This window comes from Myotis myotis, unplaced genomic scaffold (genome assembly GCF_014108235.1).
Source record: "Myotis myotis isolate mMyoMyo1 unplaced genomic scaffold, mMyoMyo1.p scaffold_m19_p_10, whole genome shotgun sequence".
In the NCBI taxonomy this organism is placed as follows: domain Eukaryota; kingdom Metazoa; phylum Chordata; class Mammalia; order Chiroptera; family Vespertilionidae; genus Myotis; species Myotis myotis.
In genome coordinates this window covers 27,395,721-27,467,809 of record NW_023416314.1, presented here as the reverse complement: position 1 = coordinate 27,467,809, position 72,089 = coordinate 27,395,721, and the positions used below count along the sequence as shown (strand labels likewise).

The window sequence follows — 72,089 nt, the reverse complement described above, 5'->3', positions numbered from 1 at the left end:
TTAATTCGAAATATGTCTATTCACACATCTGACAGTCATTCTGAACAAGACACACCAGTTCTGGACCAGTGGTAAAGCATATGGCTCCATTCAGTTCTGGGAGGCTGTCTATGGCCCCTCTGCCCTGATTGTTCCACAACTGTTTCTGCTCTACTTACTGCTCGCGCACCACAAGAGTATAGTGAGCCTGAGGATCCCCTCACTGTACTCTGTTATAGAAACACAGGGCCCTGTGAACTAGAACCTTCCACCAGGCATCAAAGTTCAGAGCCCATCTTCCTGGAATGGCTAATCTCTGATGGACGCATTCCAGAATAATGTGATCAACAACCCCTCCTTAGGCTTGCGTGTTGAGGTTTGAGTTACAAAACAGCTTTTAGCCAATGTGACCAATCAACCACAAATGCCCCGAGGACTATAACTTCAAGAGTGATTTTATATTGCAACACATGAATGAGTCCTAGGAAATTTACTCCGTCATTGGGAGAGCAATTGTGACACACACAACAGGCAGTTCATTGTAAAAGTGGTTCACACGTGAGGTAGTGTGGCTTAGTGATTGAGAGAACATTCAGTCTCAAGCCTCTGCTTTCCTTCTCACTAGCTGTGTGACCTTTCTGTGTCTCAATAACCTCTTTGAAAAATGGGAATAATTGGCCCTCATCCTGGTATTGATGAGAGGATTAAAAGAGATTGCGTATATAAAGTTCCTGAAACACTGCCAGGTATGTAATCAATGTCAACAAAATGATAAATATTATTGTTAATATATATAACAACAAAATATTGATTTATGGAAAAATGGGAAGTCACTAGATTTATCTTTTAAATCCTAAATCTCAGGCTCAGTTTTCTGCAAGTTTATTAATTGTAGACATTTTTCTTGTTGAACTTTTTACTTCACTGGGTTAGACCTACATTTCAGGGTGCAATGGATAACTAATGGAGGGGCAATGCTCCTAGCAAGAGAAAACAGAGGAAAAAAAACACAACACAATAAACTATAGAAAATATCTGTTAGGAAGTAGCAGAAAATTTCTGATGCAACTGGAAGTTAAGGGACTGAAATTCTGGAAAGGAAAGCCTCAATCTCGCAGACAGACCCCTTTTACTTCCTTTACCCTGTGGGACGTTTATTGATTCTGGGCATGGACAGGAGGCTGACAATTCAGGCTTTGAATCTGTGCGTGGGGGACAGAAGAACTAGCAGGGTAGTTGGAGGCAACTTGAGGAGCTTCAAACACACTATCAGCTTTCTCCTCGGTACGTGTGCAGAATACTGGGCCGCATGGGGTGGAAGGCTAAAGGGCAGGCGAAAAGCCTCTAAGAAACTGAGCAGGGGCCTTGGCCAGTGCCACTCAGTGGTTAGAGCTTCGGTCCACACTGAAAGGTTGAGGGTTAGAGTTAGGGCATGTACCTGAGTTGCAAGTTCGCTCACCTTCCCCAATGGGAGTTCATGTGCGAGGCAACCAGTCTATATGTCTCTCTCCTCCCTCTTCTCTTTCTCTCTCTCCCTCTCTCTCCCCCTCTGTTCTCTGAAAAGCAATGGAAAGAAGTATCCTCAGGTGAGGATTAACAACAAAAAAGGAAAAGAGCTGAGCAAGGGATTTTGAGTAGTCTCAAAAACAAAGTAGCGATTTCTGCACTTCTGAGGAGGAGAAGTAAGGAGTCTATTAGGCTCCCAGTTGAACACTCTGGGCGGAGAGGGAGAACCAGGGATAAATGGAACCTCATAGGGCTGCAACTCAGCCTTTAATCACAAATGCCCATGACTGGAGTAAGGTTTACTCTCTGCCCCTAGAAAGAGTAAAAATGGCACCATCTGGAGTCTCTATAATTTTAAAGAGACAATAAAAATTTTTACAAAATTAATTAGACCCATACATACAGACCACCTGACCACAAAACAATAGAAAATTAAAACAGACAGCAGAAATAGATCCGCCAGTTATCTGTTGGAATAGGTAATGGGGAGTTTAACTGTGATTAACATGACTAAGGTGAGGGACAGAGATAAGAAATGACAAAAAGATTTTAAAAACTTAGCTAAAATTGGTTTTATAAGACAAGTGAAAATTCTAGAATTGAAATATATAATATCTGAAATTAAATTAATTGAAGTTTTAAAAATAGAACTGATAAGATGCCTTTCTTTTCATTAAATTGTGCCACTAGTGTACCACATGCATCATGAATGATGATTCACTGTTCTTTTCCCCATTTAGTGTTCCTTCTCCCAGCTCTGTCTCTCAGGCTCCAATATTAATACAACCACATACACAGCACTGAGTGCCATATACAAAGAATCCAGGATGAGTGACTGCAGGTGGAAAGAGTAGCTGAGAGTTCAAGAGAAAAGACTGGTAAGGCATGGTCAGTCCCCTCATAAAAATGAAGAAGCTCAGAATACACATCAAAATGCAGGGGAGTGCCTTCTAGCCCAAGCTTCTTATGAACTAGCTGTGAGACCTTGAAAAAGACATTTTCCTCTAAACCTCTATTTCATTCTGTGTAAAACAAGAGGGTGACCCGATATATATATATGCCTAAGATTTCTTCCAATATTAAGATTTAAAGCAAACTGAGCTTTAAAAAGGCATAGTTCAGAAACCCCCCCATAAACTTGTAAAAGCATCTACTCATGGCCCTCCAAAAGATGTTTTAAAATTGGCTTTGTTGAAGTATAATTTACATACAATACATTCCACCCATTTTCAGTGTGCTTTTCAATACTCTTTGGAAAATATACATATAGTTATGTAACCATGACCACAATCAAGATAGAACACCAACAACCTCCAAAGTCCTGTGTTTCTACAGTGAACCCCAGCCTCTGGTAATCACTGATCCGATTCATGTCAATGTAGTTTTGTATTTTCTAAAATATCATATAAATAGAATCATTACAGCATGTAGTCTGGCTTTTCTCATTTAACATAATGATTTTTAAATCTATCATGTTACTGCATTTATCAATAGTTGATTCATTTGGTGTGTTGCTTAGTAGTATGCCATCCTATAAATAAAACATGCTATGTTTATCCATTCATCAGTAGATGCATGATTGGGTTGTTTCCTGTTTGGGGCTATTATGCATAAAGTAGCTGTGAACACTCACGTACAGTTTATTATCTAGACCTGTTTTCATTAACTTGGAGGAAATACCTCTAGGTAAGATATCTGGTTCATATGACAGCTGTACGTTTAACTTTATAAAAAATATATACCAAACAGTTTTCCAAAAGTAGCTGTACCATTTTGCAATTCAACTAGCAATGTGTGAGAGATCTATTGATGATGCTAGCTATCTTCTCATGTACTTACATATCATATGTATATCTTTTGTGAAATAAATGTCTATTTAAATCCTTGGCTCAACTATCTCATTTTTTAATTGAAATTTTTACTGAGATAATTATAGATTCACATGCAGGTTTAAGAAATAACATACAGCAATCCCTTGTAAAATTTTCTTAGTTTCTGACAGCTTGCAAAACTGTAGTATAATATCACAACTGGCATATGACATTGGCACAGTCCACCAATCTTATTCAGATTCCCCCAGTTTTACTTGTGTATGTGTGCTAAATTCTCTACAATTTTATCACCTGTGTAGGTTTGTGTTTCCACAGTCTCAGTTAGGATACTAAACAACTCTAGTACCACAAGGGTCCACCGGTGGCCCTTTTATAATCACTCCCACCTCTCCCACATTCACCTACCTCATGTCCATCCCTAACCCCTGACAACCACTAATCTGTCCTCCATTTCTAAAATTTGGTCATTCCTTTAAAAATTATGTAATTGAAATCATACAGTATGTATCCTTTTGTGATTGTATTTTTCACTCAGCATATTTCTTAAAGATTCATCCAAGGTCTGTCTTTCAATAGTATGGCCCTTTTTGTTGAATAGTATCCCACGGTATGGCTATAGCACGCAGATTGGTTAAACACTTGCCTAAAAAACATTCAGGTTGATTCTAGTTTTTGGCAATTACAAAGAAGGCTGCTATGAACATCTGTGTACTTAGGGACACTGGGAGAAGGATTCCACTTTGCTCCTTTCCCACCAAGACATAGCAAGAGGCCCAGTCTGGTGAAATGCCTTTTACCTCCTCAGGCAGTCTCGGCAGGGTTTCTATCATCTACAGCAATACATGTTACAGTGTCTTATTTTAACTGTCTGCTGCATCAAAGACTTTTTGTCACATATTTGATTTGCTTCCTCTACACATTTGCCTCATACCCTTTGCAAAAATTATTTTGAATTAGATCCTAGATCTAAAAATAAAAGCTAAAACTCTAAGTAAACATGGAAGAAAATCTCTATAAATTTGGATTATGCAAACATTTCTTAGGACACAAAACACATGAGACATAAAAGAAAAAAACAATATTTGGTCCCCAACTAAAATTAAAAATTTTGGTCTTTCAAACACACTAAAAATAATGTGAAAATGCAAGCCACATATTAGGAGAACATACTTGCAATTCATAAAAGTGATAAAGGTCCAGTTGTTCAGAATATTTAAAGAATTTTACAACTCCAAAGTAGAATGCAGACAAGACAATTAAAAATTGGGCCAAATCAGGGCAGGCAAATGGAACAGTAAAAAGGGACTCAGTTAATTAAGGACCCAATCCAGGAAATTTCTAAGATTGTCCTCTCCTACTTAGAGAAATCTCCATCTTGGAAGAGATGGGTGATCACTGGGGCTTGGGTTTTGGTCCATTAGTTCCACTGATGTGTCCAAGTGGCATATGGTCATCTCAATGTTCATTTTCTCCCATATCCATCTATCTCCTGGGCTAACATATTCTGCACCACCTCTACCCAGATGAAGGTAAGAAGCATGGAGAGTGTTACTCCTGAACATGCCCCCTTTTCTATGCCACAAATCTCCATTTCTATTCTTCCAACATTCCCCTGCAGCAGTAGCAACATCCCCTTAGGCCATAAGAAGGGAGTTACTTCTGAGGGCAATGAGGCTGGCTACACAATGGGTCACAGCTCTAGAGGTCAGGAGTCAATGAGGGCTTAGTTTCTCAGTCAAAATCAGGTGCTAGTTATAACTGGATATCCACATGCAAAAAAGTGAAGTTGGACCCCTTTCTCAGCTAATAATCAAAGATCAACTCAAAAGGTTTCATAAACATAAGAGCTAAAAGTTTTAAAACTCTTAGAGAAAAAACAGGACTAAATTTTCAGGACCCCAGGTTAGGCAATACCTTCTTAAATATAACATCAACTACACAAGTCACCATAGAAACAATAGATAAATCAGGTATCATAAAAATAAAGTTTTTATGCTCCAATGATGCCATCAAGAAAGTGAACAAACAACTCATATATTGGGAGAAAAGATTTACAAAACATATCTGACAAGGGATATTTCTATATAGAATTATATAAAGAAATAGTTTACAACTTGATAATAAAAAGACAAGGTGCAAAACGTACAATGGTAAATGATCTGAATAGATATTTTTTCAAGGAAGATATACAAATGGCCAAAAAACACATTAAAGGATACTCAGCACCCTTAGAAATCAGTTAAATGCAAATCAAAACCATAATGAGTTAATACTTCATATCCACTATTGTCAAAAAGAGACAATAACAAGTGTTGGTGAGCATGTGGAGAAATTGGCAGCCTCATACATTGTTGGTGGGATGCCGTCATTTTGAAAAAGAACTTGGCAGAACCTCAAATAGTTGCTGCATAGAGTTACTGTATGAGCCAGAAATTGCACTCCTAGGTATATATCTAAGAGAACTGAAAACATATGTCCGCAAAAACTTGTACATGAATGCTAAGTGAAAGAAGCCAGTCACAAAAGACAACATATTATGCGATTCAATTTATATAAAATGTCCAGAATAGGCAAATCCATAGTACAGTGGTTCTCAACCTTGGCTGCACATTAGAATCACCTGGGAATCTTTTTAAATTCCTGATTTCTGGGCCTCATCCTCCGGAAATTCTGTTTCTTTGTTATGGGGTGGGGCCACAACATTAGTAACAAAGAAACAGAATTTCCGGAGGATGAGGCCCAGAAATCAGGGTTTTAAAAAGATTCCCAGGTGATTCTAATGTGCAGCCAAGGTTGACAATCACTGCCATAGTAGAAAGTAAAAATTAGTGATGGGCCACGGATGAGGGTGGGTGGCAATTGAGAGTGACTGCTCATGGCTACGGGATTTCTTTCAGGAGTAAAACAATGTTCTAAAACGGACTGTTTTCATTCATCAGATAAGTTTGTAAATATAGTGAAAACACTTCATTATATTTAAAAAGTGTCTGCTGCAACTTTATGTTCTCACAACTGTTCCTCTTGTTGATTAAGGCACTTACCAATTCTTACTTGGATTATATAATGGCATCCTAACTTGCTCCCACTCCAGTGTCTTCAATCCACCTTTCATGCTACAGCCAGAAGAAACTTTCTAAAACAGCCGTGGGCAAACTACGGCCCGCGGGCAAAAAAAAAAAAAAAAAAAAGACCGTACCCTTTTATGTAATGATGTTTACTTTGAATTTATATTAGTTCACACAAACACTCCATCCATGCTTTTGTTCCGGCCCTCCGATCCAGTTTAAGAACCCATTGTGGCCCTCGAGTCAAAAAGTTTGCCCACCCCTGTTCTAAAACCTAGAACTCATGGTCTCTCCCCTGTTTAAAACCAATGGTGACTCCAGCTGCTTACAATACAAGACATCCTTACCATGGTTTCAACCCATAGTTTCAGCCCCAGCTTGACAGCTCCTATACTCCAGCAGTCTCTCCATTATTCACAGGGGATGCATTCCAAGACCCTCAGTAAATGCTCAAAAATGCAGATACTACCAAATCTCATATACACTATGTTTTTTCCTATACATACAAAACTATGATAAAGTTTAATCTCTAAATTAGGCACAGTAAGAGATTAACTATGAATATAATAGAACAATTATAACAGTATACTGTAATGAAAGCTATGTGAACGTGGTCTCTCTCTCTCAAAATATCCTCTTGCACTGTACTCACCCTTCTTGAGATAAGATGCCTCCATGATGAGATGAAATGAGGCGAATGATCTAGGCATGGGGACCTGGGGTTGGGCGACTCCTGGCCTCCTGACAATTCGTAGGGTCGTGAGCCGTGACAATGTCATGTCTTTTATCCACAAATTCAGTGCCTTTTCCATAAGCTTTGTCACACACTGTGCCCGTTACTTTTGCAGTTTGAGGTGCAACAGTAAGACCAGCACTTACTTATTTTTCCTTCTTCACAATTTCACAGGCAGATCTGTTCTCACCGTAGATCTCACCATGGGATTCTTTTCACCTCCTCACTTCATGAGAGCACGTCACTGACTCTCCTTGGCATATCCGCATTGCCAGCTCCAAGAGTCTTGCGCTTTGGGGCCTTTATTAGTAAAGTAAAGGTTACTTAGGAGCAAGTCGCTCTGTTAACCAAAGCGGCTGCCAAGCGGCTACAGGTGCGAGTGTTTAGTGCAGGTGCAGGTACAGCGGGGAGACTGGGAAAGAGGAGGAGTCACGCAGGGATGAGGCAGGACATCGCGAGATTTCATCTCGTTACTCAGAGTGAAAACAACATGTGAATTGTTTATTTCGGGAGTTTTTCACTTAATATTTTGGACCACAGTTGACGGGAAGTAACTGAAACTCTGGAAGGGAGACTGCGATGAGGGGGACTGCGGACTTACATAGGAAGCGCCTGGGCACCTGCCAATGAACTCCTCCCTCACCTTTCATTCATCTCCATACATTCTCTGTCTCTGCCAAACGCGTACCCTCCTCATCTATACTGAAGGATATACTTAGCTTTCCTTGCTACCTGGGAAGGTTTCTCCAACTGCCAAATCCAACAAGCTACTCCTGTACTGTGTTTCCATGGCCAGCTGACCACTTAAGATATAGATTTGATGATTTGTTTTGAATATTTTTAATATATTTTATATTGATTTCAGAGAGGAAGGGAGAGGGAGAGAGTGAGACAGAAACATCAATGATGAGAGAGAATCATTGATCGGCTGCCTCCTGCATGGCCCCCCCTCCCCCCCGGGGATCAAGCCCACAACCAGGCATGTGCCCTTGACCGGAATCGAATTCCAGAGGCACTCTATCCACTAAGCCAAACCAGCCAGGGCTGAAGATCTGCTTTATGTCCTTTTCCACTAGCCAGAAGCCCTGCGGAAGTAGGACCTGTGTTTTATATGTGTTGACATCTCCATTCCCGACACAATGGACATCTCTGGGTGAATGAGGGAAGAAATGAAGCCAGGTATACCAATATAGCACCATTCTCTCCCATTCCAGGATAGACACAGAACTGGAATACAGTGGGGCCTTGACTTACCAGTTTAATTCTTTCTGAGACCGAGCTCGTTAAGGAGCTCGTTAACTCAAATTACTCTGTCAACTCAATGCAAAATATCGGCTGAGAGACAGCTGGTATCTCAAAAAACTCGTTAGTCGGGACACTTGTAAATCAAAGGCCCACTGTATTACCCAGCCCTAAACACAAGGAAATCCTATCATTTGCAACAACACAGATACACCTAGAGGGTATTATGCCAAGTGAAATAAGTCAGATCGAGAAAGAGAAATATCATATGATTTCACTTATATGTGGAATCAAAAATAATAATCCAATATAATAAAAGCCTAATATGCAAATCTACTGAACAGCAGAACAACCGGCAGGACAACCGGTCACTATGACACACACTTACCACCAGGGGCAGACGGTCAATGCAGGAGCTGCAGCCAGCCCTCAGGCCCCTGCTGATTGCCCCATAGATCAGCCCTGATTGCCAGCATGGCTTAGGGACTCTACCCGTGCACGAATTTCGTGCATTGGCCTCTAGTAAATAAATAAATCACCAAACTCAGAGAAAAGGACAGATTTGTGGTTTCCAGATGTGGGTGGGGGGATTAAAGAAACGTGTTCAAAAGGCATAAACTTCCAGTTATAGATAAATAAGTCCTAAGGATGTGATGTACAACTTGATGGGAGCATCTGTTAAAGTTTGCCAGATGAGCCGCCCCCAATACTTGTAATGCTTGACATTCTCTTAGGACAGAAAGAAGTTAGGGTCTAATCTCTCTAAATTCTAAATCTAAATATATGGTCACTGCAGAACAGGCCCTTGGCATATAGAGAACTTTTGCCTGTGATAACTTAAATTTTAATTCATATCAGAATAAGAAAAGTTAACATTTCCTCAGTTCAAGATTCCAGGGACTCCTCTAAATGCTTCAAATTGTTTATCTCATTTAGTCCAGTCAGCAATTTGATAATAACGAATTATATTCTTACAGTTTTATCAAAGTGTTTAATTATGGGTGACTTCTGATGGCTTTCCTTAACAATAAATAAAACAACACATATACACAATATAAGGTAAAAAGTAAAAAACCCCACCTCATCCTCTTACCCAATCCACAGGAATGAGGGTAGTACAATTTAGGACAGATGTCATAAACTCTGAATCGAGGTCAGTTAAGGAAAATTGAAAAACGTTTATGAAATGTCCCCTTATAGGGGCTTAACATTTTTCTTCTTCTTCTTCTTCTTCTTCTTCTTCTTCTTCTTCTGAAGGAAAGAAAGAAAGAAAGAAAGAAAGAAAGAAAGAAAGAAAGAAAGAAAGAAAGAAAGAAGATGGTGTGTAACCTTAAAACAACAATAAGTAGTAGTATAAGAAACTACTTTATAACAGCATATTAAATTTTAATCCACTGTCCAATAGTCCTTGATATTTTATATTCCACCAATCCAACATATTAAAGAACCTGGTTCCCTTTTGAATTCAAATAGAAAGCAATATTTCTGGAAGAAAATGCCATGTCTGTATTTATCCTATTATTAGAATTCTAGTTTATACAAAGTTATGGTGTAAACAACCTCAGTATACATATTATTGCCATGAATTTAAAACTACTAAGATAATTCCATTAGTAGTCATATTGTATTAACACTTTTGGTGAAATAGATGTACTATAACACTAACTTTAAAACACAAAGACTTGAATTATTCATTTTAGGATTATTATGCGCAACCAGGTTTTGCAAAGGCGTCCAGGTTTCATCTTTCAAGTAGACAAATAATTCTTAAGAAACCCTGTTTTCTCGTAAACTTATCTTTTATTTACTGCTATAGCACTTCTTTTCAACATAGAGAGCAAACTAATCTTTCCCAAGGGTACTACAAAGGAGGGAGAGAAAAGAGACTGAACGCTGAATTTAGCCTGATCTCCGATTAAAAGTGACATTGCTGTATGTAGCATCTTGCTTTCAGTGTTTACAAAGCTTTCTATTCTCATATATTTACTACTGATTTACCCCCAAACACACACATTGGAAGACTTCTGTAGGAGATCTGCAATTTTATGAGTACATGTAGGGGAGATGATCATAAATTGCCATGCTCTTTGGATATTATCATACATCACTGATGAGAGTATAAGTTGGTAATATATTTTCTGAAAGTAATTTTTGGATTGTTTTAAAATTTTGCATAATGTCTGATTCGATAACTTCACTACTGAGAATTTATTCTGAAGAATCAATCATAGATGTGCAAAAAAATTATCTTTGTAGCACTAGTTAAAGGCAAACTATTGGCAATAACTTAAATGTCCAGCATTAGTTGTTTAGTTGAAAACAACACATGATATATAGCAATACAACACAATTTTTATTCATCCTTAGAATGTATGCTATATAAAAAGAATTAAGGAATTAAAAGGTGTTCATGATCAATTATTAAGAGAAAGAAATTAGGTCCCAAGACACCATGTTTAGAGCAATTCTATTTAGACAGAGCTGGTTATTTAGTATAGTGGAATCATGCATATATTTTATATTAATTTTAATTATTTTCTTCTTATAAGAAGAAATATGTTATAAAGACATTGCTACTCTTTCATACCACAAAAAATATTGTTTTGATTCCCATTGACAAAAGCTTGCTAATATTTTCAACAGCTGGCCAACAAAGAAATGTGATAATATACATAATTATATTATTTAAATTTTATGGTTTACATTCATATTTATAATTATACTACTGTATTTATACAGTTACTTGCTTATATAGAAAAAAATTGGACAATCTGCATTATCATTCCCATGAATTCAGACAGAGAAGGTAAAATGAACCTGGGAATCATGGGGAAAATAAGAAAATAACAATAGCCAACATCTGTTCTTACTATGTGCCATAATGTTTGTCTCAAGTAGAGTACTCAGAGCTGTGCCTGGTAGAGAATAAATGCTATATGTACACCTGATATTGCTACTCTTGCCTATTTATTTTTAGGATATTGACTGTTTAGTTATTATTAGCAAAAACCATCTATCCTTCCATCAGCTGTATCTTTAAATATTTTCCTAGTAGTAGAATAGTTGAAGTCTCTAGTGTTATAAAAAACTCCCACTGAAGTGGGAGCTATTATCCTATATAATAAAAGGGTAATATGCAAATCGATTGATTGGCAGAACGACCGCTCACTATGATGTGCACTGACCACTAGGGTGCAGACGCTTAACACAGGAGCTGCCCCCCTGGTGGTCAGTGCACTCCCACAGGGGGACCACCACTCAGCCACAAGCCGGGCTGACGGCTGGTGAGCGCCGTGGCCGCCTCCGCGGCAGCGTGGAGAATGTCCGACTGACAGCTTAGGCCCACAGGGAATGGGCCTAAGCCATTAGTCAAACATCCCCTGAGGGCTCCTGGACTGTGAAAGGGCTCAGGCTGGGCTGAGGAGACCACCCCCCCCTCCAGTGCACGAATGTCGTGCACCAGGCCTCTAGTTGTAAATAAACATAATGTCCAAGAACATGGACCTTGAGGACCATGTATAGGGACAGACTCAGGGCAAGTCTAACCACGCTGTTAATGACTGTGTGTACATATTAGTCAGGAGAATCTTAGTTACAAGTAGCAGAAAATCAACTCAATATATCCTGAACAGATGAACGAAATGCCCAAAGAGGAATTTATTGCCTCATGTAACTGGGAAGTTAGAGGTTAAATCAGAACTCATACAAAGCCACATATAGGGACACAGATGGGGTTTTTATTTCTCCTTGCCGTCCTTTCTCTCACTACTTGACTCATCATCTCTGTGTATTGGTATATGCTCACCTGTCACATATCACATGGGATGAGAAAATGAAGGCCATTTCCTATGACCTCCCCACCTCCCTCTTCTTAAAGCTTTGATGGGGGCAGGGAAAGGCAAAGGAGTAAACTCTGAATGGTCCAGTTGGCTCACAAGCACAACCCCAGATTTGTCACTTTATTTTATTTTTTTAATTAAAAAATATTTTATTGATTTCAGAGAGGAAGGAAGATAGGTAGAAACATCAATAATGAGAGAGAATCATTGATTAGCAGCCTCCTGCAACCCCCACATTGGGGATCAAGCCCATAACCCGGCACGTACCCCGACCGGGGATTGAACCATGACCTCCTGGCCCATAGATCCATGCTCAGCCACTGAGCCATGGTGGCCAGGCTAGATTTATCACTTTAGAAGGAATGGGATCCTCTGATGAGCCCACTGTGGTCAGAAGGGCAGATACAGTCTTTATTTTAGAAGCCCTGCCAGAATCACATGATGCATTTGGATACCCATTTTCTATCATCCTGTTTTCTTATCCATAAATGTGAAATCAACCCCCTGAATCGAGTGATAACGATGATGAAATCACATGATGTTTGGAAAAGATGTGATAAAGGACCTAAGCAAAAAATAACTATTAACATTAATTACAATAATAAAAATGAAGAATGTCATGTAGTACAAACAGAAACAACCGTCTTTTTTTTTTTTTGATCCATAAATGTTTTGCCTGTCTTGTTAACCTACTCCGTTTCCCCAAGGACTTAGCAAACTTAAAGAGCAGGCACCCATGACTTGTATTCTTCATGTTTCCATGACAACAGCTACCACAGAGAAAGGAAAGAAACTAACATATATTAAGCACTATGCACTTTAGTAGAAACCTTGACATGTGATCTATTTCATGCAACAAACACAGCAACTTGCTCAGAGCAGTCACTTGATAACTGTTTGATTAAAAAGTTCAATGAATACAAATTGATGTTACACATTTGGCATAAGGTAACTGCTTAAAAGATCAGTTCAAGACCAAATAGAAAAATTGTATTGTATTACACGTAATAGCAACTTATATTTGGAACAAAAACACTTTTGTAAGGTCTCCTTAAACTCTTTTGAAGGAAATTTTTGTTCTAATAGAAAGTACAATCTGGGTAAGTTGGGATTTTGAATTTTGGAGTCTGATGTTTACCATTATAGTTTCAGTGAGTACAATGTCCTTAGGGAGATACTAAGGCCTCTGCCTAGGTATTAATATCAATAATATTAATACTGATTCTGAAAATCAATCAAATTGAACAAAATAAGTTGGTTTGTTGAAATAGGAAATCCCAGGCTCATCACTGTAGTGTAGCAGTGCGTGCACACTTCCTAGGAACCTTTGCCCTCATCTTTGAGAGTTACAGGCTTAGCCCATCAGTGCTTCTGCCCTTTTTATCCAGATTTCCCAGGCTCTTTTCTTTCCAATATTGGGGAGTTTTCTGGTGCTTGGGGAGTGCATAAATCCAAGGACATTTTCATATAGAAACAGCACAGATGAAGTTGAATTGAAACACATGCATTATTCTAGTTCCACTATCTAAGAGTCATGAATTCGGAAATGATGACTAACCACGCTGATGACAGCAGTGCTAAAAAGTACCTCCAAGGACTCCTTCCTATGGAATAGCACAGTGGTCGGCAAACTGCGGCTCGCGAGCCACATGCGGCTCTTTGGCCCCTTGAGTGTGGCCACAAAGTTTCAATCGCACTGTACGTGTGCGCCTGCACGTGGTATTTTGTGGAAGAGCCACACTCAAGAAGCCGCAGTTTGCCGACCACTGGAATAGCACCAGGACCATATTCCATGGCAGGGCTAAATAATGCGTTGGGGAAACAGGAAACACTCATACTGATTTCTCCTGTGGCTCCATTTTTCTCTTGTCACAGCTTTATTATTATTTATTTACATACCATACATTTCACCCATTTAAAATATAACATTCAATGGGGTTTAGTACACTCACAGTGTTGTGCGAGTGCCACTACAATCAATTTTAGAACATTTTCATCACCCCTCAAAAGAAACTCATACCCTTTAGCAGTCATCCCAATCCCCTCAAGCCTAGGTTACCAGTCATCTTCCTGTCTCTGGCCTCGGACAGGTGGCTCAGTTGGTTGGAGCATCATCCTGTATACCAAAAAGATTGTGGGTTCAATTCCCTGTCAGGGTACATACCTAGGTTGTGGGTTTGATCCCCAGTCAGGGCACATGTGAGAGGCAATCAATGTTTCTCTCTCATTTTTTATCTCTTCTCTCTCTCTCTCTCTCTCTCTCTCTCTCTCTCTCTCTATCTCTCTCTAACTTCCTCTCTCTCTGAAATAAATAAACTTATCCTTGGGTGAGGATTAAAAAGAAGAAAGAAAGAAAAAGAAGAACAAGCAAAAACTCATAGACACAGATAACAGTATGGTGGTTACCAGAGGGAAAGGGGTTGGGGGTAGTAAAGAATAAAGGGGGTCAAATATATGGCGACAGAAGATGATTTGACTTTGGGTGGTGGGCACACAATGCAATGTACAGAACATGTATCATAGAAATATACACTTGAAAACTATATGATCTTATTAACCTATGTCACCAACACATTTAATTTAAAAATTTTAATTTTTTTTTGTAAAAAGAGCTGTGCAAGTGTTGGGAGTAATTTGAATTACTTACAGAGATGTAAAGACTGCAAGGCTGTGCCATTGTGCTGATCTTGAAGAATGAATAGAATTTCCAGGCCAAAAAAAGGGGGGTAGGGGGATATTGCAAACAGCAGGAAGAGGTAGCTGAACAAAAAGCTTAGTGTGGCTAGATCACAGTGTTGGGATGTAGAAAGAAAATGGCAGGAACATATTGTATTTCCTTAAACATGATTGGAGCTGCAGTCTCTGAATCTAGAAACAAATTTTGTTTTCAGAAGAGATCTCTTGGTTTGAACATTTGACTTCTCTCTTGGTACATGTTTGAGTCTCCTTCCTGATCATAACACCTTAAGACCTGAGAGCATGACTTAGTCTCCATGACCATGCCTAGCCAAGTGTTGGGAATATAGTAACTATTCGACAAATACTTAGTGAGGAATTACAGGGATCCATGAATCAGTGAATATTCACTTTGAAGACTGAACAAATCACACTTTTAAATAGTGGATGAGGATTAAAAAACATTTAGTTCTGACCTCACAATACATATCTCAGAAGTACATTTCAGTGGATATTTAGGGGGGGAAATAGTAGATTAGAGATTCCATTGGAATGAAAGTTATTGTTCAGATGCACTGTCTTAAGTACTACCTACAGCTGAAGCTCACTCAAGAATGAAAAGCGCTTCACTGGGGGGTGATCCTTGGAAGCAAGGATAGAGGAGTAGTGAGACAGGGAAGGGAAGGAAACCCAGAAAGTTGTGCAGTGAGCAGGTTAGCACTGTGTGAAACTGCCTCAGTCCCACTGGGGACATCTGAAAGAGTGTACAGAGCAAGCCTCAGATTATCCCACCTGAGGGGTGAGGAAGCTGGACTTTACCGATTTATGTCAGTTTTAGATGCAACTGCTCTTGGAGGTGTTAACTTTATAGCACTCTGACCTGTCCGGCATGCAAGACAAATACACTCCACGCATTCATAGAAAGCTTTTAGACGTATGCTGAGAGGATACAGACATTCCTTCTGCTATTGTCTAGTGCACACCTTGGACTTTCTGTGCTTTCACCAATATTTTTAAGGAAGTCACTAGGGAGAAGGGAGTGGGGGAGAGAGATTGAGATTACAAAGTGTACTTTGGTGGGCCAAGCTAGTCTCCACTGTTGTACTTAATCTTGAGACCATAATTGATATTTATCATTTCCATCCTTTACCACTTCTATCCCTTGATCAACCTGCTTCTAGTCTAGGTTCATCGCTGGTGCAATAATGCAGTCTTCAATACCTGAGGGATTGAGTCTCAGGTTACCTGTCCTCCTTGTAACCCAGTTACTTATTCTCTAGTTATTTGTCCCGAAGCAATGAGGGAAGATGGGAGTAGAACTTAACAAGGTAAAACATCACCTTATCATAGATGTTGTTGTTGCAATCACCCTTCAGGTTCTCACCAGGCCTGGAAGCATCAAACGGTGCCTCACTGAATCCCATGATTTCCAGACATACTCCTCCCAGCTCCATTATTTAGCAGCCACCGTAGGTCCTCCTGACAATTAGGATGAACTACCTCTGCCTGCAGAGTAACTGTCTTCTCTAACTCCTGGCCTGTGGGCATGGGGAGCCATCAATAACCAGGTGGCAGGTGAAGCTGTAGATTTAATGGAACCTTTATTATGTCCCCTGGTAGAGCTTTCTAAGCTTCTAACTCTGTAGATCCTGAAGTTGTAAAAAGGGGAAGCTCACTTTCTTAAGTGAATTAGTAAAAGTGAGAGTAGGGGGCGGGGTGATGGGCATCATGCCTACTTCCACTTCACGAAGCTAGCTATCCAGGACACAAAACGAAATATACTAACAGCATGTAATAGCACCACATCTTCAGCCTTAACCATGCAGGGTGTCATTCCAAGTGAAAAACAACAACATAGTTACAATGTCAGACCTGGTCTACAGAGAACAGTCACTACTGAGCTTCTCATTGAGGCAGGTGTCCCTCTTTTTGGGCTCCTTATTGCTTCAGTGAAGGGAGTGTCTTTTGGTCTCTCCTGGGGAACATAATTAGCTGGTAATTTCTCTGGCATCACAACATAAACACGTTATAACATGCCCACCTCTCGGGGACCTTGGAGCTCTTCTCCAGTACTTTGAAGTAGTTCTGGCAGCTCTACATCATTTATTTTAAGCGAACATTGTTTCCAAACTTTAAATAGCTATTCCAGTAGCACATTGGGATCAGCTCCAAGTGTACTTGACAGATTCTTAAAAATTAACTCATGAAAGAGTAGTTTTATAGAAAAAGATTATTTATTATTTGGTCTTACATTCTGTCCTCCCTTATCCAGCATCTCAAGATTAGTTTCTTAGAATGTTCCCAGAGTCCTACTAGTTCTTACCAGCCAGGTTCCATAGTTCACTTGATTAATGAATGACCCATTTCATCCTGCAACATAGGTCATGCCTTTCTGCTCAGGTCATGCTGAGAATTGATTCTAGTTATTTGTCCAGAAGCATTGAGGGGAGGTGGGAGTAGAACTTAACAAGGTAAAGCACCACCGTATCAAACTTCCTACTGAGGTGCGGCTCTCAGGAGTCTGTTGGCTGTCTTCGTAAGATCATGCACCCAACTATCTCCTCTCCTTCAGTATCCAACTCCTTCCTGAAAAGGATCCTGATTTTAATGGCTAAGACTTACTAGCTTTGTGAATTCAACCTCCTATACAACTCTGCTTCTCTGAAAGTGAAATCTCAGGCGGGGTTTTCAGCATGGTCTATCCTGTAGCTCAGAAAAGGAGGGTTGATTATTGGTTGGAGGTTTTCAAGCTTTCACCTCAAATCCTGAATTGAATGTTGACTAATCAAGTCTGTAATTTTTTTTCCTAACAAATTTCTGTGGAGGTTAACTAACTCCACAATCCCATATCTTTTCAACACAAGAGCAAGAGAATTCCTCCATCTATATTCTATCCCTGATAGGAGTCTTAGTAATTATGGGGCTACATTTTGCCAGGGATCAGCCCCATGCCATTATGCACCAGCAAGGGGGTCCTTGCTACTGCCTGGGTGGTGCTTGATTCATTTCAAGAAGCTGGTATTGAGGAGTTGCTTCCTAAGCCATCTCTGTTCTGAATAACTTAGGCTGGGCTTGGGTTCCTCCATAAGACCCTGAACAAAGATTTGAGAGAAAGTAGTTTATTTTGGAAGTGAATCCAGAAAACACCAGTAGAGGAGTGGGGGAGTGATGATAGAAAGAAAGGAAGCTAATAAAGGATGAGTAGGATAGAAGGTTTCCCCTGTGGGAACCAGGGACTTATTACCACTGGGATTACCCCTGGGAAGTTCTGAGACATTGCATAGCGCATGCTCCAGGATCGTCTTTCCTGAGGGACAAAGACCTAGGGTATTTATCCCAGAATTCCTGCTATCATAAGTTGAGGGCTGCTCCTGGAGATATGAACTCTCTGGAACTTCTGGTCAACCTGCCTTGGGATCAGAGAATGCCCTCGCGAAAAGGGTCACAAACACAATAAGAAGCTGTGTGGTTGGTGCTTATGGAAATAGTGAAAGCCACAATAATAAGGGTAGGACACACCAAAACATCTGTTTCAAAAGATAAAACTCCTGAGTAAATGATGAACATCAATGGAAAATAATGCCATTGAAATGTAGTAGCTACCTGCACCATATCAGCACCACAGCCACTGTGTAAAGCAAGATATCACCATGCATATTTTAGCTGTGTGTGTGTGTGTGTGTGTGTGTGTGTGTGTGTGTGTGTTAACTGGTCTGGCATCTTTATTGATCAGATTATCTGAGGCTATATTTCTCTGCTTAACCAAAGAAATTTGTATACACTACTTACTTTCTTGGCCTAAATGTCAATATGAAGAGTAGGTATAGATGGAATGACTCATCTCAGTTTTAATAGTGCTCAACAGTTCCTTTAAATGCACATGTCCCATCTCCTGTTTGAAACAGAATTTTAGAAATGAGTCTTGAGAACCATGGATACCCAGTCCCCCAAAAAGTTCACAATACTACGAAACTTGGAGCATTCTCAGAAATAAGGAAACAGAGTCCATTAATGTTTTATTTTTCACTTGTGAAAATATATACAATATATATTACACGTACAGAGTCCCACAGCACGAGTCAGAGAAAGCTAACAAAATGGCACAAACAGGGGGCAGATCTTTTTCATACATTTTCCAGTTAAACCAACATTCAGGGCATGGCAAGCGACAATAAAAGCAACAACAGCACAGGAAGCCTGTGTGCATGACTCCGAAGAGCTAAATCCGAGGAAACTCCTAGGCTTGTTGGGAATGGAGGTCATGTCTGGAGAAAAGACCATTTCGACTTAAGAGGCCGGTCAGAGCAGAAGAGAATATATTCAAGCCTGGACAAGATACCAACGGCAAAGCAAAAGCCAATGCTCAACATGCCAGCGAGTCTGCCCCTCTCCCCTTTCTCTTGAAAACCTGAGGCCTTGGCTGATGCAAAGAAGCAAAAAGCACGGCCCAAGCTCGTCCTGCAGAAGGGTGGTCAGCTACCAGACATAATTTTTTAACACACTAAATATTCTAAATACTTGTAAACACAGTTGCTGATGCTGGGTGGTGGGGGTGGGAATAGGGGGCGCGGAGGCAGACATTAAAAACACATTTGCTATTTCTCTCACATAGGAAAGACAGAGGCATAGATCTTTGGCATGTCACCTGTGTGTCCCTATTATGACATTTTCCCAAAATGGTAAAAGCTGAGGCACCACGGCTGAGAGAATGGGGTGATGTGCAGCACGTGTCAGCACAGAGCCCACTAGGACTTGGCACAGCTGGAGCAGCTGAGCGCCCGGGGCGGCGTGAGGTGCGGCTTCACGACGTCTGGCTCGATCGACTCCATCAGCTCACACTCGTTGGCGAGGATGTGCTTCACCAGGCACCTGGAGGCTTCGTCGATGTTTATGTTTTCCTAAAGGGGAAAAACAAAACAAAGCAGCTTGACTTACTCGGTATTCTAGATGATGCTGGAGCAAAGACTTTTATGTGACATGAGGGCAATATTTCTGGCAACTCATTTAAACATCCCTTCCTATAGGCTGCCCACGCATCCTCTCTCTCTTCCCTTCACTTTCATGTATTCTTTCAAAGCGCTTTGCTTTTTAGATCTTCACAAAGGTAAACGTGCTTCTGTTGGTCTGTCAGGCAGGAGAGACAGTGTTTTGTAGGCTCACTTAGTAGGTTGAATGTATGTTAGAGGGCAGTTTTCTTATTTTTCACATACCCTTACACTATAACGTCATATTGCAAAATATTTACTTCCAGTGTACCAAACACAAAATCTGGATCTAGAGTGAAGTCAAATTTGACTGTTTTTATCATAATTTGTAGAACTTCTCTGATGTGTTTCCTCATATTCAGTGTAAGCAGATAAGGACGTCCTTGTCTAATTGTTTTACTATAAAACCTTGTCCAATCTAAAGTATAACTACTTATCCCTAATTTGTGTATGTGTGTCAAAGTTGTTGATATACAGGGTGTCCCCCAAAAAATGTATACACACTTTGACAGCTGATGGTTCAATTTTGAAAATGATATGTACTTTAATCAACACTGCCTTTATAATTATTCAAAGTGTGAATATACATTTTTTTGGGGGGACACCGATATTTTCAGGTCACTGTATGAAATATTATTACATGGAAACTGTAAGAGGCAGTGATTGTTTCCAAATGATATTTATGACTAACGCCTAATGGTCATATATCCAAAACAAGGTTAAGTTCTGGTTGCTTTTGTGCATTTTTGTGATGTGTCCTTGTTTTTTTTATAAGACTAGTATTCATGTCCCTGAGCCTTCCCTTTCCTCATCCATACAATCATCTTAATAATACTTATCTATCTAATAAAAAGTTGCTTCCCTTCACAGTGTGAATGTACTGGGTACTTCGTATACATAATCTTTTAAAATCCCAGGGTTTGTTTTCTGTTCTTAGTGATTTTGTTGTTATTGTTGGGGTGGGTGGGGGGTGGGGAGGGGGCCTGTCTGCCTTCAGCTCAAGTACCTGCCTCATGCTGGGGAAGTTGGTCCATAGAGAATAGCTGCCTTCCGCCCTCTTCTCTGCTGTGCAGGTTCCCATGCCTTCAAGTCATGGCCCATGCTTGGCATGCTTTCCGGCACTCTTCCTCTTCCTGGTGTCATGCCCACAGGTCACACTTGAATTATCTGCTCCCAGACAGTAATCTCTCCAAGGTCGGGGCACACCCAGCTCAATGCTTTGCTCTTGAGTCCAGTCACTTGTTGTGACCAATTGGAAGCCAGGACCAGGTCCTCTAATGCCTCAGATGCAAGGACAGTGGGGAGTGCATGTAGTCTGACTTAGCCTTCCGGGCCTTGGCTTCCTGGGCCAGCACATCCCCCTAAATAAGACTCACGTTTGGGAGGTTATGGGGTGCTTGCCCAGCCATTACTAAACCAATACTTTAGTGTCCAGTTGAATATTGCTTGTGAGTTGGGGAAGGAGACAACAAAATCCCTTACAAAACACCAACCATGAGTTATCGCATCAGTTTATAGAAAATAAAACTGAAGGTTAGAGAGGTTAAGAAACTTCCCCAAGATCACACAGTGGATGGGTTGAAGGGCCAGAACTCAGACCCAGTCTTTTTTACATCAAAGCCTGGGTCTTTCTAAGCCATATTCCTTTTCAAGATTGTTTCAAAGAGCAAGTGCAATAACAAATAAAAAGTTTTTACCCCAGCATTAGGCCCAAAAGATGCTAAATGAATCTTAGTTCCTTTCTCCTTCATATGTTAGAGGGGGAAAAAACATGTTTCTATGACAGGAAAATCTAGTTTTAAGCATTAAAAAGGGCCCTCCTTCATGTACAATATAAGTTAGTTTTGGTAGTCATATTTTTTTAACTTCCACTCACATCTAACATGCCAGTTAAATGGGGTTTTCTTTCGTTAATATGCAAAGTGGCAAAATCTAATAACACGGAGAGTAAAATGCTGGTGTAGACAAATCAATACAAATCTATCATCATTATGAGAAAAACAACTAAAACCTAAGCCCAATTAATGGCAGCCTAGACAGTCACTTTGGTAAAAGATAAAATAAAACTGATGGGTTAACACACTGAATAAAGGCTAGTTGGTGTCAGGACTAGGACAGGGGCCATGTCTAGTTCCATCAGAGCCTGCTTTCAGACTGTATATAGGAACAAGTGGCAGTTCATGGTGACTGAGCCACATTTATTCATTCAATTAATATTCTTTAGATTCCCACTAAGTACTAGACATATAAAGAAAAACACAATAAAAGAATTCCTGTCCTTGACTGAGCTTATACACTATCAAGGTTTAGGTAAACAGAAGAGTAATGTTGGAAATGGCATCTTGAGCCAGATCACTGTAGAGGCTTGGATCCTAAGTTGGCCAGGTAGTCACTGAGGTTGTTCTGCAGGTGACGTGTCAATAAACACAATACCAGGTTACAAATCCATTACCAGACAAAACTATACGACGTTTAGCACTCTGTTTTATCCCTTCATCTATCAGTAAGTATTTAGCAAATACTTCTCATGTGTACCATGGTGCTGCTTGCTGTGGTAGTCCTATGTCAGATTAGAGATTTCAAGAGGAAGCCAGAAAGAAAAGCAAACCCATTATATACCACTACACCTACCACATACAAACTACACAAAGGCATGGTGTACAGTGTTTAGAGCACAGGCCTGAAGTCAAACTCTTCTCTCAGCTCTCCCACTTTTTGGTTGTATAACCTTGGAAATATTCCTTTGCTATTCCCTGCCTCAGTTTCCTCATCTGTAAAAAGGGAACTAAGAGATCTACTTTCAAGGTGATTGTAAGTTAATAATGTTAATAGCACATATGAAATGCTTAGACAAATACTTAGACAAGGGCATAGAGGATACATTCAATAAATGTTATCTATATATTCTTCTCATTTAATCATCAGAACACCATTATGTGCGTGTTCTATTCCTTCATTTTGCAGCTGAGGACAGAGATTGGGAAGGGGTAAGTGGCTGGCCCCAAGATATACAATAGGAAGTGGGATTGCCAGCCATGAGCCCAGCGAGAAGAGTAAACATTAACATTCACCATATACTTACTACAAAAAGCCAGGTGCATAGTGTTTAGAGCAGAGGCTCTGAGCCAGACCCTGTCTCAGCTCCCCCAAGACATGCACTGGGAAGGAGCCACACTGTCACTGATTTCAACACAGGACAGTCACATGGTCAGCATGGAGATATGGAAGAAGAAGAAGTTCCCCAAATAAAGGAATGGCATGGGCAGGAGATACGTTTCCAGTATAAACAGAATAGGAGCATGTAGTCAGGGCCTCAGGCAAGGCTGGTTCCTACTGCTCATCCTTCTGTACACCACGGAAGTCACAGCCACGTGCCTAGACTAGGAAAGGGAATAGCAATATAGAACCAACGTCCCACTCCCTCTGTCCAAGGCCAGCATGGTTCCTCCAACCTGACCTGATAGAACTACAGGCTCAGACCTATTGGGTAGGCAATTATATTGCAATATAATTGATTGAGCTGTTTGGCACCCAAGTACACAGACAAGCACACAATTTGTAGGTGACTGTGAAGACATAGAGCTGCTGACTTAAGTGGGAAATACTCCCTGAGGATTTTTATTTGCATTTATTCTAGAAAGTAGTAATACCATCTCTGGGAACATCTTTTGCTAAAAAGGAAATTCATACTTTCTATGACTTCCAAGAGAAGTACACTTAGACTGAACCTGTGATTTATTTACATATTTACATCATGACAAGATGGTCTATTGTGCAGGCTGCTTTGGGTTGATGTATGCTCATCTCTGTGCCTCTGCTCAGAATCTTTTCATTTATATCAGTGAGCATGCCTGGGAAACAGGCTTTGAAATTCCCAATAAAGCACTTTAGTAAAAACAAATGGTGGTAACCACCAGTTATTATTGAGTGTCTATGCTGGGCATAGAGTAGGCGCTTGACTTATGAAATTATGTTCACATCCTACCCTCACAAAAATCTGTTAAAGAGTGAATAGCCATGTGTTAAAGGAAAGGAGACTTTAACCTTTAACAAAATTATGCCCAGAGAAGAACAAGACCTTGGTCAATCTGTCATTCCAACCAAGCCTGGCCTAACTCCACTTCCTATCCAGTTCCCATACATTACCTTACTGTGTCTCCCAGGATTAAAAGAGCTATGAAAATAAATTTCATTTATAAATCAGTAGGTCTCAATCCTGGCTGCATATTCAACTCACTGGGGAAAGTTAAAAATAATTGGTACCAGGGCTCTCCTCCCAGATATTGTTATAATTTATCTGGAATGGGGCCCAACATGGGTATTTTTTAAAAGGTTCTCCACTTCTTGAAATGGGCATCCAGGTTTGAGACACACTTGTATAATTAGGAATATCTTTAAAGGCACTCCTTTTTAGTTCAATAGTGAACTTTCTGGAAATATCATTTCATTTAAGGCAGTGACTTTAAGTTGCACTGATTCTGATCTTCCTGTAGATAAAGGCATATAAATCTAACTATCTGAGGTCTTGGGTAATTGTCAGTTTTTTAATTAGCTCTTCAGAACATCTGTCTGATGGCAAATTATTTCATCTCTGACCGCTGGTGCCAAAGAGCAAAAATATCCTAACAGAAAACCTTCACATCTGCCTACTTGGAAACTGGCAAATAATTCCTCTTCCGCTAATCTTTCCAAATACATCAACCTCAAACAAAACACCATGTACCAGCGGCTCCAATGTTAGGGCACTAAATTCCTCAGCCCTGTGAGGTGTTCATTAGAGTAGATAGTCCACTGGATAGTAACACCATTCTAAGAAGTCTTGCACAGAACAGGGGTCTTAAAGTCCTTACTCTAAGATTCAGCATTTGTTTTTTGAGCATATAAGTGCCGAACATTTTGCTGGTTTTCGTTTACTTTAGTTCCTATCTAACATGGGGTGAGCATAGTGGACACCTATATTTTTGCTTAGCACTTCCCCTCATCTCAATATCACGCCCCATTTCCTTGGCTAACTGCCTCCTCCCACTGTGATAATGAGCTTCTACTGGGTCTCCTCCAAACTGAGCCCCATGTCTCAGAAATTGCTCTCAGAAGGTGGCATTTCACCTAATCTTTGTGACAAAGCTGAGGTGGGAGGTGCTGCCCTCATTTTACAGATGAGAAAAGAAGCGAGGTTCAGCGAGGTTAAATGACATACACATGGTCTCAGTAAGGGGTAGCATCTGATTTCCAACTTCAATCCCCAAAGCTTCCATATGTTCTTCATTTTTCTTCTGCTGCTGACTTCTTAGGGTCTATGGCCAACAATCTGTTAGTGCCCAGGTGAAGGTCTGCCTGAACCCAAAGCCCATGCCACACTTTCTCCATGAAGGAAAGAAGAGTATGAGTCATTCAAACCAGGTACTAATGATGCCCTACTCTCTGCAAGTTCCCAGACTTTAGTCTGTGTGATATGCACTGGGAAGGAGCCATAAGGTCACAGGACAGAGTCATCATGGAGATATAGGGAAAGAAGATAAAAGTTCACAAATAAAATCAGCTCTAAAGACTGTGCCCCCCTGACAACACCTCCCCCGTCTCCACCATAGTCCTACTTCAGCCACTGTCCTTTAAGCACTAATGTCAAAGTCCATTCAAACCCTCTTTCTCCCCTCTTCTATAGTCTCAGGGCCTCATACCCGCAACCTTGGTATGTGCCCTGACTGGGAATTGAACCCACCACCTTTTGGTGTACGAAACAATGCTCCAACTACCGAGACACATCGGCTAGGGCTCCTCTTAAAAACGTTTATGAAACCGAATGGTCAACTCTAGCTTAACAATTTCTTTTCAGAACTAGAGTTTATCTTTTATTTATATAAAAACTCTTCTGTTCATAATTTAACTATCTCTTTGTTACAGAGTTTGAAACCCTTGTTTTCCAAGACAGCATAAATTAAACTCTGCCAACATTGTTAGAAAAACATTGCTTGAGTGAAAGCATATAGGAACACAAACTATGTGTAAAAATGGATCTGTTGCTAAAACTAAACAAAACCATTTTATAATCACCTTTTTGTATTTGGAATGTCATGATACTAGCTAACTACAAGAACTCTGGCATCAACCCTTGAACCTAAGTCTGCCTCTCCCTACCAAATCCCTGATGTCTAACTCCTAAATTCCTCAGTCAGATAACAAGCCATTCTTAGCCTGAGCAACCTCACTTAGCACATGCTATATAATTTACTCCTTCCAGATATGGATTAACACCATCCTTTTTTTCATTCCACAAACTTTTAATAGCAAAGAAAGAGGCGATACATCAATTTGAAGTTCTCATCATGTAATATTGAAATACATACCATGTAACTAAATGAAATCATTTATAATTCATCTAATAATCACTGAGCATTTTCCATGGACCAGGCACTATTCATCAGTCTTTACACTCCTTGCTTTAATATGCTATGGAGTCAACCCTTAGGTGATGATCTTATTAGTTCAGGCCTTTTCCGGCCTCCGCTTAGAGATCATGATGGTGATGTGCTCCCACCTTCTCACAACCACTGTGGCATTTCATCCTAGGTCAGGTCTTGTGTGTTCTCTTCTCCAGTCATATGCCTCCATTTCCCCCTATGACAATCATCTTATATATTTTTTCTAGACTGTCTCCTGGCTACTCTAATTTAAGTGTAGCTACAATCTTATGTCATCCCCAATTCCCAGTTCAAAAAGACTCTGTTGGCCCGGCCAACATGACTCAGTGGTTGAGCATCAACCTATGAGCCAGGAGGTCAGGGCACATACCCAGGTTGCAGGCTCGATCCCCAATGTGGGGCATGCAGGAGGCAGCCAATCAATGATTCTTTCTCATCACTGACGTTCTTGTGTGTATGTGTCCCTCCCCCCCTTCCTCTCTGAAATCAATAAAAATATCTTTTAAAGACTCATTTGGCTCACACTGCCTGCTCAGAATCAGTCCAAACCAGCAAACTTGAGAGCAAACCAATCTGGCCACAACTCAACTGTCCTGGCTCATCTCCACTGGCCCCCCTTACTCGGCTGACTTCCAACTGAACTAAACCACAGGCCATTCCCTAGAGGTGCTTTGCTTAGGTTAGTCTTACTCCATCTCTATTCTGTAGATCTTCTGCCCATTCAGAGTGAACATATCTCATCTGGTTTTCTTTTTATTTAAAAAAATAAATAGTTGACATTCAGTATCATTTTACATTAGTTTCAGCATAGGGGTTAGACAATTATATAATTTATGAAGTGATTCCCCTGATCATTTAAGTACCGACTTCATTTGGAAGTGTTTACTAGTAGCTACTAACATCTAACTGATTCACAAGGATTTCATTTTATTCTGCTTTAAACTTTTATTTAATTTTTGAAATGTTTTTTTGTTGATCTGAGAGAGAGAAAAAGGGAGAGGGAGAGATAGAAACATCAGTGATAAAAGAGAATCATTGATTGGCTGTCTCTTGTACACCCCCTATTGGAGATCAAGCCAGAAACTGGCCATGTGCCCTGACTAGAAATCGAACGGGCAACCTTTCCATGCATGGGATGAAGCTCAGCCAATTGAGCCACACCAATCAGGCTCTGCTTTGAACTTTTTGATGTAATTCTGGTATATTTCCCAGTTTCAGAATCTTCTGGTCATCTTAAAATTGTATTATTTGTTCATTTGTTTATTTAAGAAGAAAGGTAAAGAAGGACTCAGAACTAGCCTGGCTCTGCCAAATGCTAGTTGTGTGACCTCAGAGAAGTCATCATAACCTCCCTCCCAACCTCAGTTTCTTTACCTATAATCTGTGATAAAAATAAAGCCAACTTCATAAAGTTGTTGAGGATGTGCATAAAATGGGATGAGAAATGTGAAAGAGCTCAGCAACAATGTTGACATAAAATAGGCCCTGAAAAGAAAATATAACACTTGGGAAATAATGCAACATTACATTAATATTATTAAGTTATATATAAGAATGTTTGGCCCTGGCTGAGTGGCTCAGTTGGTTGGAGCCTGGTCCTGTGGACCAAAAAGGTTGCACATTCAATTCCCTGTCAGGGCCCATACCTAGGTTGCAGGTTTGATCCCTGGTCAAGGTGTGTACAAGAGACAAATGATTGATGTTTCTCTCCCGCATCGATGTTTCTCTCTTTCTCTTTCTCTCTCTCTCTCTCTCTCTCTCTCTCTCTCTCTCTCTCTCTCTCTCTCTCTCTCTCTCTCTCTCTCTCTCTATCCCCTCTTCTCTCTCTCTCTCCCTTCCTCTCCCTAAAATCAATAAGCATATCCTCAGGAGGCTCAGGATATAAAAAAAAGAATGTTTGGAGGGACAAACATACTTCTTTGTTAGAGTAACATATCTCAAAGTGGGCTCTGAAGTTTCATAACAGTACTAGAGGCCCAGTGCATGAATTCATGCACAGGTGGGGTCCCTAGGCCTGGCCAGCGATTGAGGTCTATGGTGGGGGGAGGGGAGGAAGGCACGGCCAGGGGAAGGGACCACAGGAGGTTGGCCAGCCGGGGGTGGGGGCGGGGGGGGGGGGAGGCTGTGGGAGAGCACTGGCCACCAAGGGCCAGCTCCTGTGTTGAGCGTCTGCCCCCTGGTGGTCAGTGTGCATCACAGCAACTGGTTGCCAGTCGTTCTGGTCACTTAGGCTTTTATGTATATAGATAGGACAAAAAGGTATCTTATGGTTAAATAATTTTATGAAATGTTAAGTTAATAATAATTCTTTATCACAAGGTTCCTAAGAGTCCTAAATGTTCGCAGGAAGTGGCATGCGACTGAAATTCTTGCATTAAATGGAGAAGAGGTTTAGCATTCTGGTGGGAGCACACACGGGGAACCAAAGCAACATGGAAGAACTTGGATCAGAAGGTAAAGATCCACCACAATAATGTGAATTAAAGAAAGGCAGATTCAGGCTGGAGGAAAGCAAGCAGTTCCCCTTCCCCCACCTCTCATCTCCAAGCACAGAATGAGCTTCATAAACGCTGGTAACAGAACTCTTATCTCATGCTCTGTCTCCCTGGGCTGGTGCTCCTCTTTGCAAAATTTGGCAACTACTGATCAGGAAGACTGGTAGTACATATGGGAGTGTCTGTGGATGGGGGGTGAGGTGGGGAATAGAGGCAGTTATGAAGTGATTTTGTATTGTACTTATGGTTTTTTACCCTTACCTAGGTGGTGCTAGCCCCAATTTTACCTTTCTCCAATTTTCTGAGCCTAGCCCAAAACAAAGTTCATGTGTTTCTTTTCCTATGATTTCAGCAGAGCAGAGTGAGATCATGCTAATAACAAAGTTGGGAACATGGGCCTGACTGATGATGATAAAGTCCTGACATTATCAACCCTGATGCGCCTTCTCTGACCAGTGCCCTACCTCCCACCTGAGCTGGTCTGGGTTGTGTAACTCGCAGGTGCTTCCACAGCAATCCCTACCCTACCTGTTGTTACGCACGATTGCAAAGACTTTTAGAAATGTACCTTCTCACTACACAGTAAACTTCTTGAGAGCAGAAGTGGCACTTTTATGTACTGGGAGTGTTGCCAGCATCTTATACAGGGCCTGTCGGCATGTACGTGTTCAAGAAATTTATGAATAGCCCTAGCTGGTTTGGCTCAGTGGATAGAGCGTTGGCCTGAGGACTGAAGGATCCCAGGTTCGATTCTGGTCAGGGGCATATGCCCAGGTTGCAGGCTCAATCCCCAGTGTAGGGTGTGCAGGAGGCAGCCGATCGATGATTCTCTCTCATCATTGATATTTCTATCTCTCTCTCTCCCTCTCCCTTTCTCTCTGAAAACAATAAAAACATACTTTAAAAAAGAAATTTATGAATAAACTGTGAAAGGGAAAGAAAAGTAGACCAATACCAATTAAAAATCACACAGAAAATACTGAGTTGTTCTATGTTCAAGTCTATAATACGGAAGTTTTTTAAATTCAAGACAACTTTAGAGAGAGAATTAATAGATGTGGGTCCTAGCCCCCATGTAGCTACAAACCAGCTTATTCACTCTAAACAGATCAGGTCTTCTCTCTGGCCTCATTTTCCTCAGCTCTGAGAGGAGAGAATTTATACTTTGCCTTTTTCCAAACAAGATTAAAGGTAACCTGAGACTGTCTCCAGTTGTTGACTAATGCAGTTAAACTTGTGGGTGTCCTAAGAATAATGCCCCCTTAATGGGAAAGATTTCTCACATTGAGAGTTTAAGTATAAGACATTTATTTAGGCAATCATTTACTACTGCCAGTGCACTCTATCAACATGATTACCCATAATCTGTTGGCTGCACAAATCAGAAACCCACTGAACTGCCTAGGTCATCTGGAGGGTAGCACCCAGGAGTGATGGAATGGCTGAATGATTCAGGCCACTCCAAGGAACTTAGGAAATAAAATTAGACTCTGAAACACCATTAGTTCAGCTTCCATTTTGCTATCTGCCCAGCAGCTTTTTGCATATAAAGAGGGAGATAGCTGCAGCAGCCTTGAATTACATCCTCATAGCTTCGCCACCCAAGTGAAAAGGCCTCCGACTCCCAAACTGGGTTGAAGAAATCCTGGGGAAGGACTCTGATGAGTCTGGCTTCAGTCACATGTTCACATTGGAGACTAAAGCAACTCTGAGTCCAGAAGACAATGGTACCAGGAGGGACCCCACTTAGGTTATGTGGGAACTATTGGCCGTTCACTATGACTTGAGAGACAGAGTATGGACAACCTGTGGGGGAGCTAAAAGGGAATGGCTGGTATAGGAGCACAAAACTGGCCATGGAGGGTCATTGCAAAATCAAAAAACCCTCAGTTATGTTTACTATACTGCTTTATGGACATTTGCAACCATCTACACTAGTGAAGATGTATGTATTTACATTTCAGAAGACATAAACAATTTATGATTTTAAAAGAAATGGAAAAATATTTTTCATAAAGTGTGGCTTATAAAAGAGACATATCTAGTGGCATCTGATGACTTTTACACATGCAGAATAAGTGGGCAGTGGAGGCTCTTATATCCATTATGCAAAAAGGGGAAAGCAGAGTTGAAACACAAATGATCTGATAAAAAGTGCCTCTTCAGAAATGCATAAAGTAGTTGCTGAATAATTTTTTTTTTCAGGAAAAAAAAAAGAAAGAGATAAAAGAGACTTCTTGGAACTTTAGACTTCACCTTAGTTCTGATTTTTTTGGTTGTTTTTACAGGAGTCCACCTAATTAAATAGGTTGAAAAAGGCAATAACTTTGCCAGATAAAGGACATTTCTGCTTCAAATGTAAACTTCAAAAAAATCTCAACTTTGTTCCTGAAAACTATTTTCTTGCATTATAAACTATTATTTTTTTTTAATTTTTATTTTTTTTTATTGCTTAAAGTATTACAAAGGGTATTACATATGTGTCCATTTTATCCCCCCGCCCTAGACAGTCCCCTAGCCTCCCCTATCCCCCAATGTCTTATGTCCACTGGTTATGCTTATATGCATGCATACAAGTCCTTTAGTTGATCTCTTACCCCCCTACCTCCTGCCCCGCAACCCTCCCCGGTATAAACTATTATTTAGAAGACAACTCAGCTATTCTTGTTTACCATGGGTACCCTTTACTTTTTCTTTCTGCCTCCTTCTGCTGGTATCATGTATATGTAGCTATAGGTGTACAGCTAATAAGTCATTTAGATTGGTTGACACTTTAATTATAAAAATGACTTAAAACGGAAGGATGTTCTTTTTAATATACACATATTCCTAATTAAAAGGAAACAGACTAAAATGTTAATGAATCAATTGGTGATTTGATTACAGATAATTTTAATCTTCTATTTATAATTCTGGTTGTTTTCTAAGTTATTCATAAGGCAGATGTACTATATTAACATTTATATTCAAAGGTAGGAAACAAGAAAAATAAGAGTGCTTAATTTTGAACCATAAATAGTTTACAAAGTCCTAACATCTTTTTCTTATCCCTCAAGCCCAGACAACAGGAAGGAAACAGCATGTCTATACATATTTCATGAACTGTAAAATAGAAATATATAAGAATAAATGGAAAATTATATAGGTTTTTCTCACAGATAGAAAAAAATCTATAAGATTGAATCTGGAGAAAAATAAGGACAGGTAGCTCAAATACAGAAATTCTAATTACCAGCATGAGTAACCCAACAAAGAAGAAAGAGAGGAGAGATCTAAGAGAATGCAGTTTGACTGCAGGAATATCTCAGGTAAGATCAGGTTTATAAGTAACACACCCAAAAGACAGAAGGAGAAGGGAGGTGATTCAAGAGTGGCCTGAACTCATCCAAGCCAAGTAAGAACACATGCACAGAGAAAATGCTACAGGCAGAAAACGATAGTATTGGGGTTTATTTGGAGCAAAAGTATTATCACAGAGGCACAAACTAGTGCTTGAGAAATACGGCACAAGCTTAACAGATGGCCCAGAGAAGGCAGAGCTCACACACAAACTCACTTCACTTGCTCTTGTAATAAACATTCAGGTTGAGCAATCAGGATACTACCTTTCACATCTTATCTTTAGAATAAAGTCCCTCATACTGTCCTGTGGACAGGGTGGCTATGGATTGGCTCCAAAGTAAAATGGGTAAATTTAATTGGTTCCAATGGTGGCCGAGGGCTACTAATTATTTAATTACACTAAGCAAGAAGATTAGTTTCTAAGGAAGTGGCACACAGCTCAAACCTCTGATGAGAACTAACCTAATTTTTATCAGAAGTTTGGATAAAGTCAAAATATCTGCGCCCTCTACTGCCTCGCGCCTCTCCATGGACTCATTTTCTCATTTAAATGTGGGAGTGCCCAGAGCTCAGTCCTTGATCCTCTTACCTGCAACTGACTTTTTCTCCTGAACTCCAGAAGCACAAGCAACTATCTACCTGACATCTCATCATAGTTATTTTCTAGATTTTAATGTAACAGTCATCCCCTGCTTATCTGTGGTTTTGCTTTCCATGGTTTTCACGACCTACGGTCAATTACAGTCCAAAAACATTAAATGGAAAATTCCAGAAATAAACAATTCATAAGCTTTAATTTGCGAGCTGTTCTGATGATTGTGATGAAATCTTGCGCTGTCCCACTCCATAGCCCAGGACATGACTCATCTCTTTGTTCAGTGTATCCACAGTATATGCCCTGCCCACCCATTAGTCACTTAGTAGCTGTCTTATCAGATGACTCATGGTTTTACAGTGCTTGTGTTTAAGCAACACTTACGGTAGCCGAACACTCATCACAATACCTTTGTCACTCCCCTCACTTCACCTCCTCCGGTAGGCATTGCATCATCTCACATCAGCACGAGAAGAGTCAACACAGTATAAGATAATTGAGAGAGATGGATCACATTCACATAACTTTTATTAAAGTATATTATTAAGTTGTTCTATTTTATGATTGGTTATTGTTGTTAATATCTTGCTATGCCTGCTTTATAAATTAAACTATCACAGGTATGTAGTGTGGGAAAAAAGATCGTATCTATAGGGTTCAGTATACTAGCTTCAGGTATCCAATAGGGATCTTGAAACACATCCTCTGTGGATAGGGGAAGATTGCTGTATACAAAACAGAGTGTTGGCTATCTCTCCATTGACTCCTTCACATCTCAGGACCCCTGCTTCAGAAAACGTCAACTCTACTGCTCCAGTTACGCAGAAACTGTGGAGCCACCCCCAAATCCTCTTTCTCTCATTATTTTCACCCAAATTGTCAGGAAATTCTCTCTGCTGTGGTTCAAAAGTACATGTAGAGTTTGGCTATGTCCCACAATTCCTCTTTCTTAGATAGTGCAATAGAGTCTTAGCTGATCTGTTTCCAATCTTCCCCAATACTGGTATAATCCAGGCTCGACACAACTGCCAACATGATTATTTAAATCCAACTGTATCACATCTCTGATCAGACCCAATGTCTTCCCATCTCACTCAGGGCAAAACCTAAAGTTGTTACAATGCTCTAAAGACTCAACATGACCCCATCACTTCTCTGACCTCATCTTTATCATTCTATTAAAGCCCAGCTGTCAGTTCCTGCCATGGTGCCTCTGCATATTCTGCATTCTCTCCCTGGACTATTCCCTTCCCAGGAATCCATATGGCTCAATGTTGTCCCTCCTTCAAAGCTTTAATTTAAAAAATAAAACACCTTCACCTTGGAACCTTCCCTGGTCACTTGTCAAAAATTGCTTTCCTCTTTTTGAACTGTCCCTTGCATCCCATCCATATATGCCACACAAGTTCTAGAATTCTTCCCTTATTTAATTTTTCTCCCTAGCACTTAGCTCATCTGACAAACTATATGTTACATGGATTTATCTTTTTATTACCTGTCTTATCCACTGCAATACAAGCTCCAAGAAGAAGGTATTTCATCTGTTTTGTCAACTGGGATAGTCCCAGTGCCTGTCACATAGAGGTGAGGTGCTCAGTGATTACTGAAGAATGATGAATCAAACTATAAAATATTTAGTTCTATCATAAAATGATTTTGAAGTGCTATATACTTGTCATGTGTTTCCATGCAATGGTGAGAGAAGACATTATAGCATGATAATTTGGGGGTTAGGTATGGGTTTCTATTACTATGGCAAAACTAGATCTCTTTAGACTTTGATAATTTGACTTTTCTCCTCATGTCTGCCCTTCTTTACAAAAATCTGAAACACAAAAACTTATAACCAAATGAACGAGAGAATGGTAATTCTCTTTCCAGAAGAACTCTTCTTTTTCAAAGGGACTCACTCATCTGGGAACAGCTGCCATAATAAGCCCCATGAGGTAGCATAAACATTTGGGAAACACAAGGTTTCAGAAACATATTACATGGACAATGGTAGCACTCATTGCTGACACTCTCTCTTTATTTTGGGAACCCTGAAAAACATGGAAGCTAACAGACTTGCCCTGTGGATCTCAAACGATTGTGCCTGCACTAGAAAATTCAGTGACCAAGAGTTAGACAAATTCTCATCAGAGAATTTCTTTCCTCTAGAGCAATTTTTGATGGGCAAAATTATTCTCAAAAGAGGACTTTGCTTCATTTAATTCAAGGAAATGGATAGACAACTCTTGATTTTTCTGTCATTGGCTTTTTCTAAAGTTTTCTAAGACAATCTAATCACTTTAGAACAGTGATGGCTAACTTATGACACGCGAACTCATTTTTTTGGTTGATTTTTCTTTGTTAAATGGTATTTAAATATATAAAATAAATATCAAAAATATAAGTCTTTGTTTTACTATGGTTGCAAATATAAAAAAATTTCTATATGTGACACGGCACCAGAGTTAAGTTAGGGTTTTTCAAAATGCTGACACGCCGAGCTCAAAAGGTTCGCCATCACTGCTTCAGAATATCCCTGGGCATGTCAGGCTAACCTCATTTTTAAACCTTGCCCTGGCCAGTGTGGCTCAGTTTGTTGGGCATCATCCCTGTGCACTGAGAGGTCCTTGACTCAATTCCTGGTCACAGTACATGCCCAGGTTGTGGACTTGATCCCCAAAAGGGGGTGTGCAGGAGGCAGCCGAATGATGTTTCTCTTTTATTGATCTTTCTCTCTCCCTCTCTTGTTCTAAAATAAAATAAAAACTATAAACAATAATTTTTTATTAGGTCAGGGAAGAGGCTGCTCAAGAGCTGTTGCTGCTGCTTCTCACTCACATCTAATGAGATACTGATTTCCCCCCAATCCCTGCAGGCTCCCCCAAGGGATCACTACCTCACTAGTCAGCTGAGTAGACGGAGATGGAACAGAAGGCCTTGGGAGGGCAGGGCTGTCACTCACAAATCTAAGGGTGCTTCGAAGATGGCAAACAAGGCACATTAAAGTAGGCAACAGACCACAAATCCAGGGACAAACAAAATCAATACTGAAAAATATGAAGTGCACGGGGAGGGAGAAGTCAAGCATGTCTTAGTAACAAACTCCCTCCTGAAACAAGGAAGCAACCCTTCCCAGAAGGTTCTGACAGTGGCCCTAACAGATGAACCTCGCCTGTTTGTTTTTCTTTAAAAAGTAGAAGCTGAGCTCTGGCCAAGTGGCTCGGTTGGTTGGAGCGTTGTTCTGTACATAAAAAGGGTGCCAGTTCATTCCCGGTCAGGGCATATACCTAGGTTGTGGGTTCAATCCCCAGTCGGGGCGCATACAGGACAACAACAGTCAATGTCTCTCTCTCTCTCTCTCTCTCTCTCTCTCTCTCTCTCTCTCTCTCTCTCTCTCTTCAATAAAAAGAAACACATGTCCTAGGGAGAGGATTTAAAAAACAATAATGAAATAAAATACAAATAGAAGCTGACAGAAAGCACCAGGTAGATCCAGAATCAACCAGACCTGAATTTAAAATCCTAGTTCTGACACTTACTAGTTGTAACTCTGAGTAAGTTAATTATATCCCACTATCCTTTGGATTCCACATTATAAAATGAGGATAAAATAATTCTACTTTTAAAAGAAGCCATAATAAAATATATAACAACTAAGATTGAGTCAGAAACTAAATATTTCAAATAGAATCTCAAGAATAAAAATAATGAAAAAAAATGTGCATCAGAATTCAAGAGATTTCAACACATTTTTTGAAATCTGAAAGCAATGGAGAATAGTAGTGGATTTACTAGCATGTACGTAGCATGTTCTAAAGGTATGTAAAGGGAGATATGGACAATAAGAGAGCTCAGTAATTCCCACAGAACCCAAGACTCATGTACTGAGCGTGGCTGAAGTCAGGAGGACTGCTTCAAGTTCAGAATAGGGAATGTCAGCCGGACACTTTCCCCGCTTCTTCTCGTAGAATACCAGCACTAGCCATCTACACCCCTAGGCAAACACTAGTTTATCCTCTGAGTAAACCAAAGAAAAGGAACTTGAAACTCAGGAGACACCAACATTTTTCCTATGTAGGTGATGTAGGACTGAAAAATGTGTCAACTAAAAATGGCAGCTGGACTACCAATTCCCCCTCCCAGAACCCTGGCATCTTCACCCCTACCAGGAGAGAAGACTTCTTTAGGAAAAAAAAAGAAAAGACTTCCCATAGCTGACATCTGGGAGTCCTCAGTGACTACCCACCTAAAGTGAAATCCACTCATCAACAACCAACACAGCCCCTAACCAAAAAGCCTGCCATGCACACTGAGCTTAGTATCTGCTTTTGATGGTCTAGTTCCCAAAAATGAACATCAGATGTACAAGAGGAACAGTCTACATAAAATAATTATGTTCTTAACTAAGAATAGATGCTATGAAAAAGAATAATGTGAACAGGAAAGCTCTTCAAAATTAAAACTATGATTGCCAAAATTAAATAATTATAACAAAGGATTGGAAAGTTACTCAAAAAATGTAGAAAATGAAATAAAAATTACAAAGTGATGAACATCTGAGGGGGAGGGCAGCATAGTAGGTGCACAGACTTAATTCAGGAGGTCACACCAAACTAGGAGTTCCATAAAGAAAGAACCACACATAAATGAATGAAGGGGAGAAAAGGAATAATATTTCTTAGAACATAAGCTGAAAGAGCTCACAGAGGGCCAAGCACCGTTAACGAACAAAAGTTCACAATAGCAGAGCATTGCGGAACTTCAGGTTATCAGGGGTCAAGAGATGATCCAACATTACAAAGCTGCCATAGTCTCAGGTAGAGGTAACAGCTTCTCCTTCAAGTGCTCTCACAGTTCTCAGAGAGGCCAGCAGTTTTTATGGAACTTCATACTATAATTACTCAGTTATGTCAGTTTTCTTCCTGAAGACTGGGGCTTAGCAAACTGGCTAACTGAGTAACAGTCGTTATTCAAGGAATACTTCATGAATGAAGTGAATGAATGAATGAATGAACGAACAAATTAACCAAGTGTAGCACAATGCATCTTAACCAATGTGCTTATGAAAATCACTAAAAAACTGTTTTCCAAAAACATACATTCTCTGCCCCTCTAGATGTCTCTAAGAGTAGGGCTGAGGAGTCTCAAATACTAACAAGCTTCCCAGGTGCTGCTGATACGCAACTCTGTTCAAGAATCAGTCATTGGACAGAGCTCTGGACTAGCTCTGAAGTCTAGGCCTGGTTTCTCCAATACAAGTCAGTAAAAGGCCTCTTTGGAACGCCAGTTCATTATTAGTAAAAAAGGTACATATGCTAGCATTGTGTGTGGCTCAAATAACAGTAGCTGAAACAAATAAGAGATACATGTAAAACAAGATTATGAGAATTTCAATGAGGAGAAAACGGCTAAATTCTGGTTCTGGGGTCTGAGGAGGAATAAATGAGATGTTAAGATCCACAGGCTAATGGTAGAGCCCTGCATGCTGTGCGGCACTAAAATCTCCCTGCTGTGCGAAGTGTCTAGGGAGGTTTCTGGATGAGAGGAGTTACATAATGTGCAGTCCTCTTGGGAAACACAGCAGTGAATTATTTTTTCTGCTTCTACACAGCTCTCTAAGGATGAAAATGTTCCCTCAAAGGGTAGGGAAAAGAATAATACAGTAAAAGAATCTTCTGAAAGAATCCTTGAAAAGCAATGAAACAAACAATTCTGTTCCATCCAATAAACATTGACTAAGATCACCCTCCCTGTGCAAGCCACCATACTCATAGAAGACAAGGAGGATGTTGTTCACAGTGCAGGAGTCAGGCTCCAAAAGAAAGAAGGTTAATGCAATGTGGTAAGATACAGGAGAGAATGCCCACCCAACAGTCAGTAACAGATGATGCTTGAGCCAAGTCATAAAGGAAGAGTTAGAGGCAGGTGAATAACTGAAGGAAGCATGTTCCAGGCAGGGAGGAGACCAAGATGTGAACAGGGTAGAGCCACTGGAAGATAAATGGAAGGACAAAGTAGCCAGAGACAGGCTTGGAAGGCAGAGGACAGCCTCACTATGGGAATTTCTATTGTCCGGAACAAGGAGCTTGTGAAGGATGAGTAACTGCATATAAGGGTCATGGCATGGATGTCTGGGTGGATGTGACATCTCCAAACTATATTATCTGATTTGCAGCAAAGCTGATGAGGTTCGTTTCAGACATGTTGGGTTTGAAGAGTTGTCTGAGTGAGCTCCAGGTAGAGATCCAGGAAATTTGGAAGTCTGAAGTTTGAGAAAGTAGTCATGGCTAGAGACAGAGATCCAGGAGGAAGGCTGGCTTCAGAAGCAGACTCTGGTTGTAATCATTCTTCACTAGTAAACCATGTCTGAGACCAGGAGACATGGTTTACTAGTGAAGACCAGGGACCATCTGAGTCACGGTCGGCACCCAGCTGCACCCAGGCCATGTTTTCGTTCCCAAAGGATACAGGACGCTACCTGCTTTTTCCTTCTTCCATCACCTACACTTTCCACACAGCTCACCTCTGCCTCAGATGAAGCTCAAGGTAGAATAGAGCCTTAGGAGCATCCTCCCTCCTTGAAATTTGTAGAGACAGGCACATATGTATTTTTTCTTAAAAGATTTGTACAGCAATAAATATAATGGGGAGCTAGAAGAGAGTGACTTGCAATACCTTCCCTCCTGCATACCTAGCTATGGTTATATTCTCTGAGGGTCCATTTCTAGTTCCCTACAATGTCTTAGTTGTAGCTGGATTTCAGATTATCCAGTAAATTATACACATAGATCTAGATAACCTTTGGAGAACTAATTTACTAAAGATTAAAATTCAAATGTTGTTATTAAGGTTTACTGATTCCTAGGCAAATGGGGTAGCTTGAGTTTGAGCCTCTTGTACTTAAGCTACTCTCAACTTCAAGAAAGCATTGCATTTTTTCATGTAGGGCATTAAGGGTCTGTCAGAGCGATGATTCAAATGGTTGTACTACAGCCTAGTACATGATCATGACTATTAAACATTTCCTTTAAACGCTGCCTCCTAACTTTGCTGGGCCCTTTATTTTATGACCCTAAGTTCAACCAGCTCTCATCAGATCAGCTAAAAATGCAGGGTTAAATGTGCTGTGACCAATTAAATCAGTGGAAGCACAGCAAACAACCTCATCTAAATTCTTTGGAGATGGGTAGCTAAAACCTAGAATATCTACTTCCCATCGGGAGTTTTAACAATAAAACGTTTTAAGAATAAGAAGTGGCACCTAATAGCATGCTCTGAACTCAACAAGGGCTCAATATACATGGTTCAGAGCACAGACCTAGACAGTCAGTCCTTCGGTGCAAATTGTGTTGAATCAATGAATCCATCAGCGACTGTCAAGAATTTTTCATGGTTTGGCATTTGAAAAATGGGAATAATCAGAGATCATCTACTACCCAACTTAAAGATAATGAAGATTTTTTAAAAATAATGTTCTATCCTCAACCCATTAAAAATTAATTAGAATAACTATCTACCCATACCCAAGTGTAATTATCTATGCATTTCCAGTTGGTATAAATACATTATGTTTCTAAGTGCACATTTTCTGAAAGCCTATAAAAAGAAATGATGTGTGATACTTCTCTTCAAGCAGCTTTCAGGAAGCTAGCCACTTCTCAACTGTTGCATTTTTCAGCTTTGCAGAGCAATTTAAAAATAATGATAATAATAATAAAAGCTCACTAAACTCAATGAAACACAGAAAATTTTCCCTCCACATGAAAATCCCAGGCCAGCATAACCTAAATGTGGTCCACTGTTTGGTTAAGTGCCCTACGTGGCCAAAAACATTTAGGAACTGCTACACGGTGTAGTTCTTTTTTGGAAGAAACAGTAAAAAGCCATTATGTATATGTCACACCATCATTTTCAAAATCCACAATGACACAGGACATACCCTGACTTTAAAAATGTTAACATATGAAGGAGCAAAAAGTATATGTTAGAATCAAAGAAATAGCCTGGCTGGTGTTGCTCAGCGGTTTAACATCAACCCAGGAAACAAGGGGTCGCCGGTTCCATTCTGGGTCAGGGCACATGCCCGAATTGCAGGCTCGATCCCCAGTAGGGGCTGTGCAGGAGGCAGCTGTTCCATGATGTTTCTCTCTCACCAGTGTTTCTGTCTCTCTATCCCTCTCCCTTCCTCTCTTTCTAAAAATCAATAAAAACATATTTTTTAAAAAGAATCCAAGAAATAGGTAGTAACATAATATAGCTTTAGGGAAGTTACCTAAGTCTCAACTCTTTTTTTTTCTTTAAAATAATAATGATAATAATGCCTACTTTATATGATCCTGCTAAGGACTGAATGAGTTCATGCACATAAAAATCTTTGCACAAAGCTAACATATAGCAAGCAGGAAGAAACAGAGGCACTGTTAGCACTGAAGACAGCGGTTCTCAACCTGTGGGTCGTGACCCCTTTGGCGGTCGAACGACCCTTTCACAGGGGTTGCCTGAGACCATCCTGCATATCAGATATTTACATTACGATTCATAACAGTAGCAACATTACAGTTATGAAGTAGCAACGAATAATTGTACGGTTGGGTCACAACATGAGGAACTGTATTTAAAGGGCCAGAAGGTTGAGAACCACTGACTGAAGAAGTCCTAAGAAGTCCTGCAGCAAGGGAAGCATGTGTCTAAGTTGGTTTTCTCAAATGCATTTGACCATGTATACAAATCCAGTTTCTCAGTTGTAAGATACAGAAGCTGAGGATGAAAATAGTTTATTCAAGGATGTTGGGGAGCTTGCAGAATTATTTGGTCGTGTAGAGAAATAGGACCAACCTGAAGCTTCCAGAAACTCAAACCCCACATGGAACGGGCCTGACGAGGACATGGCTGCAGCCACCACTGAGCATGACTAGGTCCTGTTACCTGTGAATCTCCCAGAAACTCACCTGAATACGACTGTCCTTGGGGCCAGCGTGATCCTATATCTGTGTCAAGCACAAGACCCTGAAAACTCTGCTTGTCTACCCAGCACGGGGGCCTGTTCTGCCACCACCCTGCCCAGAAAACACGGATTCTGCATTGCCCCTTGTTTCTCTAGTTCAGTGATAGCGAACCTTTTGAGCTCAGCATGCCAGCATTTTGAAAAACCCTAACTTAACTCTGGTGCCGTGTCACATATAGAAATTTTTTGATATTTGCAACCATAGTAAAACAAAGACTTATATTTTTGATATTTATTTTATATATTTAAATGCCATTTAACACAGAAAAATCAACCAAAAAAATGAGTTTGCGTGTCACCTCTGACACGCGTGTCATAGGTTCGCCATCACTGCTCTAGTTGCTCACTTCTGAATCAGTACGATTGGTGGAATCTAGGCCACGTGCCCGTGCCCTTGCTGCAAAGAAAGCCCGGGAAGAAAGGTTTATGGGTTCTTCCTGGGGAGGCGAGCCTCCCATGGCTAGATGTTCCCCCAAAGACAGCAAATGTGTTTCATAATTGCTGGAAAGCCTAACACATGCAAGATTTCCACTACACTATGAAACGTCTACACATCCCCCTGGAAAACTAACTTCCTGTAGAGAACAGTATTGTACGTATTCCTTCTCTCTGCAGGGCACACATCGACATTCTCCTTTTTAGCATCAGGGAAGACTCTAATTGGGTGGAGTTTAATGTAAGAAAGCTTGTTCCTAGGGCTCCCATTGATCATTGCACATTCTGAGGAGAGGGTGGGCCTAACAGGTCAGACTAAATAGGACAGAAACAGCCTAGGACAGGGGTCGGCAAACTCATTAGTCAACAGAGCCACATATCGACAGTACAACGATTGAAATTCCTTTTGTGAGCCAAATTTTTTAAACTTAAACTATATAGGTAGGTTCATTGTTATTAACTTAATTAGGGTACTCCTAAGGCTTAGGAAGAGCCACATTCAAGGGGCCAAAGAGCCGCATGTGGCTCGCGAGCCGCAGTTTGCCGGCCACAGGCCTAGCAAATCTGCCAGGACGAGGGCCGATGAGGAGGGCCCAGGAGAAAGGACTCAAGTTCTTTCTGTGAATTTGGTTCCTGTCCCCACTAGTGAACAGACAGAATTTGTTGTCCCATCTATACTGGTATTTTCCTGGCGTCCTGTTTCTGAACATACCATATACGAATCGCTACACCCTAAGAGCAGGATGGAGCAACTTGGAAAAGGCTGAGATATAGGAATAGACCTTGTGCCAAGTGCAACTGCTGTGAGCCACACACAGATGCTGACACCCAGACCAGTAGAGGGGGTGTGGGAACAGATAGATCATAGGGATGTTGAGTATATGTGTCTGTGTGTGTGTGTGTGACCAGACATAACACATCCAGGGGCCCCATATGTCATTTCTTGCTCACAGCAACTCTAGAAGGCAGGTGCCTATGATCAAAGAGTGAATCTAAATGGAGCACTGGGCACCGAGAATGCAGCAGGTAAATGGGTCAGCAGAGGGCAGAGCCCCGTCACCACTGAGATGGGCCCAGAAGACAGGAATGACAACTTTGGGGCTGCACCAACAAAGGCAGGCCAAGGCTCTCATTCTAAAGAGACAAATCCACCAAAGCACACTGTAAGGACGGGGCTTGGGCACGGGAATGCGTAACATAGCCATTAGTGGAGCTCAGTGTAATGTATTGGAGCTCCTGATCTACAGGGTGACCATGTAAATTTTTAAAAAATCCTCACTTGAGGATGTTTTTATTGATTGATTGAGAGAGAGAGAGAGAGAGAGAGAGAGAGAGAGAGAGAGAAACTTCTGTTGGTTGCCTCCTGCATGCACCGACTGGGAACTGAATCTGCAACCCAGGTATGTGCCCTGACCCGGAATCAAACCCATAACCTTTTGGTTTATAGGACAATGCTCCAACCAACTGAGCCGCCCAGCCATGGCTGATCATGGAAATTCTAATTACAAACCAGGAATGGGAATTTTATTAATAATTATGCTAGAACAATAGGCATAAACCAAGAATGTTCCAGGAAAATGGGACATAGGATCCCCCCAATTAAACATCACCTAGCCCTAGTGAATCCACAGGTAGAATCCAAGTAAACATGACCGATAAAGGGAAAGAAAGTAACTGGGGGAAAAAAATAATAAAAACCAAAAAAACCTGACTTAGGAGAGACTGTATTTCTACTCTTTCCTTTGGTTTTAATATTCTAAGAGATGACATTAAAAAAAAAAATCAGAGATGCTAGCATATATTTAATTTTCATTTCTTCTCCCTTAACTCCTAGCCAGAAGCTAAGGATGACTGTTCCAGCAACAGCACGGGGCATGCAAACTCATAAAAAGTTACTCCCCAAGACGAAGAACCAAGAGGGTCAGTTTGCCTGGTCAGTGGCAAGATGGGGGCTGGTCTCAATGACAAACTCCGCTAACTCCCTGCTAGTTCCAGCTCAGAGACGGCCACGCTGGCAGTGATACCCACAGGACTTCTGCCCTCGGTGCATTAGAAGTTTCAGAGACAGAAGAAAGGAAATCAGATGTTTATCACCAGACTGATTGTGACGTATCTCCAGAGGATGTTCATTGTTAGCAGATTCACTTTCTAAGAGAAAGGTCTCTATGGGGAATGTTCCTGATGCCCAATGTAATCAAAGAAAGAATTGACAGCGTCTCCAAAGGCTGCCATCTTAGCTTCCGGCTGCCAGTGTGATCCGAGCCTCAGTAATACCGTCCTCAGAAAGCAGGCAGGGCTTTATCAGATGCTTTAGAAGAGACTTTTTGAACAGTCTGACATGCCAGCAGGCCAACCCTGCAGCATTTATTATTCCTGACCTCCCAGGAGTTAACTTTGAAGACCAACCTGGCACCGGGAAGCCATTTTCACTAGTAAGCTATTCAGAATCGCGATTTCAATAGCTGTATCTTTGGGGAGAACAGGAATGTTGAACCTTGGTTTTACCTTTTACAGTGAGGCCTTGTACCCTCTTGGTTGTATTAACAGTTGAGTGCACTTTAGGCTTGTGAAACTCCCTCCACCCTCTCTCTGTTGAAAGCTTCTCATCAAAGTTTACATTTGCAGGGATTTAGAGGATTATATAAATCAGTGTGGAGGGTCAGCCGGGCCTTAAATTAATGACCATCATGCCCCTAAGCAGAGTTCAGGACGGCCACGGTGGAGCAGGCACGTCAGGGTGGGCAAAAAGACATCCAGAAGGGCCTTTGTCCCACAAGCAGTTTCAATCCTCCCCACAAATTCACTGGCTTCTTCCTTTCTTTTCTTTTTTTTTCCTGCTAGCGCGTATTCACTGCCCAACACCCCAAACATTTTACTTATATTTGGTTATTGCTACTGCTGTACATGAAGTCAGGGTTCTGCCTGTTTTGTAAATACCTCTGTTCCTAGTGCCTGCTGCATAACAAGTGCTCAATGATATTTGTTGAATGAATAAATGGTGGAAAACCCCCTCCCCCCATATAAATATAAGTCATTCATTGAGTTTTCCCTTCAGATATAAAGTATCCAACCGAGAAGAGTCCTCCAAATCCTACTTCTGGGCTGAAAGGGACTCTATTGAAAGAAAGGAGTTTGGAGACAGGAGAGGAAACGGAGGGTGGGGCTAAGAGACAGGAGAACTTTTAAAAGGCCCGACTAACATCCAAAAATCAGACTATAAAAATGTAATATTTCTTAAAGATCTGCAATTTATCACACTTGTGAGTTTTGCTCTATGTGTCTCTCTTTACAACAATAAATTCTTAAGACAAGCAAACCAAAAAGGCTCGGTGACAACCTGTAAGTAGAAAATGATAGATGCTGTGACTTAAGTAAAAGGAAGCATCTTAAGAAATCGATGGAACAAGGAGTTTTAACAGGAAAGAAAGGGGGGGAAGGGGAAAAGTGCACCGAGACTCCAAGAAGGAACTAAGAAGTAACCACTTGTAAACGTAAGGCCAGCTTAGAGACGGCACAGAGAGAAGGTAGGAATTGAGATTCTCCATGAAATGGTGGCAACAAAACTAATCCCAACCAGGACAGAAAGTGTCCCCAACACCCTCTTCTCCATCATCTTCCAATCCAAGCAGTTGCTTAATCCTGCTGGTGTTTCCACTTCAGTGATATTTTCAAATCAGGTTTTCCTTTCAATCCCTAATGCCATTAGCTTAGTTCAAAGGCTTGTCATTTTCCTGTAGGAATGCAATAATGACCAAGTCACTCTGCCTCCAGGATGGCCTCCCTGGAATCTATCTTTCCCTAGCGCCCAGCGTAAAGTCTGTCAGAAGCTGCCCCTGAGCCTATTAGAATGACGCCCATCAAGTTATATTTTCAGACCATTCTCCAGTGATGTGCACAAATGTTCACAATGAGGCCTAAGTGTGAATTCCATAGTTAGAAACTGTACAGAGACAATGCCTGTCTTATGGGCAGCTGAACCTCTGACAACTAGCTCAGTGCCGATGCTCCACAAGTATTTAAGACCTGTTCCACAAATCAATAACAGTGGAAAATCATGACATAAAAGTGTGGAATGCAATCCTAATAATGTAAAATACACATATATGCATACAAAAATTATCCAAAAATACAGCAAAATATTTATTTGTATCATTTATGCATTTTTTAACTTTCAAAATTACTTAAAAAAATTTTTTTCTCTCTCTCTGATAGTGAAAGACAAGAATACACACAAAACCAAAAGGGAGTAGAGCAAGAATCATGTACCTGACAAATCAGATAGTAGTGTGGGGTATTATGAGAGGTACATCACCCTTATCACCTACAGCCAATGCTTCATCTTCCAGCCCTGCCCCTGCCCCACTTCCTGTTCCTCTCGGCCACCCAGGAGAGTGAGCAGTGCCAAGCAATACTATGGCCTTCACATATATACTTGCTGTCTACTTTCACTCCACTATCCTAGTATGCCCAATGCCACAGTCTGTGTCCCTGCCATCTTTTCATTTCGAGGGCAAAACACAATTCCCGATCCAAAAGAACATTACATGTTGATGGAGTAAATTAATTAATACATGAATAAGGAAGAAACACTGAATGTGTGGCCCACTTCTTTCATTGATTCTAAAATCCTACCTACCTAATAGGGTTGCTGTGAAAACTAATGAAAAAATGCTTGTAAAACATGCCTGACACATAAGCACTCAAAAAACGAAAACATTTATTAACTATTATCGACAGGATGAGGTATAAGATGTTTTGCTCCCTTAGCCACAATCATCTTAAATTGCAGATAATAGTTCCTGCCCTGCCTCTCACCCCTTGAGGTGAGAAAGTGCTTAAAGCAGTTTGGGAACTATAAATCATGAGGCAAACACATGTTATTATCATGATGATGATGATGACAATGATTACATGCCATTTTCTTTGTGACTCTTACCTACAATAAGTTTATCATTTAAGGTCACGTTACCTTTGCTGAGGTTTCAAACCATCCTACGAAACCATGCTCCTTGCAGAACTGATCCATCTTGAGGCCATTGTTCAGGAGCACATCCTTGCCCTGGTCACATTTGTTGGCCAACAAAACCACTGAAACTGGTTTGCCATTAGGGAGACTTAACTTGGAGTCCAAATCATTTTTCCACTTGGTCACTGCTTCAAACGTAGCTGGCCTGGTGACATCGAAGACAATGAATGCACCCATGGCTTCTCGGTAATAGACCCTTGTCATGTTTCCAAATCTTTCTTGACCTATCACCAAAAAGAAATAGAAATCAAAACCTTATTGCAATTATAAACTATATATGGCAACCTTATAAGGCCTCTGGTATGAGCCGATCACTCAGTTAAGAGCTTTATTATTTTTCTTTAAGGAATGAGCTAAATACACAATCATGGCACTTCAGCACTTTGTTTTTTATTTTTGAGTCATTAATTTAACAAGTATTTATTGAAACTGCTTGGTAACCATGTAATGTTCTAGAACTGTGCTAATACAGTATCCCACTACCACATATGGCTACTTAAGTTTAGAGTAATTTAAACTAATTATAATTTAAAACCCAGTTCCTCCGTCACACTATCTAGTAAATTTTAAACGTTCAACAACCACAGTGGCTAGTGGCTACAGTATTACACAACTCCAAAGCAGAACATTTCTGTTACCATGGAATGTTCTACTGGACAACACTGTCCTCAATACATGGGATACAATGATTAAAACATGAGAATCCCTGCCATCATGGAGATTACATTTTAATGGGATGATATATTATAATGATAAATATAATAAATAATGTAGTATGTTTAAAAAGTATCCACAGTGAACTCTGATTAAGGATAATAGTAATAGCTAGCATTTATTGTATGGTTACTAACCATCAGAAACATAACTTACATAGATGATCATGAAGGTACAATTATTACCCCCATTTTAAAGTGAGAAAATTGAGACTTGGTGAGGCTAAGTAATTTGTTGAAATTGTACAAATTAATGAACTTTTGAAGTCGGAATTCAAATCTAAGCTTTTTGAATCCAGAGCCCATAGTTATTTAGGAACACTGAATGTTCTCAACTAATAGTCTGTACTAGCTCTCCTCCAGGTTAATGTACCAGGAGTATCCCATCCAGCTCAAGTGAACAGATAACAGGTACATATGTGTCTATGCCAATCTCTGGACAACATGCTAGGAATGCAACATAAACTAGATTATCTCTACTGTAAATAGTGTACAAACTATTGGATAAGAAAAGCCCTCTGATGAGAGAGAGAGAGAGAGAGAGAGAGAGAGAGAGAGAGAGAGAGAGAGAGAGAGAGGAGAAAGAGGAAGGGAGGGGAGGGAGAGAGAGGGAGGGAGGGAGGGAAGGAAGGAAGGAAGGAAGGAAGGAAGGAAGGAAGGAAGGAAGGAAGGAAGGAAGGAAGGAAGGAATAGATGAATGACTGATCTTTTTTAGACCAATCAGCTAGAATCAGTTTTGCTGTGATTCTTAATTTTCTAATGAATATTTGCAAGATTATTAAACACTCTAAGTTTAGCCCTCCTCATTGGCAAAATGGCAACAAGAATATGCAGCTCAAAAGGTTGTCATAGGATGAAATGAATTAACATGTGTAAAGCATCCAAAACAGTATCTTAGAATACCTGGCCACTTAAGTTTTCCCTCCCTTTCCCCAGCATGTTAAAAATTATGAATGACAATATGATATGGGTAGTAAAATCATACTTGCAGACCAGGGCTTATAACAAAAACTGACAGGTATTTCAGCTGATTAACAAAAGAGAACAAAATCCCACTGTTTGTCACTCTGTCCACTAGCAGTTGCTAAAGACAGCTAATGAAAACTGGGTTTATATTTTCAGAACAAAAAAATCCAAGAAGTGTATGATCAGACAAAGGCCTTTTATTCTGTCTTGAGAATTTATTTTCAGAGTCTTACAAAGTTAAATAAATTAAAACAAAGGTAGGTATGTATTCAATGAGCCAACTCATCTTAGAAGAAAATGCTGAACCTGGCATGTACCTAAAAACATACAAGTCAGCACACCTCTGAGAACACTTTACATTGAACTTGGAGCTCCAGGTTTTGTGATGATGAGTTTGCACTCAAGTTACCACACTCTCTTGGAGGCTGCTATGTTCATATTGGCACTTGCACTGTGGACTGTAAGGGAAAATGATCCATAAACCACAAGCACTTAGTGGAAACGGATGAAGGCCAATGGTTCCCATCCTGGTGTGGAAGCCTGTGTGCTCGGAGCATTTGTCAGAGCCAAGCACGATGACCCTAAAACATTTCTGACGGGGGTTATACCACAGAAGCAGTTTTAATGGTATTTTCACAGTCATCCAGTCAATGAAAGAGAGGGGTATAATACTCTTCATAGGACACACAACTCACAGGTAAACTCTCCGTTTCCCCAAATTAGTTTTACATTTCTTTTTTCTTTTTTGGTTTCTGATGCAAAAGAGTGATTTCCTTTGATACCATTCAGGGTGGCCGTGACCTTTCAGGGATTCGGGGGGAAGAAAACCCTCTGTGATCACTCAGGGCTCGGAAGGCCTCTAGGCTTTGGAAGGATGTCTTATGATCCCTTTCAGGGAACTATTCAGATGAAGGGCAAAGTCATGGGTTATTCAATAATCTACTTGTCCAGAAGAAGGCCGCCCTCCAAAAGAAAGAGTTTACATTTCAAATATGTGGCAAAAGGTAATTTTCAAGACTGTGCATAAGAGCAATACACATAGGTTTAACACATTCATAGGAATTCCAAAAAGAAAATGTGTTTATGTTTGAGTTTGTGAGTGTGTGTGTGCGTGTGTGATGAGAAACAAGAAATAAAAAAGTTTGTTTCTTGGTAGGGGAGGCCAGGGGATTGTCAAGGGCAGGGGGAAAAAAGGGACACATATGTAATACCCTTTGTAAGACTGTAAGCAATAAAATAAAATTAAAAAAAAAAAAAGTTTGTTTCTAGAAAAAAAAGACCTTTGTTTATTGGGGTCACTGGGCCAACAGGCTTGGGACGTTTGTATTTTTGGCGTTCCAGCAAGAGGTCACATTCAGACCAGGGCATTTCTGGCGCACATTTTATCCTGCCTATCCTGTCAGCTGACAGCCCTCTCTGCTGTTTCTTATTAAAAGAATGAGAACCATGTGATTTCTAGTGAGTGCCTACATATGGGAAAAGTAGAGACCTGATGAGTTTATCACAGGTAATTCACTGTTAAAACAAACAAAAAAAAGACCATAGTTAAAAAATCACCCTTGTCCGGCAAGTGTGGCCCAGTACTTGAGCATCAACCACGCACCAAGAGGTGACGAGTTCAATTTCCGGTCAGGGCACAGGACCGGGTTGCAGGCTCAATCCCCAGGGTGGGGCATGCAGGAGGCAGCCAATCGACAATTCTCTCTCATCATTGATGTTTCTATCTCTCTCCCTTCCTCTCTGAAATCAATAAAAATATTTTTTAAATAATAGAAAATATAAAGACAAAAACAGGTCTCAAACAGTTGCCATGCAGCAGAAGAAATCACCTGCTGGGTGTATAGCCAAAGGAATTGAAACCACTACCTTGAAGAGATATCTGCACACCCATCAAAAGATGAATGGATAAAGAAGGTGGAGTGTGTACACACACACACACACACACACACACACACACACACACACACACCAGAATAGAGAGTATTATGCTAGGAAAATAAGTCAAACAGAGAAAGAAAAATGCTGTATGATCTCTTATATGGTGAACCTGAAAAGCCAAACTCATAGAAACAGAGACTAGAATGGTGCTGAGGGTGGAGAAATAGGGAGATGTTGGTCAAATGGTATAAACTTCCAGTTATAAGATGAATAAGTTCTGGGGATCTAATGTACAGCATGGTGACTATAGTTAACACTACTGTATTATAAACTTGAAAATTGATAACAGGGTAAATCTTAAATGCTTTCATCACACATACCAAAAAATGGTAAGTATGTGAGGTAATGGAGGTGTTAACTCTACTGTGGTAATCATTCCACAACATATAGTATATCAAACCATCACACTGTAGACCCTAAATTTACACAATGTTATATGTCAATTATATCTCAATAAAGCTGGGAAAAAAGGGAAATGATCACCTAGCTGGTATGGTTCAGTGGTTGAGCATCCACCTAGGAACCAAGAGGTCACAATTGGAGTCCCAGTGGGGCCCAGGCACGGGTTGCTGGCTCACCGGGAGCATGCAGGAGGCAGCTGATAGATGATGTTTCTCAATGTTTCTATCTCTCCCTCTCTCCTCTCTCTCTGTCTCTCTCTCAAAACAATATATTTTTCAAAAAGGAAATCATCTGAGGTATTTATAGAATACCCATTCCTGGGCCACCCTCCATCTTACTATGCTGACTTTGTGTGGGGTCCAGAAATCTGTTTTTAAGTACTCCCTGGGGGAAGTCTTAAAACTCTATTTCTACCAGAATCTACTTTCAAAATACAAATATCATCATTGTGCTCTGCTTTTATAGGTCTTCAATGGCTCTCTCTCATGCTTCAAAAACAGACACCTTTTTTTAACACTAAACAGAAGGAATCTTTGGCTCCAACCGCCTTTCCAAACTCTTCTCCTGCCACTTCCTTCAAAGTGCTCCAAGGCCAAACCACACTGGAAGACTGTGCTTCCGAAAACACATCCTGCATCACTCCTGGATGTCTTGTTTTTGTGTGTGGTTTGTTTGTTTTTTTTGCATCTCTGTTCCCAAAGCCTAAATTCCATCCCGTCTCTCCTCTCACTGTTCAATTGTGCCCTGACATGCCACACATTTCTGCAAACCTTCCCTGTCCTGCCTGCTGGAACCAGTGCCCGCTTTCTCAGACCTCCACAGCATTTTCTTTGTCTGATATCACTCACACTTATCATGCTCTGTATTCATGCTTCTGTCCCCAACATCGTAAAAACCTGGAGAGCAGGCTGATCAGTTTTAATGTTGTAAATCCAAGGCTAGTTCTTCACTTTTTGGATATAGTAAGAGCTCAAGATACTAAGAAACAAATTAACAGAAATTAAGATTCCTTCTTCCTCTAGCACACAACATTTATCATGTATTCATGAATTAGTGCTGCATAGGAATGCACTTACTCTACATTCCACATGAATTTCCCGTAAGTAATCAATAGATGGAGAAAACTAACATTATTCTTACACAGGTTGGTGCATATCTGTTGCAACAAGTTTCAGACCAGAATGTCATGTTTTCATAATCACTATCATCTTAAGAAATAATTCCTTGGAATCAATTAACTCTATTACAAAGAATATATATTTTTGGGGTCATGACACAATCAATAAAACTAAAAGTGCCACAGAGATGGTCTTTATTTCTAGGGAGCAATAGTATGAAAAGCAGGAACATAAAAGCAAAAGTAAACATGGATTTTGCATAAGGATCTGGGCGGGGGGTGGGGGCAAACTACCCAATTGATAGAATTGTCAAATGGTGACAATGTATAATGGCTTCAACTGGTTTTGAAGGCTCAGGGAACCCCACAGACAGGAATCAGAGTCGGCCGACATCCTGGTGAGGAAGGTCTTCTCATTTTTAAGAGCCCGTCTGACTCTCTGGCAATGATTCTGAAACTCTTTCATCTTCTCTCTTCTCTTCTTGGCTCCACCAATTCATTGACAGAAAAATGTCAATCAATTGCAATTTGTCCAAGTCACCTAAGGTTATATCCTGAAATGAACCTTGTGTGATCTTTCCCTACAACATCACTCACCGCCAGAACCAAGTTTCTGCAGCCCCCATGACAAACACTGCCTCTGTATACAGGAAGAGTTCAATTCAGCCTCCCAGCTGAGTGAAGAAATAACCTGTAATTCTTGATCCCCTCCCCGTAGATTACTGGCAGGTTTAACAAGTCTCTAAGTCATTCTCTGTCATGTCTCTTGCATTCATCACTTTCTTTCCACTCCCACTAAAATCACTTCAGTTAGGACTATCTCATCTCATCCCTTCACTTAGCAACAGATTTTGAATGCGTATTATTTTCCAAGCCCTGTTCTAGCAACTAAGAAAAAAAAAAAACAATTGAAAATCTTTGCCCTTATGAAGCCCACATCCTAGTGAAAAGATAAGAGTAAACAAAAAACTAAGTAAGATACATGTATACTCCATTCTCTGGTGAAAAGTGCTATGGAGAGGAATTAAGCAGGAGAGGAGAAATGGGTACGTGGGTGGGAGGGCAATGTTAAGCTGCATGGATAGTGATGACTCGCTGAGAAGTATCATCTGAGTAAAAACCAAAAAGAGGTAAAGGAGCCAGCCATAAGGATCTTTAGGGGAAGAGGGTTTTAGACAGAGGGAACAGCAAGACAAAGATGCAGAGACACAAATGTTCTGGCAAGTGTTTGGACAACAGGAAGGAGACTGCCGGCTGGGTGTGCCATGAGGCAGATTACAGGGACCAGATTGCAGACAGTTAGGGATGTTGTGCAGATGCAGCCTTTTATTCTGGATGAGAGAGGAAGGCACTGAAGGATTGTGAGCACATGAGAAACATGAACTAATAGAAGAACATGGTAAAGGATGCTGCTGCACTGAGGCAGCGGTCGCCGACCTTTCAGACCTCATGGACCACCAGTTGGCGAGCGCTGCACTGAGGAATGATTTGCTGGGGTCAAGGCTGGAAGTGGGGAGATGATAATCCAGGAAAGAGATAATACTCCAGACCAAAGTGGTAGTGGTGAAGGTGGTAAAGATGGGTTGTTTCTAGATATATTTGGAAATAGAGATGACAAATGGGATGCAGATTGTAATAGGATTCAAGCATGATTCCCAGACTCTTGGCCTAAATTATTGAAAGTATGGAATTGTCATTTGCTGACCTGTGGATAAAGGTTTTGCGGAAGTCCTTTGAGATTCTGACATGTTAAGATGAGATGTCTGTTGGCAGGTATGTTGAGTAGGCAGTTGTATATTCCAGGCTGAAGTTCCAGGAGTGGTCAGAGATGAAATTTAACTTGTACTTTAACTTCTGTACATCTCTGCTTCTTTCAAAGCCCTGTTTTCACCCTATCATTTCCCTAATTAAACACTTTCAGGGATGCACTCCTGCCTCCAGCCGATGCCAAAAAATCAAAGGCTGGGCTGCTAACATATATGACCCACACGAGATTTAAAGCAATTCTTTCCCGACAGTTATAAATTGGGAGACCTCTAATAAAACAGATACTGCAACATCTTGAAAACTTAGAACATTCAGAAATGCAGGGTCTACATCATATGACTACTCTTTAGGTATTAGTTCATTTGATCTGATTAGTAACAACACCCAATTATAAAGAAAAAAAATTTGCTGAGATGCTATTCCTTTTGCCTTGTAATGTACCATAAAAACACTGCCTTAAATTTGTGTATGTATATCAACTTTAGAAAAATAAGTCTAACAAAAAGTATTTCATATTCAATGAAATGTATATTATGTATACGGATTCATTTTTATTATCGTAAGGCTCTTATAAAGGGTTACCTAGAATCCCATGTTTGTTTCTTTGCATCAAAACACTCCTTAACACACTTAGCCTTGTTCTAGTACATCATCCAGCCATACGTGGAATTTTGTGGAGGAACAAAATGGGAGCCAGGATTTGGGGGAAGCTTTGCTCGCGCTTCCTAGGAAAATAGAGAGCAGTAGCTTGGGTGGGTCTAGTATTGAGAACAGAAGCTTTTGAAAAGAAAACAAGTAAGCATTTGCCAAGTAGAGAAATAGTTCCTTTATTTTACCCTCTGGACTCCTATGGAATTTTCAAGGTTACACACCTTGATCTACAAGGTCAAGGATACTCCTCAAACTAAAATCAGGATACTGCCCAAAACTATGCCTTGCTAGGCTCTGTTAAGTTCTGCTTCCTGATTTCATGCCCACTCATTCCATAGCACCCCTACTCCCATTGGAACATACCCTTCCCTTATTCTCTACCTAAATTCTACCTCTTCTTCGAGGTTCTACCAAACCCTACATTCTGGCAGCCTGTCCTGACTACTTGGCCCCATACTCAACTCTTTCCTCCTCTGTATGCACACAGCTCTGCCATGGATCACCTGCTCGCCCTGCCCTGCCCTGCACCGCTTCTGATGTGCTGTACGCCTCTGCAGCCTGTGTCTCCAGTTACACTGCAGATTCCTTGAGCCCACAATGCATTACTCAGTCACTGTCTCCTTACGTCTCCATAGCACACACACGCTGAGAGGCTCTTAGTTTATGCTCAGGAAGGACTTGCTCAATAGAATGGAACTGGTGATACAAGTACTCTTTACAGAATGAAGCAACAATTTTTAATATTGATTATTTTTTGGGAGAGGGAACCCCAGCAAGGAGAGGAAGGAATTGAATAAGACAAGATCTCTGATCCAACTCATTTACTTTCTATGCCTTACTTGCTCCTTCTTAAGATCTACTCTGAAAAAAATCTGTCCCCAATTCAGAACCACCCAAGCTCTTTATGCAATTTCTTTAGTTCCCCCATGAACAATGGTTCTCGTTTCATCTTACAACTGGCTATCATCCCTCATAGGCACATCTTACCTCTATTCAACAAGAAGGTAAATCTAGATACAGTGTACTGAATTAAGGTAATATGTGCAAAAGAATAAGATGACAAAAAGTAACAATTGGTTTCTTAGATATCCATAAATAATAGCATTATAGAAAGGAAGGATGGATAGATTATAGTGATCTGTTTTTTAAGTTAAATTTAAAAAATACAGGGTGGGGGAAAAGTAGGTTTACAGTTGTTCATATAGAAAATAATACAATCTATACTAATATAAGGGTAATATGCTAATTAGACCGGATAGACCGGACATCTTCCGGTTGTCCAGTCCTCCTTCCAGACAAAGCCACAATGGCGAGGGCTGAGGCAGATGCGGTTAGGGGCAATCAGGCTGGAAAGGAGCAGTTAGGGGAGATCAGGCTGACAGGGGATTGCAGTTAGGGGCAATCAGACTGGCAGGGGAGGGCAGTTAGGAGTGATCAGGCCAGCAGGGGAGGGCAGTTAGGGATGATCAGGCTGGCAGGGGATTGCAGTTAGGGGCAATCAGGCTGGCAGGGGAGGGCAGTTAGGGGTGATCAGGCCACCAGGCAGAGTGGTTAGGGGCAATCAAGCAGGCAGGCTGGTGAGCGATTAGGAGCCAGCGGTCCCAGATTGCGAGAGGGATGTCCGAGGGGTCCCAGATTGGAGAGGGTGGAGGCTGGGCTGAGGGACCCCCTTCATCCGTGCATGAATTTTGTGCACCAGGGCTCTAGTAATTAATAATACAAAAATAAACTCTGTTTCACATACTCACAACTGTAAGCCTACTTTTGCCTCACGCTGAATTTTCATTAAATTCTGAATTTATATTTAAATTTAAGGCAGTGTGTGTGTGTGTGTGTGTGTGTGTGTGTGTGTGTGTGTGTGTGTGTGAAAAGGAGCATCCCAGTATCCCATGAGATTTTTATCAGAATTTATTTTGATTGGGGTTCAACGTTACTCAGTTTAATGAAATAACTAACTTGGATGGAGAAATAAGATCATATTGTAATGTCATAACCAATGTCGGATTTTGGGGTGGGGAGAATGAAACCAACCCACAGAAGAGGTTGACATAAATCAAGATAGAAAAATCAGCATCTTATATTTTCAATTAAACTAATTAAAGTCTAAACAAATACCTACCAAACTACCTAAAAATATCTGAACTCTAAGCCCAAATGTATTGGCAGGGGGCGGGGAGGGGGGAGCTAATTCTGAATTATTTAGCATTTGAGACATAACCTCTAAGTAAGCTTTAAAGATACTTTTATAAGTAACTCAAAGAGGCCCTGGGCTCTAAGGGTTTCACCCTTTTAAAAAACTTTTTTTTATTAATTTTAGAGAGAGAGAGAAAGAAAAAGAGACAGAGAGACAGAGAGAAGACACAACGATTTTTGTTGTTCCACTTATTTATGCATTCATTGGTTGATTCTTGTATGTGCTCTGATGAGGATCGAGCCCATAAGCTTGACATATCAGGTGACACTAACCAACTGAGCTACCTAGCCAGGGCCAGTGTCATTCTTTTTTTAAAAAAATATATATTTTATTGACCTTTTTTTACAGAGAGGAAGAGAGAGGGATCGAAACCTAGAAACATCAATGAGAGAGAAACATCGATCAGCTGCCTCCGGCACACTCCCTACTGGGGATGTGCCTGCAACCAAGGTACATGCCCTTGACCGGAATCGAACCTAGGACCCTTCAGTCCGCAGGCCGATGCTCTATCCACTGAGCCAAACTGGTTAGGGCCAGAGTGTCATTCTTAAAGAATTTCCAGGTTCCTCTAGAGCAAAAATTCCCAAAATGTAAGCCACGGTACTCTGGGGTGCACAGTGGTTCTTAAGATCAATCAAAAATCTCAGGAACTACTAACGAGGTAATTCACAATTTTAACATTAGATCAAGCTACATTCCTTTTCATGTGATCATACTGTCTTGAAACTGGGTTTTCACAGTTTGCGTAATAACAAACAAAAGTCATGTGAAGATAAATGAAAGACAGGAAGTGAGAGTGGTGATGTCTAGTTTAAAGTATTGTTTTCTTTAAAATAAAAATATGCATACCACACTCCTCTGTATAAGACAATTTTTATTCCAATACCATCAAGCATCATAGCTATTCTTATCTTTAATACTCAAACTAGAGACTTGTGTCTCTCTGTCACTGTGCATTTCCTGAAAGTAGTATTTAAGATGGTTGTTATTAAGTCAAACCACTACATGCCCATAGCAGTGCTGTGTGCAAAAAATACAGCGGATTCAAGTCTTAGCTCTACCCAAAAGTGGAAAGGTTCAAAGACATAGTAAGTTATTGCTTTAAAATAAATAATGTGTATCTTCTAAATGCAACTTAAACAATTTATCACTTGTGAAAACTATTGCATTTATATCACCCACTAGGAAATACTAGAATAGAGTGGTTAGAAAATGGGATTTATTTATTTTTATTATCTATTTATTTATTTTTGTTAATCCTCACTTGAGAATTTGTTGTTGTTGTTGTTGTTAGTCCTCACCTGAGGATATTTTTCCATTGATCTTTAGAGTGGAAGGGAGGGAGATGTGAGAGAGACACATCGATTGGTTGCCTCCTGCACGTTCCCCCGCCAGGGCCAAGGATCAAGCCTGAAACCTAGGTACGTGACCTTGACCAGAATCAAGCCCAGGACCCTCTAATCCACAGGCCAACGCTCTATCCACTGAGCCAAACCCGTTAGGGCAGAAAATGGGATTTATAAATAGACAGGTCTCAGTTTATATCCCAGCACTATCACTTACTGTGACATTTAAGTTTTATGCATTTTTTTGCTTATAGTTTATGTTTTCTAATCTAGTCTGTCTAAACCTAGTTCTCTTGTCTCTATGACAAGCTCATTGTGCATAATACATAAAAATGCATAGCACCATGCCTGACACCCAATACATGGTGGCTATTTATGCCATTGTATGGAAGAACAGTCCTCCCAACAAGTAATTTAAATTAATTTGTTCTAAATTTCACCTTACACATTCGATCGAAATTTGTATGAATCCCTGACACTGTAGATAATTCCTCTGTCACCATTAAACCAGGGAGCTAATGTAACCATTTTTAGAAAGTGAAGCTGAGATTTTACATGACACAAGAAGCTAAATCGTTTCACCCCTCGTCTTGAGAGAGAAGATTTAGACAAGGCTGATGGGGAAGAAAGGTTAAATAATGTATCAGGATAACACAGACTGCACAAAGAAGAGACAGAGCAGAAAGTGATCATTCTGATTTCCTTCAGACATTTGCAATGATTGCCTATCCTCTTCTTCTTCTTTATTTTTTAATCCTCGCTGGAGGATATATTTTTATTGATTTTTAGAGAAAGAGGAAGGGAGAGAGAAAAACATTGATCGGTTGTCTCCCCAACCAGGGATTGAACCCAAAGCCTAGGTATGGACCCTGACTGAGAATCAAACCCGCAACCTTCTGGGGTATGGGACAATGCTCCAACTAAGCCACCAAGCCAGGAGTATCCTCTTCTTAAACTGTTTTCCTTTCGCTTTCAAAACTCGCCCTGGCTTGGTCTCCTCCTTCTTCTTTGCTGACTCCACAGTCATTCACTAAATTATATAATGAGGTCTGCTAAAAAAGAAAGATATTTAGAGAAGTGCAAAATAATGTAATATGTTGATTGCTAAGGGGAGAAGGGCTAGAAGGAAATTTAAAAAGTTGCATGTGTCTCAGGGGAGGAAGAAGTTACCACTGGAATGAGAAAATTAGGGAAGTCTCTGTAGAGGAGTTGCCCTTTCAGAATTGTCTTAAACATCAGGTAGGAATTAGATACATGGAAATAAAGGGAGGGGCTCACTTGTGAACCGGCAAGAAGAACAGGAGCAAAGGCACAGGGACAATACCATGGGGTGTGAATAAGGAATAGCAAGGAGTTCAAATGGCCAGATGTTAAGCCTCATGATGGAGGGTGGGAGGAAATTATATTAGGAATGTCCTGTGTGGCCAGACTGTGGGTGCCTCTGGGTGGCCTCAGTGCAGTACCATCATCCTCTCTTCTTCACTGCATGAACTCCTACAGGGCGGGGTGGCTACCAAACTCAATTATTTGTGTGCTCCAGTACTTAAAACACCAAAATGTCTTGTGTTAAAAAATAGTTTTTAATTATTCAAATCTCATCATTAATAAATCACAGGAGCCTACATACTGGTTCCCGTTCTACCATTAACTCTCCATGAGCCTGAGAAACTAATGTGACTCCTGCCCTTTCAAATCATAGCTTCCTCATCTGTAAAATAAAGGATTTGGTTTGCTGGGCTCTCAAGATTTTAACTCTCTGAAAATGATCTTTCATGAAGTCATTACTTTATCTACTGTCTCCAAAAATCATAAAATTTTGTCATTTTACCTCCAAATGACTCACATTTCACTTCAAATTATGAAGACTTTCTCAAATGAGGAAGCACAGTTTTTAAGAATGGTCTTTAGCCCAGCTAGTGAGGCTCAGTGGTTGAGCATCCACCTATGAACCAGGAGGTCATGGTTCAATTCCTGGTCAGAACACATGCCTGGGTTGCAGGCTTGATGCCAATAGGAGGCATGCAGGAGGCAGCCCATCAATGATCTCTCTCATCATTGATGTTTCTCTCTCTCTCCTCTCTTCCTCTCTGAAATCAATATATATATATATATTTAAAAGAATGGTCTTTAAAGTCACTCCCCAGTTTTTGTTAATCCTTACCCAAGGATACTTTTCCATTGATTTTTTTAGAGAGTGGAAGCACAGGGCAGAGACACAGAAAGAGAAACATCAATGTGAAAGACATACATAGATTGGTTGCCTCCCATATGCACCCCAACCAAGGCTGGGGATCGAGCCTGTAACCAGGGACCCTTCAGTCCGCAGGCCGACACTATCCACTGAGCCAAACTGGCTAAGGCCACTCCCCAGTTTTTATGGTGAAAAAATAAAATAGAATGCCCCCTTAAGAAAAGAGCTTACCATATATATGGATTCCAAAATGTATGCACTTTTATGTTAATGTTCATAAAATTATGAAGTAAGCATGAACAAAATTAAGTTTATTAATTTTGTTTTATAGAAAAGAAATTTTATGCAACTGATATACCTTCGAATTAAAGCAGTGATGAAAGAGTTGACTGAAAAACTTTGTACTGAACAAATACTCATTGAGCACTTACTAAGTACCAAGTACTTTGCCAGGTCCTAGGTTACAGTTTGGAAGGAAATGACATTCCAATGCAGTAGTAGAGGACCTCTAATCTAGGGTAAGCCTGGGATATTATGGGAGCAGAGAAACAGTGTCTCCCAGTCGCATGGGCTCAATAGAGATTTCCTGAAGGAGGTGGGATTCTGAAGGTGACGGGGATCCACTGAAGGAAGCCAATAGAGAATATCTAACAGGAGAACGGCCCCATGCTGAGAAGTCTCACCTCTGTGGATCACAGACTGATGGGTGGGGAAGCTTGAGGAAGGATGGCTATTAGGAAGCTGCTACAACAGTTCAGGTGGGTTGTGAAGAAGACATGGCTACTGAAAGGAGGAACAAGAGTTATTTTTCAAGGTAGAAAAGACAGAATTTGATGGTTGGAAATGGAAGGGCATGAGGAAAGGGGGGAGTTAAAACCTGAGTTATTTTCAAAGAGCAATTTATTTTTTTTCATGTATCTTTATTGTTGAAAGTATTACCGATGTCCCCTTTGTGTGTGTTTTTTCCCATTGACCCCCCTCCACTCTGCATCCACCCCTCCCAGACCTTCACCACATTATTGTCTGTGTTAAAGAGTAATGTATGATCATATCATCGTTTAACCAAATTCTTAAACAGCTGAAAAAAATTAGTGGAACTTAGTAGTTTGGAACCCCAGGCTAGCGTCACGACATGACCCTGTCAAGTTGAGGAAGACGACTCTAGTACACCCACGTAGAAGATCAGAATCCTCCCTTGACACAATAAACCTGATTCCCAGCCCAGGAGCACTGGGGCCACCATATTCCTCGGAGAATGTCCATCTCAGAGTCAAACTGATTGAAAGAAATAAAAAGGGTTCTCCATGGTTGGAAAGCTTTGCAGGATTCCCCAAAGCTAATCATCAGAAAAGTAGGGTGGGGGGAGAGCTCTAAGCCTGCCACAAGACAACTAGCCTCAACAAATGCTTTCAGGCAAGTGATGACTCCAATGTCAACCCCAGTAATTGCTTAATACCAAACCGCTTTTATTGAGCACTACTATGGACCAGGCATCATGTTCTACTTACACTTGGCCCAGTTTTCTCACCAATAAAACTGAAAATAGTACGACCTAGTTTCCAGCATAATTGTGGTGTTAAAACTACAAAGATTGCTATGGCAAATTGATAAATGCAAGGAATTATCGCTCTTCACCTTGAGTTTAGCATGCACCTTCCTTCCTAATTTGCTGTTTCTATCTCACCGCCTCCTCCTCACACATTGTAATCTGTAGTGATGCCAGCTTATCCACAGTTCTCACTATGTCTCCTCACTTCCACCCCATGCTGAGGGTAAGCCCCATTTTTTGCTTCCTTTTTAACACCTGATACTTCCCATTCAGAGAACTCATCAAAAACAGTGATTAAGCAATCATCTCCATGATTAGCTTATAATATCTTTATGCCCCATTAGACTCAGATTCCATAAAAGCAAAGATTTATCCATTTCACCACCCCCCCCCCCAAATTCCTCTGCTTTTCAAGTGAATGAAAACGTTTTCTCAGGCAAGACGTTATACCTCTCAAATCCTCAAGTTTTAAAACTACTATTTTAATAAAATGCAGTAAAACAAAAAGAAAAATTATTTCAGTGCCACTTTGCCTGTCCTGAGAGTAACTGTGTTTCTGACAACAGGGCCACAGTGAGACAGATGCTGGGTTTCCTTTTGTCATGGCCAGGCCTCAAGGACTCCGGTCACCTCTTATTTGCTAGCACCCCACACACTCCTCCCTCAATAGCTCCATGACTTAGAATCTGTGCTCCTTCTAATCTCCAGCCCTCCCAGCACCCTCATCCCCACCACTTAAACTCTTCTCATCATGATGTATATAATCTATAGGCAATGCATAGCCACCACAGTGATGTCCTGGGAAGATAAACTTAACCTTGGTACATATAAGAGCAGGAGCCAGGTGGTATGCCAGCAGAATAGTTCAGGATTTGCTAGTGCTGTCCCCGGGCCAGGGCAGTGAGTGGCAGAAGGGGCATAATCACTATCTGATTTGGAGATTCATGGTGTGTGCAGGTCAAAGAAGAAGGAGATAAGATGGCTAAGGTTTCAAGTCTAGTGAGCGGGAGAAAGAAGTATAGTTAACACAAAGTAGAAAGTCCAGGGTGTGTGGTTTAGTCTAAGCTAAAAATGTCTAGCTTAGACTTACAAATAGCACCCTTTACTATTTATCCTTAAGAGGGGTGATTGTGGATATTGTCTATTTGTATTCCTTTGTTGTTGCATCCTTTTGTACTTTCCAATTTTGCTACATTGAGCATATATTACTTTATTAATAGAACTCAAATCCTGTTTTTAAATGCAACCTTGCTATTGACATATTGATCTTGCAAGATAAATGAGATATCATAAAAAAAGATGCCCAACAGGAAGACAGAACTATATGTCTGGAGCTCATAAGAAGTCAAGGTCAGATGCACAGTTTTGGAGCTGTCAGCATAGTGTTTAAAGCCATGAGAATGCATGAGAGCCTCAAGAGAAGGAGACAGAATTAGAGAGGGCCAGAGAATGAACTTCTGTCTCAAGCTGTCCAGCCTGAAGTCAGTCATAGGGAGTAACCAGTGCTAGGTACAAGCACAGGAAATATCAGACTAGTTAGAGCAGTGATTCTCAACCTTCTGGCCCTTTCAATACAGTTCCTCATGTTGTGACCCAACCATAAAGTTATTTTTGCTGCTACTTCATAAATGTAATGTTGCTACTGTTATGAATCGTAATGTAAATATCTGATATGCAGGATGGTCTTAGGCGACCCCTGTGAAAGGGTCGTTCGGCCGCCAAAGGGGTCGCGACCCACAGGTTGAGAACCGCTGAGTTAGAGCTTGTCCTGCCTACTCAGGTTTAATCTCAGAGACTTGACTGGGTGTGGTGTGGCCAGAACCCTGTGTGTCCCACCAGAGTATTTTGGAGTTACCTGTATCGATACCCTTCACTCACAATTACAGTGACTTGCTTTGGGCCATCATGGCCACTAAAACTGTGAACTTTTTGAAACCAGGAATCAAGTCTTGTTCCATTCTTTATCCTACTTTGTTTTCCCCTCACCCAGCACAGTGCTTAACACATGACCAGGCATTTAATATACAAATCTGCTGAAGAAAAACAACCACGCACATAAGAGTTGCTCCTCTCCATGCCCTCCTTCCGTCAAAGGACTTAGCTTTCCTTGGTCCGTCTGCTATGCGCTCTCCTGCCTGAACTAGTTCTCTAAGTTCTAGATGAGGGGGCAAGTCCCACGTGCCCAGTGCTCATGTGTTCTAATGACTGTCCTGCAAGAAGCCCTGCGGTGCTTTCACACACATCCCTGCCCCTACTTTGAAAGTTCACCCTTTTGCTCAGTGTACATATTATCCACCTGTAAGCACAGAGCCTTTTAGTCTATACGGTAATTAGAAAATCTGCCATTAGCCAGGCAGTAAACTGCCCAGTGGAGAGCAGCCCCAATTAGATATGCTTGTGTGTGTGTGTGTGTGTGTGTGTGTGTGTGTGTTTGACATAGTGGTTCCAATTGTAGCTCTTTCTACATTTCTAGGTTATATTGATATTTCAGGTCGTTCTTGTAAAACTCCTTGGAGAATCACAGTATTTTGAAATAGATACTGAAAAGATGGTCAAGCCCAAACCCACATGGAAGCGCGTTATAACCTCTAAAACAACACACCACTCTGACCCACAGAATCTCAGGGCCTCCGGAGTGGGGAGTCCCAGCTCTAGGTCCAGGCTGCCTCCCTCGCTCACTCTGCCTGGTGGACAGGTAATGTCCTCCAAAGCTTCTCATCACTCGGCCTAGGCTGGGAAAGTTAGTACACAGTTGCCCCGCAGGAAAAGGTTTTTCTTATAAGTTGGATCTTGTTTTAAATATGTAAAGGCCTTGATTATTGAGTCTTGTGGTGAAATGCTTACATAGTGAAGAACTGTGCTCTAAATAATCTACCAACTTAATTCATTTCCCACAACACTGGTTAAATCTACAATTGGGTTTTCTGCTGTTCCTGTTCTTCTCGGCCACTTGCTAGCTCATGTGACCTTGGGCAAGTCCTTTGCCTTTCTGACTCTTAATCTTCTCTAATACAAAACAGATTTAACACACCTGCTCTACCTACACCCTCAGGGATGCTGGGAAGAACAAGCTGGAAAATGTGCGTGAAAGCAGTTTGTAATAACAATTAAAATAAGAGTAATAGCTAACATTTATTCAGCATTTATTTTGTGTCAGGCACAGCTTCACATGAATTAATTCATTTCATTCCTTTAACAAATCTAAGATGCAGATTTTGCTATTATCCCCAGTTAACAGACAGGACACCGAGACATAGAAGCCAAGTAACCTGCACTAATTATTTGGAATAAGAGGTTGAAATAAGTGACCACACACTCCCTGAACAGAGTAGAATATATTAAAACTGATACAGATGGCCAGAGATAGCACAGTGCAAATATGATATCACAGAAAAATCAAACAATCGCCATTTTAGAGATGTGGCAACTCAGGTCCAGCCACGTTTTGTGGCTTTCCCACTCACTGTCAAGTATTATTTATTTAGAATATTATATATTTAGAATCTGTAATTTAGAACATGTATAAGTATTCCTTTTTTAAGTTGTGGGAAGTAGAGCAAAGCAGTTAGGAACCTGGGTGCTGGATTCAATGCCAAGTTTTTAAATTCCAGCATGACCATTTAAAGAGCTATTTTACTAGGAAGTTAAAAATTAAACATCTGTGGACAACTATAAGAATAAATCCTTAAGAAATGCTAGCTGCTATTCCTCTGCCCCAATGCCTACAGCTAGGCCCCAAAGCACGTCAAGAGCTCTAGAGAAAATTGCACAGTTCTCTTTGAAAGTGGTAATAGCATTAAGATTTGGAGAGGAGAAGGAAGGAAAGAGTTCAAGTGTGAACTTTCTGTTTACTGTTTTTCTGATAAATCTCTAAAAAGAATAAAACCTAAAATTAAGAATCAAATCTTCATAAACACATTTTCATTCCATTTCCTGCCACTGTCTGCACAGGGGTACTGAATAATATCCAGAAGTCCATTAGAAATAGGAGGCAAAAAGAAAGCTAACCCATCTACAGAAGAAGCAAGTCCTTAAGAGGGGAAGAGGGCATAACCCCCATGGCCCACCTATACACCAGGCACTCACAGGCCTATGACCGTAAACAGCATGACTTGATTGCAAGACAGACAGAACTGGGTCAACTCCAGCTCTGCCACTGATTAGCTGTGTAGCCTTGGGCACAGTGACTCAATTTTTCTCTCTAGCAAGAGCTTCTGAACCCATAGCTGGCCCAGCTGCTCCTCTAGGGTGGGATCCCTGTGAGTCTCCTATGGGGTTTGTGGGATTTATCCCATTGGTTTCAAGGCCAAGTTCACACGCCCTGAAAGGTACTTCCTGGAGTCTTTTGGGATCAGACTGGTCGGTCTAAGGGGCCACAAGGGAGATACTATGGGAATATGTTGGACAAATAGGACCCCACTTGGCATTGAACCAAATGAATATCAAGAGTGTAACTGAGCCAAGATTCCCTCGATAGCAGGTTGACCTGACATCCCATCAGGACAAAGCAGGTCTCTCTCTCATGCACACCCACAACCCTCTCTAAGCAAGGCCCACCAGCCTTCACTACCTGTTCTTTCCAGGTATACACCAGAGTTGAGGCCAAAGGAGAAAGATAAGCATTGCTATGTTTGAAGAGTGAGGCTGTGATTTGAAGGTACTGTACTAGTAAAGTATACTTAGCTAACTGGAGTCTGGGTAGGCAGCTGAGGCTGGATTTCATGAATTCATCCCTCACAGGGCTACTTATGAGGCCTAAAACATGTTAGTACTATGCCCCAGTCATCCCTTCCCACAATGGCCCAATTTTCCGCAACCAGCTTTGCCTGTTGCCCAACTTCTAACTCAGCCTACAGGGCTTTAAGGATGGAGGCTGCCAAGAACAGGTTACTGTAGAACATCAGCTCTGGGACAAGAAGCTTGCCTACTGAGATGCTGCACGCACACCACTGTATTTGTAGAAGTGACTTTCCAAGGCTTCTCAGATTTCTTACCTACCCCAGCTCCTGTGACTATGGTCTCTACACACCCTTAGTCCAGAACCAAGGCTGGGGAGGCATTTCTAAGCTTGGGAGTTGAACTGCTCATGATAATATGTTGTAATATGGGCAAAGGTAAACATGGTGTTTTGGAACAGATTATATGGACCATAATCCAGGAACATAATTTATTAGAATTTAATCAGCGCATTTATATCATGTGTTTCTTGCCTAGCCTTCATATACATGTTTTAAAAAAAAATGCCCGGCCAGTATGGCTCAGTGGTTGAGCATCAACCTATGAACCAGGAGGTCATGGTTCCATTCCTGATCAGGGCACATGCTCAGGGTTGTGGGCTCAATCCCCAGTAGGGGGCATGCAGGAGGCAGCTGATCAATGATTCTCATCATTGATGTTCCTAGCTACTGTAACAATAATCCTTGTAGTTCCCCTAGATAGAAGGTACTAGCATCTTTAGCTAAGCATTCATTAGTTGCTTACCTCTCATTGGTTGGGAGAAAGTATTTCACCTATTTAAGATAAGGAAAACAGACCAGTAGGTTAGAGAACTCACCTAAAATCACCCACAACATATGGAATAAAGGGATTCAGACAAAGGCAGCTTGACTCTGGAATTTAGGCTCTTTCTTTCTTCCCTGCCAGGGGAGGACACTGAGACCTATGGGAATTCTATAACATGCTGGGGTCACATCCTTACTTACACTAAATAATTATGGCAACAGTTTCTTTCAAACCGGAAGTTAATTCTAAACCTGAACCCTGGACTCTTCCAGCTCATCCAAAAGAGTTTTCAGACACAAAAATGCAACAACAAAAGTGCTCGACTCATAGTGGATTTTCGGGATGAAAAGCCCAATCAGATAGTGGCTGATGACATCTTCCAGTGTCTGATAACCCCTGTGCCGCGAAAGCTGCTGAAGATGACTCTAAATGCACGGATCTGTCTCCATGCCAGCAGTGTTTCGTAAGAATTTATCATAAGACCTGGCAGCTGATGATTAAAGAGGCACTGGAGTCCCAAAGAATCAGAAATGCCCTTTCAAAAAGGTTCCACATTTGTTCTTGCTTCAAGCCATGATAGAGTGTTTCCAGTTGAATGCACCAGCTAAAATGAACCTATTTTCTGAACGAGAAGCAGCTAGTTCAGTCCAGCACCTCAAGAGGATCTTGGTGCCACAGACCATAAAACAGTCGGAGCTGAAGTGGGATTGAAGAGATTCAACCAGAGGCCCAGAGGACCTTAAAACTTCTGAGCACCATTTGTGGAATCTAAGTAACAAAATAAACTGATGAACGGAGTGGATCCAGAGACATGGAAGCACAGAATAGAGTGTGGTATATCGGAGGGAAGTCGGGGGAGGGTGGGTGGGTGGGTGGGAAGTAATCAACCAGGGACCTTGTATGCATATATGCATGGCCCATGGACACAGATGAGGCCATGCATATATGGGGTGGTAAGGGCCTGGGGCGTGGAGCGGGCTGGAGGAGGTCAATGGAGGAGAAAAGGGGACATCTGTAATACTTTCAACAATAAAGAATGATTTAATAAATTAATTAAATTTAAAAAAAAAAACTTCTGAGTAGGAAGATTCCTGGGCTGTCTGTCATTGTCCAACCCCTTTCCACTGAGCAGGGATGCACTGAGCTGCAGGGACTTGTCTGAAGTTACGGAGTGGCAGAGCCAGGACCGGTAATGAGGGGCTGTACAGGGCCAGGTTGCAAACAGCCTCAGTCCAGGCACTCACTCTTGGAGTAGACACTTTGCATCTTCACACTCCACTGTGCCTAACTCCTGGTACAAACTCTTGGAATCAAATTCTGATTTCAAACACTATAAGGAAACGTCTCATTTTCCAGGTTTCTCAATGAAAATTTTAGGACCAAATCAAGAAATCGTATGGTGAATGTCATAAACCCTTGGACCAAAATGCCCCTAAGATATCTACACAACCTCCTTTTGAGAGATGACAGAGAGATAGAGATGACGTGTAGGTGCAGGGGAGAGAAATAATACTGTAACTCTGTAAGTATGTGGCTTACTCAAAGCAGACAACCTCATACTCGCTTGACTGAGGGGAGAAGAAAGTTGGAATAAAGTGAGCGGCTCCTCTAGCCGGGAATTCCCTGGGTTCCCGCTGTGAACCGGTCTAGGCTAGGGGCTTCCCCTGGGTTGGCCAAGGAAGGCGGGCATGACACTCAGGGTCGCGTCACCAGCAGGACTGCCGGAGCCCAAAGCCCGGAAAATGAGCTGGAGGCCAAGAGCTGAATGCAACTCCAGATAGTCCTCCTCTGCGTCCGGAGAGGCCGCGCAGGGCAGAAGGCTCCCGGGAGCGCGCGTGGGAGGGGGTTACAGCCACAGCTCCACGCGCCGGAGAACGCGCTGCAAGTTTCAGCGACAGCCAGAAACTTTTTTGTTTTCTTTGAAACCAACTTTCCAACCCACCAGGAAGAGTCTCTTTCGGCGGGGCAGCGCCCCCGGAGACCTGGCTCGCCCCCTTGGCCGCCACCCTTCTCCTGGGGGCTGGGAACCGGCTGCGAGGCGCCCCCGCCCGCCCTTGACCTCCTTCCCGGGTTCTCACCTGCGATGTCCCAGAGCTGCAGGCGCACCACGGTGTCCGGGTCCCAGTGCAGCACCTTGAGCGCGAAGTCCACGCCGATGGTGGCCCGGTAGTGCGAGGAGAAGTTCTGGTGCACGTAGCGCTTAATGATGCTGGTCTTGCCCACGCCCAGGTCGCCGATTACCAGCAGCTTGTACAGGTGCTCCTTGTTCGCCGCCTGCATCCTGGCTGCCCGCCCGTGCTGTGCCGAGCCTGCCTGGCGGGGAGCGCAGCGGGGCCTGGGCGGGAGAGAGACGCGTGGAGCCGAGCGCAGGGCGGGCAGGCGGCGGGCGGGGCGGGGGCGGGGGCGGGACTCCTCTCCCGCCTCCTGGAGAAACGCCCAGACCCGCTCAGGGGTTAATCCTCCTTTCTACTCCTCGTTACCGCCTCAGGAGTGCATGCAGGAGGAGCTCTGGGACTGGAAAGTTGGGGGTTCCGTGTTAATGCCTCTTGCAGGGGTAATGCATACAGCGCTGCACAGTTTCCAAAGAGTTTTTCGAGCCTGTGATCCTGGCCATAAAGCTGTGAGGGGCGGATTTTATTTCCCATGTATTCGAGCCAGAAAACTGAGTGTCAAAACAGTTATGTGAATGGCAGGAGATGATCGTGACAAGCCTGGCTGAAAACGGGTGCCACCCTCCCACACTGTAGAGAGAACCTGGAGGAAGAGACTGTGTATTATACACTTTCAAGAGGCAGGATTTGTGCAGGTCCTGCGTGCCCTGGCTTTCCAGGCAGTGACCTTGGGCAAGTCATTGGAGCTGCCCCAGCCTCGTTCTGTGGTGAGATGGTAATGGTGAAACAAACCTAACAGCCACCTTGGATTGTGAACACGGAGCGGTTTCACACCTATTCGACTGTTTATAGTCCAACCCCGAGCACAACTGGGCTGAACCATTGAGGCTGGCCGCTGGACACTTCAGCTTTGAGTTTCATTGACAGACTGTTTCATTGAAGTTTCATTAAACAACTGGTCAGATTCTTTTGAGTGATAATAGCAGCATTTATTCAGCACTTGCTATGTGTCATTTTTTATACATATGTCACTTAATCATCCCAGCAGCCTTAAAAATAGAAACCATTATTTTACAAAGGAGGAAACCAAGACTTTTAAAGTAACGTTCCCCGGGAAAAGAGGTAGTGAGGAAAAAGCCAAATTCAAAAAGCCAGATTCTTTTGGTGTCAAAAAGTTTGGGGGTTTTTGTTTAGTTTTGTTTTCATTCATTCTTTAACCAATCTATATTTGTGCTTGGGATGATACAGAAATAATACAGATTCCAGGTCTCAAAAACTTCACCTTCTGTGGGTGGAGACAGACAAAAATAAATAAGTACAATTTTTAATATATTAGTTGGTGATAAAGTAGGGAAGGGGATCAGGAGAGTTGGGGTGGGGCTGGCCTTTTAGACAGGGGGGCCAGGGAAGGTCTCACCGAGAAGGTGGCGGTTCAGTAGAAACCTGAAGTTGATGAGGAAGTGGCACGGGGATCCAGGGGATGAGCATGCTCTACCAAAATGAATCACTTTGTGCCTGAACGTTCTGGGGAAATGAGCAATGCCCACATTATCTCATTTCATCTTTCCAATCGTCTTATGGAGTATTTTGTTCAGTCTATAGATGAAGAAGCCAAGACAGGGAGCCGCTTTCCCAAGGCCCCACAAGTGCTAGAACTGGGATTTCAACCCAGGCCTGTGTGAAACCAAGAATGGAAGATTTGCAACGCCCTTGACTTCTGTCTTCCCCTGACATGTAGACCTCCACAAAAGCTGAGGGCTGCCCTAGGTGCCTGACCTGCACAAATCACATCAGCTCTTTGAGCCTCAGTTTCCATATCAACAAAACGAGGCTAATATCTATCTGCCTGAGCGAGTTGTTGAGAAGACTAGAGAAAATATAATACAGCGTGGAGCCTAGAGTAGGTGCTCAATGATTGAGCTATTCCTATCAAATGAGGGACACGCTTTTTATACCATGTTCTCTGGCATAGGCACTGTGGACAGGCACTATATCGTATCATCTGTCTTCTCAGAGGGTAACTCAGAAGCTGTGTTCATAATGGACACTCAGTGAAGGTGTATAGAGTTGCACTGGTTTGTGTTTATTGATACTGAGATAGGTAGTCATCGCTCCTTGGTTTCCACCCACACAGGGACACACCAGGCAGATTCTATCTAACAGGTGAGCCAAGTATTCTTCCTACCTGCTGACGTGTTGGCCAACACGGTAGCTTTGCTTGGCAGGGAGGGCAATTCGCAAACCTGAGGTGCTTGAGCCATTCTCAGAACCTACAAAATCAGGGATGACGACAAAGTAAGACTCTTGCCCGATCCAAAATCCCAGTTCTGTAGATCTGAAAGACAAGTCTGGTCTGGACGAGGAGGGAATGGTGATAGAAACAAGGAGGGGATGAAAGTTTGAGACATAACGTGAGCCAGCCCTCAAATGTTATGCCTGACCCAACTTTTTCACAGGCCGCAGCCTGTTTTCCCAGCG

The 72,089-nt window shown here is 41.3% G+C and overlaps 1 protein-coding gene across 3 annotated transcripts; it reads right to left on the bottom strand.

Moving 5' to 3' along the window:
- Window positions 1–18,856: 18,856 nt before the first annotated feature.
- On the bottom strand, window positions 18,857–69,868 carry RAB38 (RAB38, member RAS oncogene family). 3 transcript variants are annotated; one of them, XM_036324734.1, is made up of 5 exons: window positions 69,579–69,690; window positions 67,480–67,508; window positions 54,006–54,104; window positions 47,108–47,388; window positions 18,857–19,770 (listed from the first exon to the last, which is right to left on the bottom strand). In XM_036324734.1, exons 2-5 carry the CDS (start codon window positions 67,484–67,486, stop codon window positions 19,618–19,620), a joined length of 540 nt encoding a protein of 179 aa, XP_036180627.1. In that variant the 5' UTR covers window positions 67,487–67,508; window positions 69,579–69,690; the 3' UTR covers window positions 18,857–19,617. The 3 variants fall into 3 exon arrangements, with proteins under 3 accessions (XP_036180627.1, XP_036180625.1, XP_036180626.1); XM_036324733.1 differs by lacking the exons at window positions 54,006–54,104; window positions 67,480–67,508 and adding an exon at window positions 25,055–25,151 and having other exon boundaries at window positions 19,636–19,770; window positions 69,579–69,868; XM_036324732.1 differs by lacking the exons at window positions 54,006–54,104; window positions 67,480–67,508 and having other exon boundaries at window positions 69,579–69,864.
- Window positions 69,869–72,089: the final 2,221 nt, after the last annotated feature.

What these genes read in the sequence shown, in the direction of transcription:
- RAB38 (XM_036324732.1), bottom strand. Translation starts at nt 69,780, where the DNA reads ATGCAGGCGGCGAACAAGGAGCACCTGTACAAGCTGCTGGTAATCGGC. An exon ending in GCAGCTCTGGGACATCGCAG is followed by an intron (nt 47,389 to 69,578) that starts GTGAGAACCCGG and finishes TTTTGGTGATAG; the next exon opens with GTCAAGAAAGATTTGGAAAC. An exon ending in GGTTTGAAACCTCAGCAAAG is followed by an intron (nt 19,771 to 47,107) that starts GTAACGTGACCT and finishes TTTCCCCTTTAG; the next exon opens with GAAAACATAAACATCGACGA.